We start from the raw sequence: 59,212 nt of genomic DNA on the forward strand, positions 1-59,212 counted from the left end.
ATATTGGAATATAAGTAAGTCTGCTTCAATTATGTGACTGAATTTGTTCCATGTAGTTTATTATCTTTAATGGTTACTGTTCTATCAGGGTTTTTAGCATCCATAATTTGCTTCAGCAAAAAATTTATATTCTTTCCCACATTTCTCATAAAAATACTGAATAGCATTGAAAGAATAGCAAACCCACTTGGAGTTACACTGAAAATACCTAAGTTGGATACTGATTGTCTATCTCCCAAGTTTTCAGATCTCCCAGTTCTTAAGTATTTTATATGTTTAATACCTTTGTTCTGATCTTTTATGACTGTCATAGGGCAGTCCTCAGCTGGTTAGTTGATCATGAATATCACTTGTTGGTATAAATATCAGGTCCTTGTGTTCAGCTTGTTCAGCTGCATCCTGAAGCAGACATTCCTATTTTATTCCTTTCCTTTTTCAAAATCAATGTTTTCTCTGTTTGTAATGTATTTCCTGTCTTGAAATGACCAAAGATGATATCACCATCAATTGTTCAATTTTACTTTAATGTCATATACAAAATATCCATTCTACATTGCAACTTAATATATTTTATATAAAATCAAATGTACAGTATCTTAAATTTGTTTAAATAGTATTACAAACATAACTTTCAGGAGGAGTCAATCCTGGAGTGAAGCAGTCCTTTGTTAATTACAGTTCCTTTTGATATCCCTGCTGTCTGGTAAAAAATCCAGCTTAAATTCTAGAAAGATCCTTATGATCTCAGACTTGGTTTCTATCAAAGCAAAAATAAGTCCCAGATTATTATTTTTTTTAATGTCTCTCAGACAGCTAGATAAAACCCTGTGCTGGGGTGTCCAGTTTGAATGTCATTTGACATCATCTGCTTCAGAGCTCATCTTCATCTGATAAAGCGTCAAGGTAATCTGTATCAACATACAAGAGAAATCCAGAAAACAAACTGTCTGCCCACGTTGGATCAGAAAAGAGACCGTTTTGGTCAGTATAGAAGATCTCAAGCCATACTTCATCTTCTGGCTGAAGGTAGATCACCGTGGATCCAGAAGCTACGTCGTGGTTGCCGGTGTTCGCGTCAAATGTCTTTATCCGGTACTTCCCATTGTGAACCAGCCCAATCGCAAGATGCTTGTTTGCTAAGGTGATATCATAAGAAAAGTAATAAATCCCTGGGATGGCACAGATAAACTTCCCTGTGGAAGGGTTGTAATGCTCTCCCTCATTGAAGAGGACTTTATTGAATACAATTGGTAATCTTTCCTCTGGGTAGCTGGTAGTGATGCCAACAGAAAAGGCAGATTTCAGCACTATCTTTCCACACTTACAGACCCCTGGTGCACCTCGCTCTCCTCGGTCTCCTTTATCTCCCTTAGGTCCAGGTGGTCCAGCTGGACCTACTTCACCTTTGGCACCAGTCAATCCTCCAGGTCCTTTTTTACCAGACTGACCTTGGTCTCCTTTCTCTCCAGCTGGTCCTAATGGCCCAGTCTTTCCTCTTAAACCTTCAAAGACATTTTAAGTTAGTTAATTGTTGCACATATCATCTCAGTAAATGATTGTGTGGGCTACTGTGTGTGCCTGAACAAACAAGAAAAACACAATCAGAATTTCAAAATACTCAAAAATTACTTTTGAAATCTTCTAATAAGTTTGTGAAAGGAATGGGAGATTGGAACAGAAGACTGGGCTCCACAGCCCAGGGTTCTTTTCGTTCTATATTCCTACTTTTCTTCATATACTTTGATTACACATTGAAGAATTTTATATGCAATCTTGTGGACTGAACTATGGGCACTGCTCGTGGGAAGGACTTCAGCATGGCTACCTATATAATGATACATGCGCACTAAATATCTCCTACTATTTGAGCATTTTTAGTGTCTACCTCAATATCTGCTAATCTTCTATTTCTGGGTAATGGCATAAATACGACTATTTATTTGATACCACATATGCTTCATGTTTCAAAACCTTTTTCTTAGCATCTATGCACAGGAAGGCTATGCATTTACATTTATTTACACAGATTTCAGTATATGCATATTAGACATGCCTAAAATATCTGCATTTTTCTTTCACTGTATATACATGCATCACACTTAAACCCACACAGACACGTACACACATTCATCGTATAAGTGACAATGAAAGTTCTTTGCTGTACTACTGTGTTAGATTACACAAATATTCAATACCTGCACTCCCTTTTTCACCTTTTTCTCCTTTCCTGCCATCTCTACCATCTCTTCCTGGAAGACCAAGGCGTCCGTGTGGTCCCGGGGTTCCCCTGGCTCCGGGGGGACCCGCAGGGCCTGGCAAACCAGGGATGCTACAGATATATCTAGTGTAGTAATTTTCTCCTTTGAACTGGCTTTGAAGAGGTTGTTCGCTTGTGTAGATGGCAAAACTTGTAATGTAAAGCAACACAAACATCCTTGGATCTGGAAAAAATGCATACAAATAAGACTATGCATATTATGGCACTCTAATCACATGCAGATGGCTATGAATGCATTAGTAAGTGTGACTGTGGTGCATTATGCACAGGTACAGAGATCAACATGAGATTCTGCATTACTGAAATCGATGTAGGAGGCAAGGAGGAAAGTCTGTCAGGTTGGAACTTTTTCTGATCACTATATGTTACCATATATCTTTCAAGTAGCCTATAAGTTGACATAGTTTCACTGGTGAATACCAGCTTTTTTGACCAAATTTTGACACCTTAAAAAAGAATCTGGAATTTTCAATACAAAGTACTTTGCTTGCCTAGTTTATTTTGTCTCTGGGACCTGAGAAAAACCCTCTTGCTGGAGGGAGTTATGTCTGTGCTAGGAGCATCTGCCCATAAGAGCAGTCTCTTCTAGTGAGGACAAAACTTACTCCTTCATTTTATTTTGAAATTTGCCCTTATGGTTGCAAATGAATCTCCAGCCTGAATGACAGCATCAGAAACTTGCTGAGTCTGCAGAAATGATACCGGTAAGACAGCTACAGCTTCAGTGCCTGGTTGGAAACCCTGATAAGCACTTCACCCTAATCAGTCAGGTGGAATCCAGGCAGCTGCCCTGCAGGGAACAGGTAGAGTGTGAATAGGCTGCTCACAGTTGGCTTTTTTAAGCGTGTCTTGGACTGTCATTTGAAATGAACTGTGTGGTAATGTCGTGCAAGAAAATTGTTTAAAGCTTTATATACAGTATTTGGATGTTTTCATAAACAATTGAATGAATGCAAATTGGATTTCTCTATTCCACTATATACTGGGAGTCTAAAGAAAAAGCACTGTACAAACATGCTGAGGAGTTGCAGTACCTGATGCACAAAGTTGTCTTAATTTAGTGTTGCATGAACAGAGTCAGTCATGGGTCAGGTGAGATTTTACAAGTCGTTTTTTCTAGTTCCCGTGATGGCTTATCAGAAGACTTGTGTGGGTTTTTTTGTTGGAGTTGTCCATTCCTTCAGAGCTGATTTACAGCACTTGAAGAAATCAGAGTCCACTGGTTTCTGTGGGGAGAAAAAGGAGAAATGGAGTGGGGGATTAATAAAAATGTCTGTGTGAAATACCTTTTTTTACAGTGAAACTTAGATTCATTCTCAAACTCAGAGTTAAAGAAGTTGCCAAGTGAATTAATCTAGAAATCATTGTTTTCATCCCTTTCTCTGTGAAACCGATCCGCATTGACTGATTGATTTAAAAACTCAAACTGTTATGTTTATTTGTAGTGCATGATATTTCAACCGGTATATGGCAGGTCAAATCTATTCATGAGGGAAAAAGATCAGCATGTACACATACACTTACAGTCTTTATGAAGAACCTTTTCTGTTTTACAGAATAGAAAATTAGAAACTCTATTGATATCAATGGCAATGCAGGGAAAAAAAGCATGAAAATATTGTGGTTAGAAGCAATGCTCCAAAATTCTCTTCAGTGATGTATATTCTGCTTTTCAAATTAAGCATCTTGTATCAAATTGGCAGAAACCAAACTATTAATTTTGCTGTCATTTTATAAAGCCTTACACTGCAGGCACAACAGCCTCCAAGAGTGCATTAACATATGAATGCTGAACATTACAGCAGAGCAGCAAATGGTAACTCCAAGGTAGTAGTTAGCTGCAAGCATGAACCTCACAGCGATGTTTGCTCTGATGTACTCCTGAGTGTACCCAAATAAAGCTCATGGATTTTCACAGGACTTAAATCGAGGACAACAAAGCTCTCTGCAGAAGAACAGTTTTAACCATTGGCCAGGAGGGAGCAGCTTGGAGGGAGTTCATGCCTGTGTATGCGTTTTACGCAAAGCTGATGGATAAGAAGCAGACACGACCTAAGGATCAAGGACTGGAACAAAAACTGCCCTTTGCCAGATGAAAGTCTGAATCAGTAGGCTAGATGTTCCCACACTGTGTTGCACATAAGCCAAGGAAAAACAATCTCAACAACTGCTGGTTTTGCCTATGTCCAGAATCTTGTACAAATCAGAGTAAGAGCCTTCACACAGCTGCTGCTGTCACTGGCTGGCCAGTAACTTAGTGATGCATGAAGCCGTCTTCAGCTCCCAGACCTCCCCTGCTGTTCTTCTCATGTGCCTACAGGAAATTAATTAGTTTGAGATGTGTGTTTCTGCTAAGGCCACGGGAAAAAAGTTTTGGGAAGGTGAGAAAAACAGGGTTGTTGAGATAGCGATGTGCCTTAGATGGCTGGGGCATTGTGGAAACAATTTGACAAGGAGAAGGCATAGGGGGGAATATGTGGAGTCTTCAGCTATGGGTTGGGGGTCTTAAGGAATGATGTGGTTATGAAACAGAATGATGAGACTGCAGGAAGAGGAACAGAGCTGGGACTGGGAGGAAATAGTGATAATATTCAGGTGATGATGTTTACAGTCCTGCATTTAGACCTGGGGGGAATACAGAAGGCTGCTTCCAACAGTGAAACTTGGGAAACCATACTTTAGGCGACAGAATCAGGACTTCTCTTGCCCTTTGACTCCAGACTCTTGCATTTCTTCCAGCAGTGAAATACTTGATCACAGAGAGTTAACTGTTAGGCAGAAAGTGAGTCGTAAATAACACTTTCATCCTAGCTTCTGTTTGCCCTTTTTAAAGATACAAACTTTTGTCCATAAACTGGGCTAGGAAACAATGTCATTTATATTAGCCAAATAATTTTTCTTCAGGGAAAATCAACATTTGAGGAGTTAATTCTTTTTTCCAAATATTGAAAGCCAGAACAAGCACATGATATTCTTGTTCGCAACAATAACAATAATCTTCTTCAAAACCATTGCCAAAATAATAATGAGAATTTGAACACAGGATTAGAATAATGTTATTCCAAGTTTAGAAAATGGAATTTCAATAGGTTCCAAATCCACTAGGTAGAGCAAGAGTGCACGCCAAATCATTCACTGAAAGACAATGGACAGGCTGATCAGTTCTAATATGCAATGATTTCTGAAACAGCTTTTCTAAGTGAGAGTGGCAGATCCATTTTTTCCGTCACTTTTCATATTGCACAAGCAGCATAATCACTGCCCTTGTGCACAAACCCAAAAGACCATCTGATTCATTTGATATTGGATAAATACTAAAAAGTCTATTCTGTACCTAATACCTTGCTGCAGTTAGGGTGACAGATGTAAACAATCAAAAGCAGCATCAAAAGTAGCATGGCCAGCAGGTTGAGGGAGGTGATTCTGCCCCTCTGCTCTGGTGAGACCCTATCCAGCTCTGGAACCCTCAGTACAAGAAAGACCTGGACTGGAGAGGGTCCGGAGGAGGCCACAAAAATGATCAGAGGGATGGAACACCTCTCCTATGAGGACAGACTGAGAAAGTTGGGGTTGTTCAGCCTGGAAAAGAGAAGAAAAAGACAGAAGAGAAAGAGAAGAGGAAGAGAAGAAAAAAGGAGAGGAAAGGAGAGGAGAGGAGAGGAGAGGAGAGGAGAGGAGAGGAGAGGAGAGGAGAGGAGAGGAGAAGGCTCCAGGGAGACCTTATTGCAACCTTTCAGTACTTAAAGGGGCCCTGTGAGAAAGATGGGGACAGACTTTTTAGCAGGGCCTGTTTTGACAGGACAAGGGGTAATGGTTTTAAACTAAAAGAAGGAAGATTCAGATTAGATATAAGGAAGAAATTTTTTGAGATGATGGTGGTGAAACATTGGAATAGGTTACCCAGAGAGGTGGTAGATGCCCAATCCCTGGAGACATTCAAAGCCAGGCTGGATGAGGCTCTGAGCAACCTGCTCTAGTTGAAGATGTCCGTGCTCATGGCAGCAGGGTTGGACTAGATGAGCTTTGAAAGTCCCTTCTAACCCAAACCATTCTATGATTCTGTGATCTACCTTGAGAAGATACTCTGTACATTATATTCTCATTGAAGCTAGGTGCTAGGCAGAGGGTCTTTAAGATGAAGCAGTTAGGAAATATCACTTCATTAACAATATACTCAGATGATGTAATCAGCTTTTTTTTTAAGGTTAGGAATTAAGGGATTGTACCAAATTCCCAGTTTTGAGAATTCCTGGTGTATGATCTAATCTTCCTCTCTTGTGCAGCTATGCAGGTCTTAACTCCAAAATTCACTAATGGGCATTGTTTTGAAGCAATCCTTGATTTCCCATAAATCTGTTGTAAATAAAAACTGTGTCTAAAGCCAATAATTATTAGTCACAAGTTATCCTGGCTGTGTTCCTACTTTTGTCTTTCCTTGCTAGCTTTGAATTCACTTCCAATATGTATGCACAGCTATTTGAGGAGGAGAAGACGTATTTCAGCTTCCATGTGCAAAAAAATATAGATGTGAAGTCATTATGTTCGTGGGCCTTTCCTGTTTGCCATACCGGTAATAGCTTAGTGGTGCAGAACAAGATAGCCTATATATCCTCTGGCTCTCCAACAGCCAAGGCCAATACTGCCTCACATTGCTACCTTGCATCCCTACTGTGGGATGTACAGACCTTCCCCAGCTCTTCCATCCAGGAGAGCTGTGGTAGGAGAAACAAGGTGGAGATGGAGGTTATAAGTCATGATGAGAAGCAGAGAGAAACACCCTCAACAATTAGCTTGAAATCTCACTAGCTATGCCTGTCTTTTCCCTCGAAAACATGATCCACAAAAATCAGTTGTGTCCACATGCCTGAAGGGTCCAAACCTGCCATTCAATTTGCCACCACCACTGACCTTTCTACAAAGCCCCAGAAAGAGTGGCTTGCAGATTAGCACACCATGTTCTGCAGTTTCTTTGCACTATACAATTTTTATGCAGTTAAATGCAAGTCTTAATTACGGATTTTTTCCCAGGTATATTTTATTGATCATTCACCTTCAGTTGGGCACAGATCTATGCATCTCCCAGCTTGTTTTGTGTTATGGGGTCTATGCTGGGCATCCAGAGCTCCACCTGTAAGACTCTGCCTTACTCTAAGGAATTAAGACCACAGCTGGCCACCACCACACTCCTTGGGTTAGCCATACAATCCAGCAATCTTTGCCTGGCTTTGCATTGTCTTTATTTCCCTTGTGTAAGAAGGGCAGAGTGACCTGACACTTTTTGAGCAGTCTGAACTTTTGATTCCCTGTCCCAGAATGGCTGCCGGTGCCCAAAGGGATCAATCAGGCAGCAGGAAGAAACATTAACTAAATATTTCTGAGAAAACAATCCTTAAAGGTCTTGTTAGCAATGCTGACATTTAACGATCTCACTCGATTAAGTTTGTATTCACTCATGTTTGAACAGTCTCCTTCACAACTCTGTTGAATGCAGTCAGATTCTTGAACCACGTCTCAAGCCTTCATGAAAAATAGAGCACTTATAATAAGGACCAGAAGTTCAATGTGTTTGATATTCAAAATATCAAAGGAGTATTTATTTCTCAGTGTTTGACTTGAAACATAGTGTCTCTGGTTCCAGCCATTCCCATTATTTGGAAGGTTGTTTTTACTAAAAATGCCGTAGAAGCTGGTCAAGGCATGACCAGTCAGACTCAGATGGGAGGAATTTTAACATGAGGGCTGGCAGGTGAAGCAGTTTCACTGCCAGCTGTACCAGAACACACAAATAAATGAAACCTGATAGAATTTGTCCTGACAGAGAGCTGAGAAGCCACATCAGTTACTTACAGTTGGCGACTAACAGGGAGACAATAATATGTTTGCTTGCAAAATAGTGACAAATGGGCAGTGGAAGACTCAGGGTACAAGTGTCTCTACATCTCAGGTACAGGCTTCTTTCAAAAAAAGAGAGAGACAGGAGCCATGAATCACAAGCTGTCTTCAGGTATGACCTACAATTTGCAGGGTTAGCTATGAATCTGAACTCCTTGCCAGGAGACTTTCCATCACCTATCATTCTGCTTTACCAGCCTTGTGATGACAGAAAAGAAACAGAGAACAGCCTGGGAAAACTGTTTTGGATGTAAACAGAGGGCACAAAAAGAAAACGTCAGACTGCAAGGCACGTGAGGACAAACGAGAACAAAAGTCATAGATTATTGCCACAAGTCATAGGGGATGGACTTCTGCTGGCTTGTGCCTTGTGCTCTCTTGTGTTCACACATGGGCTTTGTGAGCAAAAGTTCATCCAGAGCCCCTATCATGAAAGCAATCTGTTTGCATAGGGGCGAATGATGGGGACCAACCAGCAAGGTGAGCTCAGGACACAGACAGCAAGAACAACTCTGGGAAATTATCTGGATTTCTGGCTGAATATGTTCTAGTCCTTGGGCATGGCTTCTCATCCCCTCAAGGCAAATGTCATTTATTAGATCACAGACGCCTCCAAAGATGGATTCTCCTTAACTCACTTGCTTCCTTGGTGACCACATATTGTACCAGGGAACAGTGTTCACCATTTAAAAAGACAATCATGCAAAGAAGAAATCTTCCAGACCCTGAAAGGGGCACTCCTCCCCCAGCACATTGTTTTCCTCTGGAATTTTGTCAAATTATGTCACCCAGGCACTGTGCCTTTCTGAGAACCCTGCAGAAAAGTAGGCATCCAGCCAGGGACTACATTCTACATCAAACTAAGCAAAGACAAAAGGAGCAATTTAAATGTTTGGGCAGGACTAAGCTGGTTGATTTACCCTGAAGCAAGCTGGGGAAGGCTCCCACAAACTTCTCTGCCAGAGGAGCAGTGGAGGCTGTGAGCTGGGGCAGGGAGCAGCTGTGCTCAGCTGAGTGGCAACCTCTTGTCCATGTTCTGCTGTTCATGGAAGAGGATATCTGTCCAAGGCTTGACACAAGTAGATTTTTTCACACTGCAAACACTCATAGTTAAGTTAGCAATATTTTTAGGTATACAAAGGGTCTCTCAGCACTGCTGTTGCTACACAACAAGCTATTAGCTTTTCCAAGAAGGGATCTGGAAATTATGGCTACATGGGCAAATCCCCAGCTAGAAATGGTTTGCTAAACATTGTGGTTCCTTCAGTCCAGGTGATATTGCAAACAGTCCTTGACATAGTAGGGAGTGAAAAGGTAGGATAAAGTATAAATTTACTGAATTCAATATTTGGATAAGTATGCATGTCTGACAAGACTGGAGGACTAATTAGTTTTTATTTATATGACAGTTAAAACGTGGAAGGCATTGTTAAAGCCCTATAGTATGAATTTCATTATCTTAAAACACTCTGAAATTTATTACTGAGAGTTTATATGCTACAGCATAAAAGCAGGAATTTCTGAAGGGCTCCGTGTTAGCCGAGCTCTGCTCCCAGGAATGGCAGAACTGCACAACAGAGCTCAGATAATACCAGGCCTGAAAAAAACTCACTACAGCTCCCAGGTTCCTGCTTGAGAACCTTCAAAAGATAACTGCACAACTGTGCATTTGAAAACAGACTTAGAAAATCAGCATTCTGGAATTAAATATTCCTGGGTAAAAAAATAACTGTGGTGCTAAGACCTTTGGGCTGAATTTACAAAAGTTCCTGTAAGTTCCAACTTTTACGTGTTACTTTAACACAGAGAAAAAATCATCTTGAGGGAAACTGGGCACCTGAGTCCAAATGAAAGAACCATAAAACCAGTGACATACCAACTGGAGCATGCCTTAGCTTGGAGTTTCTGAAGAGAGTCTCTTCAGGCACATCTGCAGGAGCAGTGCTGTGCAACACAGATACCCAGGACAGCAATGTGAGACACAGGCTGTGCACACCTGAGGCGGCTCCATGCCCAAGCAGCCTGTGGCATGCAGATACTGCTTGCTTTCTTGCAGGTCTGCGTCCACAGGGCACTGCACTATCCACTGCCCAGAGTCAGCTGCAAGGTCTCCATTTTCTGACCCTTGGTACACTCTTCAGTACCCTTGAAGCCAAAGTGTCCAACTTAAGGGAGAGGTTGTGGCTATGAAGCTGAATCTCACAGAGGTTTGAGTCTCAGGAGGCTGTGTGTCATTGACACAAATGATAAATGCATTTAAAAGCTTAAGCCTTGCTGTAAATAAGTGGGGCTTGAATTTCTGAAAGCCCAAGGTGTTTTGAAAATGACACAAGAGCTTTGAAGCCTCAGATGCTTTTCAAAATGCCACCCACATTAACAGGTGTCCCCAGCCTCTGGGACTTCAAAGCTCTCATGTCAACCCCGGTGGCCTCCTTCGTGCTGGTACTCTAACTAGTCAGTACAGGAGATAAAATTCTGGCCTCAAAATCAGCATACTTTCCTGACTGTGGCTGCTCTGAGAAAAGTCCTGTTCTCATAGAGTGAGTCTACCTCAAAGTTATTACTTCAACAGTATTACTTCTATATTTATACTGGAATAGAAAAAGGAGAATTTGGCCTGGTTTAGTCACATGTGTCATTGTTATGGTTAATGTCAAAGTCAGGAGATTGGAGCCAGGAAGATATAAAAATAGAATGAAATTTATGTAATGTCTGCTTTTGGGTAATGGCACGTTTTTTGAGTATGCTCCTTCCTGATTAAATCAAACCTTTAAATAGCAACTTGATTTTCGGTGAGGTAGACCTCTTTTTGAGACTGAAGGACATGCACATTAGAAAGACAGCTGTAAACAGTTTGGAGCTGTAAAATAAAATTCCATTTAAATTACGTATGGAATCTTCTTATTGAAACAAAGACTTGTGTTTCCATAGAAGAGCAAAAGGAATAAAGCTTCCTGCCTCCCATCAGGCTTCACAGGAACACCAGTTCAACACAAGCCCACCCTCTGGTAACCCCGTTGGCACCCAGCAAGCACTCACACAGGTCCCTCATTTCTAGTCAATGAGCCTGGCGTTCTACAACTGCACATCTTGTGGAGGTGTTTGATGGGCAAGGGTTGGCTAATCCTTGGGGCTGGGAGGGATGGAGCTCCCCACAGGGTGGTAGGACAGGGTCTCACCAGACCATCCCACCATCCCTGGAGGGACCAGGGCAGCCTGGAGGCAGCCGGAGGCACCCCCATCATTGGAGGCCAGACCAGGATGTGAGCCTGTGGGTAGGGGTCAGCTGGGCTGAAATGAGGTCCTTGACCATGGGTAGGGTGGTGGGACACCCAGGAGAGGTTGTCAGAGACAGTCAGGGTTTCCAGTGCCCTTGTGGCTCTGGCAGTTTGTACTTATTCAAAGTGAACCCAGTCTGGCAAAACGAGTCCAATCTACACGTGTGGAAATAACAATTTTCAGCACAAAGCATTCAAAGGTCTGTTTAATTCCATATGGATCCTTCCTCTGAACCACACAGCCAACTCGTGTCCTTCAGGATTTGCTTCTTTTCTTCTTCCTTTTTTTTTTTTTTTTAAATATATTAACTGCTGTGTATTGTGAAGATAAGTGTCCAACTTGCTTATTTGCTTATTTAAATAAATGTTTGTATTGTTCTTACAACACATTGAAAAATCAGAAATCTATTATAAGAGCTGTTTCTTACTGAAGTAGCAATGACACTAATCTTTTTTCCTCTGTATTTCTAACTTGGACATTTCAGCAGGCAGGCAGCTTTAAATTTCCAAGAAATAAAGTACTATCCTATTTTACTTTTTTTTTTTTTTAATAATTTATACACACCGTGAAAGTAAAAAAACCTTATGCTGCTGTATAGAGCTCTAGAGAGTTTATGAAGCTGTTTTGCTAGCTACTGTAGCCTACTATATATCCTAATTGCAATATATCCTAACAAGTCTTTAAAAACAGTGTAACAAGCATAAGGTGTTGAGAAGAGGAGAGAAGCAAAGAGGAGAGGTGAGAGAAGAGCTTAATCCTCCTTTCTTGGCACGAATTTGTCTGACACAAATTCACTTAGAAGAATGACAGTTTTTCCTGTGATATGATAACTTCAATTTGTTACACATAATCGTACGTCAGTCTGTTTCTGTACATACTGAAATGCAAATCTCTCTCTTATTAGTGGTGTTTGATCAGATTCACAGAGAGAAAAGAAAAGAAACAGAGCACAGAGTTTTTTCTTCAGGACATCTGATTTCTATTCCTTGATCAGAAATGTCTGTTCCATGGCAGTTATTTAATTGTACATGCTTCTGTTTCTTCATCAGTAAAAAACCAATATTAATAATATCAAGGATAATACTGCTCTCCTGATGTAAAAGCACATTATTTCAAAACCACTTTTCAGATTCTGCTTTTCTTAAGTAATTGTGAACTGACATTTCATATTTCAAACCAGTTCTCTCATGGGAGATTAAAATGGATGAAGTCCACATAATTCCTGCAGTTTTTTTAGTACAGTGCAGATGAGGTCTAGTGTCTGGTAACTGATCATTTCTGACTGTGTAACAGAGCATCAGCCATGCTCCTGCTTATCATTAACAACAAAATTTGAGCCTCATGTAGTTGGGCACAACTCTATTGAAACCATGTGCCTTGTATTTATATTGTATTTATATTGTATTTATATTGGGCCTTGAAGATGATTTCTCACTTAAGTAATTGCAACAATAATTCGCCTTTTTTTTGAAATCCGTCCTATCTGGGAAGTGCTTGATTCCTTGGGTTCCTCCAGGGCATAGCATGAAAAAACTGCAGCCGTCAATCAACTTGTCACTCTTCACTACAGTTTATGGGGTGCACCTGCAGCACAAACAGAGCCCAAGGTGGTGTGGTAGGTTATGCCAACTTATGCATATTTCTTTTAAAAATAAGGGATTACAGATAACCCTCTTTGCAATTCCATAGCCAGTGAATGTGACTTTGCCTTATTGTAATATCTAGAGTTGCTCAGGCTTCTTATTCAAGTATCTACTGATATAATTTACAATGATGACAATAAACTCAGTGTTATTTTACAGTTGCAATTCTATGGCAGCTGTCTGCCATGAGCCCTTTTGCATTTCAAACAGCAACCTTGATTTAAATTTATTTCTTAAGAAATTCTGGCTAGTCTAAGAAAAATGCTATGTCAGAATCACTTCGAATGATCTGTCCCCCGGAAAATTCCTTACATAATTTTTAATACAAATAAAATATATTAAAAAAAGGAGTCATGCAAGGCTTAGAGCATATTAACTTCAAGTTTCCATCAGGGTAAAGGGTTTTGCAATTTCCACTTTAATGGCAATGTACAGAAATTCAGAATGTATTGAATTGCAAATAAAGTTGAAAATACATAAAACACGGAGAAGCTTTCTCTTGCCTTGATTAAAATGACCTTTCATTTCAGTGATAAAATTATTTAAGTTTTATGGCAGGAAATCAAGATATAACATTGAAAAAAATTCTTACAGTTTAAAGTCTCTCAGATAAGTTCAGGCAGCTGGTTTTCCCACAGCCAGCGCATAATTTTGTAGCAGACAAGTGTGTGTATGTGTGGATGTGCTTGTGTGCATACATACATATGTGTAGCTTCACCAGCTAAAGGAATCCTGTTCACACGTAGCTTTTCTTCAAGGCCCTGGATGTGGTGGATGCATTTTATGTCAAAGATAATATTAAAGACTTTTCTTCTATTTAACTTTGACTGATGGAATTAATTTTCCTTGCTACAGATCTGTTCTCTGATGGCCTGAATTAATGATGTACTGAGATTCATTTCTAGATGATAAACAGTAAGTTGGCATGTAACAAGCTGTTTTGTAGTTTTTATCTTTGTGATAAGTATCTTCATTGGGCACTGCAGAAAGTTCTATTTTGATATTTGTGATTTTGTTTATTGCTTAAAATACACATTATGTCTTGAACAGGATAATTCCAATTGAAAATTCTCCTGTGTTTAAACATCAAGTCTTTCCTGCTTAGAATTCTTCTTTTCTTTCTCTGAGATGCTTGATTCCTTATGAGGCTTCTGTTTTTCCTCTGTCTTTGGAAAAGTTTAAATGTATGTATGTTCATATATATACATAAACACATAGTAAAGTTAAATAAAAAAAAAACCACGTTTTATAAATTTATCAGCTCATGGGAGAGAATATTGAAACACTTCTTTTGGAGACAATTTCATTGGCACAGCTTCTTTCTTATAGTTTGTATCTATTCTACTTGTTTTTTTAATGCATGAAACAAGGTCTCTGCAGAGGTTCATAAGCCACTTGTGTTCCTTTTCCATAAAATTAATTGGTGTCCCTGTTTGTTCTCTTAGGGCAATTATGAAGTCATCCATAACAGTGATTTCATTATGTCTCTGTTTGGGATCAATGAGTGACTCTGGTAAATATGACCAAAAGCCCTTGTAGCCCTGTACCCTGGCTCTCCGGCCACGTCCTGTCTCTGGCCCTTGGTCTGTTCCCGAGGCCGCGGGAGCCCGCAGCGATGCTCGCCGGGAGGTTGTGTTCCTGCTCCCAGCGGCTGAGGGCTTCTGAGCTGGAGATATTTTCTGAGTCTTTTTCTTTCTGTCAGCCTCGCTGGACTCCTTATCCATAAACTTGGAAGGACTTTAAACTCTGGCTTTCCACAACATTCCTCATAGAAAATCTGCTGGATTAATTATGCACAGAACACGTTTGTCTCGGTTAAACCTTTTTATCTCCCTTAAATCACTGAACTGATAATTTCATTCGATTCCAGCTAATACTTGCATTATAAGAGGCAGTGCCTAATCTGGTCCTCAGGACATTACCTTCTCAGAAAAGTGGTAATGTTAGACTTCTTATGATTGCCACAAATATTTCCATGTTGAATATTTTTAATTCATAGTTACAAATTTTAATGGTTACACAGTCTGCTAAATTGTAAGGGCCATCTGCTCTTTCCCTGTATTGTATAAACATTAATAAGCAAGATTCTGAAAGACATACAAGATCAGCAGGTCCAGCAGCTTTGTTGCTTTCATATTATATCTTCAGGTCAGCATAAACCCATCATCTCCTAACAAAAATGCAGCAGTACAGCTGCAAAATGCAGCAGTACAGCTGCCTGAGATTGCGTTGTCTGGCCTCTGCCAAAGACACACAACATGGGACAGAATCTCCTCGCTGTAGTGTTTGTCATTCCGCTAGACTTAAAAGCCAAGAAAAGTAGTAAAAAGTAAATATAATGTTTTCCAGGAGACATTGGTGGCTCTTAAAGAAAAAAAAAAAAAAAACAAACTTTGAATTCATCAAAGCTACATAAACTCTCATGTGTTCGCTACAGACAGCTGAAAGGACAGTCTTCCAGATACTCTATAAAATGCTGCTTTCGTTGGCACACTTTTAAGAAAACAATCATGGTTTCTTAATACAGATGTGTGTCATTATTATTCAAAATAAAGTTTGTTTATTTGTCTGTTTTAACCACAGAATGTCAGATTATACAGACTCTTGCATTGCTCTCCACGAGTAGCCAACTGAACACAGCGGTGTCACTGATGACCTCATGTCCTCAAAGCCACAATGCTGCCTAAGTTATGGTGTGATGACATATGCCATTCCCTGTTGGGTTGGCTCTCCTCCTCCCCTTCCTCCTCCTCCTCCTCTTCCTCCTCCTCTTCCTCCTTCACCTGCCAGCACAGAGCTCCCTTCTCCTTGCTGAGCTCCTGATACTGCTGAGATCTCCCAGCATCAGGAGTCCAAAATCTGTCCTGCTCCCAACATGCATATGGAGAAAAGACCCTTTTCCCCTTTGTTCCCTGTCTATTGGGATGTGGATTTGTCTGCGTTTTCTCTTTCATTTTCAGACACTGAGGCTGGAGGTGATGGGGATGGAGAGATGCAGCAGCATGCAAAGCCCAGCAGCTACCAGAACCATCCTGGTGCACCACTGTATGTCCCTCCAGATTGTCACCATGTCTGCACGGGACAGAGAGCAAGGGGCACCTGTCTGGAGTGCAGCATGGTGGCAGGGAGGTGACAGTGTGAAGGCTTGTCCCTGCTGTGCAATGCTACAGCTGGCTGAGTTGAAAGATGGCTAGGAAAAGTCCTTAAATGGAAATCTCAGATGTAGAACTTGTTTTTCCTGCCAGAAGTCTGGCTGAAGTAGACCATTTGTTGTAGTGAATGTTCAAGCTGTGGGGAGCCCAGATGTCACTGTCATTTCTCCTTGTTTGGGGTCTATCTTCAGACCATGACAGGCATGCAGTATGCCAGCAGTTACAGAAAATAACCTGTTGGAAGATCACAGGATGTAGGTTGTAGCCCCAAGCCCCCATGCACTGCCACTGTCCTCCCCTCATTTGTGGACTTTTGAAGACTAGTCCTCTGGTTTGAACCCTGGAAACAGAGATGCTGTGCAGGTGATACCACTTGTACAAAAGTAATTGCAGATAAAACAGCCTCCTCTCCAGAGGCCCTCGACTGTGGAGAAAGGGCAGTGATGACTCACCGCCTATCAGCAAAAATAGTGGGTTTGGCAAAAACAAGGATCCCATTAAGTGAAGATGTTGTTCTCTATTGGACTTTCATGTGTAAACTGTGGGATTTCTTTTTTTCTATCATTTTGTAAACCTTTCCTGTTTCTGCCCTGTTGGTGGGTGCCACAGTGAGGCCTGGGGAGAGCCAGGACAACTGCAACTCTTTCTGAGCCCTAAATCACAAAGGCCTGGAGGTGGACAGGCAGCTGAGACACTCTGCGTGTAGCAAGCACATGGAAATGGTGCTGCTGCTGTTTCAAAATGACTAATGGTTGGTAGCTTCTGGGTTTTGCATGGCTTTGCTTTGATATCTCTGAAGGAAAAATGAATGTATCCAGAGAATTATGCAAGAGTTTGTGCAAGTCTCTCTGTGCTAAGCAAAACGAGAGTTCGTGCCCTCGCCTGGAGGAGCATCTGCTTTCCAAGAGCAGGCAAGAGACAGACTCATCTGAGGAGCAGCAGGACATGGCTGAGCTCCTCAGCCTTCTCGCCTGCAACAGCAGCTAAAACCCATCGAGGGGAGAGGCCAGATGGAGGCTTTGTTCAGCGTCCCTCTTGCCCATGAACTTGTACAGCTCTGGAACCCTGAACTCTCCCCGCCTGCTTATGTACATCCCTGTTTACCATCCTGGACTATTCCAAATACCAGGAAAAGGCCAGGGGAACAGCAAGTCCAGTATAGCTCTTTGATGAATTATTAATCTATCCTCTCCATAAAGATAACCAAAATGGTATCAAGGGCATCTCTTCCTTCTGCTCATTGCTTGTCCTTTGCTGTGGCCTGTCTGTCTGGAATAAAGCAACTCCAGCATATCAGGGTTTTAATGCTCACAGTCTTCCCTCATTCTTCTGATTTACTTTTACTACAGACTAAAGCTTGTAAACCTTTGACACCTGTTTACAAATAGACAGCCTGGATAACATTAGCAAACATAAACAGTACTCTCCCTGAAAATCCTATTTTAAACAAAAATCCTATTTTTGTAAAGACCAATTTTATCTTCACCATCTGTAACTAGTTAAAATTCCAATTGTTTTTCTTAAAAAGGATTTTAACAACAGATAGTAAGCATGAGGTAGATTAAAAGTAATTTAAATTGTAGGGTTTTATTAAGAGTTTAGAAAAAATCTATTAGAGACCTAGGTTATCTGCAGCCTCCAAATGGTGCTGAAAAAATGATGGTGCTCTCAGTTGTCATAGATGCTTTTTTTCTTTGAATCTGTACAATATGTTTTTCTGACATTTATGCACAAACTTGCATTGGTTCACCTTCAAATAATTTGGTTAAATAAATGCCAGATCCTCAGTGGACGCCTTTATTGATCTGGAATCAGCCCATTTATTTTTATTTGGCCTAAGCTGGGATAAGAAGCTATATAAACTAAGGACATAGTCAGGCTTTTGCTGCAGAAATGTGTGTACCAATTTAAAATCTAACTATCCCTCTGCAGTTCGTTCCTGCTGTTCTGCTGGCGCTCCCTTTCTCTGTAGATCAGCCGCTTCCACGGGCTGTTTAACCCATCCGACATGGCATCAGATCAAATGGGGAGCATTTTCCTGCTTTGCTATCCAGTACCACCATGTAGGGGAATATAAGAGCCAGGCGGGTAAGAGAGGGAAGGGCTCCGAGGGAGTAAATGGCTGACCAGGGCACAGTGCAGTGTGAACCATTCCTACACTCCTCGGACCCACTGAAATCAGCCGTTTCAGCTGAGGCACTGGGCTTTGCACGGCTGCGGGCACACGGTCCTCCCGCTGCCCTGGCTGTGCCTGTGGCCACCTTGGGCAGGAGGTCTCAGCAGGCGGCAACTTTGTAAAGTTCCTCATCAGAATTCACCAGACCTATTTGTCAAAAGTTTGAAACGCTAGCATGGCTGATACATCCTCCTTTCCTTCTGGCCACTTTGCGACAGGGGCAGGTGAAAACAATTTTCATCCAGCGCCATTGTTTACTAGGTGAATGGGAGCCAAAGCACTAAAAGTGTCCAGATGGGTGCTTGCGCTGGTCTAATTAAATCAGCTTTGAAACGTATCTTTAGGCTGTGGACAGATGTTCATTTTGTAGAGATCTGTGCCAGATGAAGATTACAAGCCACACCGCTGGAGGTTATTGTTCTCTCATCTCTGCTGGCAGAGCCCCTCTTGGGCTCAAGAAGGCTGCAGACATACATCTCAGGTGGTGATGGCTGGAGAGGCCACCAGCTGCCTGAACACACTGGCCTCCTTGGCACAGCACCACCTCTGCTGGATGCTCCAGAGTGAATCTCCTGGCCTCTTCGGTCAAAATAGACCAGGTTGGCCTGTATGGTGGGAATACGAGAGCTCTTGTTTGCTCTGGTTCATTGTGTCTGACAAGGAGTGGAGAGCCCTAACTGGCCAGTGGACAATGGGAACACGGGACAAGCTTGGGTTGGCACGGCTGGCTCTGGAGGAGGCCCCCTGTCTGCAGCCTTCTTGTGCCAGGGTAGGAGCAGAAACCTGTCCTCCTGCTGAAGCCACGTGGACAAGGAGTTTTGGACAGTGGCAGGGGACTCAACTGCACTGGGCTGCTCACTTACCAAGGTCTCGGCATCGACTTGAGCTAGGGCCCTGGGGGGTGATGAAGGATTGTCAAACCAGTCCAACCCAAACAAGGAAGCTGGTCTCGTCAAGCTGTTGTATTTTTACAAAATGTGTTAATGTGTGTACAGACAAAGTATGACACAATGCTGACCAAGTCTGGTGAGCTGCTAGCTTCACTTGTCCAAAACTATCTTAGCAGATGGTATTAAACTTTCAAAGTAACACTAAGGTCAACTGTGACAAGTTAACACACTTTTCATCTCTTAAACCCTATCTGCATTAGAACTATCATATCCATTCACATGACAGTTCTTGGTTAAAACAAATTAGCTTTTAATACCTTACAAACACATCTGTGTGGCCATGACCTCAGTGGTTGAGCTGACCAGTTTTCAAGTGTGCTAAATTTATGGTTTGTCCTCATTGTTCAACAGTTACTTATCATTAAAGAAGGCGGGTAATGCTGTTTACACTGAAAAGCAGGAGAAATGTCACTAAAGCTGATGGTTCTGTCTGGCTTTCCTTAACACTCCAAGCAAGTTTTTAATTAAGTGAACGTAATGCAGTCCTTCCTTATTGCCCTTGCTAGGGGAGTACGTCTTTTGATCGCACTTCTAGAGATCGTGGTGCAGGAATAAGTCCCTACCTGCATTTTTTTCAAAAGTGAACCAAAAAGTGGCTGAAAATAACTACAAGTCCAAGCCCCTGTCCCAAGGTCCCACACTGTTTGTCCTGCCAGCAGGGACCAGGGCTCAGCCTGGCAGAACAGCCAGTGCTTGGCCAGTACATCATGTCACGGGGCAGGGCCTGTCACGGCTGTGCACAGCCATAAGAAATCGCTAATTCATGGATGTCTTTGCAGAAAATAGATATTTCGGTGCCTGTTTGCTTCTCATGAGAATAAGAAGGAAATCTGGGGCACCATGGTCACCCGCATTCTCCAAGGCACGCTGTCGTGTCCATCTCCTCAGGAAAAAAATGACTAATCTTCTGCCTATACAACCTGCTATTACTTATTAGTTGTTTGATCTATCCTCACAGTTTCCTTCACACCCTCCAAGCAGTGAAGAAACTATGTTCCCTGTTCCACAGAAACATGACATTTATATAAGTTGGGAGCGCTCCTAAGAGTATTGATTTACTTAACTCTGTTTTCAGGCCACTTCTTACTGCAGCTTTTGAGAGTTTAGCCACACAGGTCACAGATATCCAAGCAAAGACAGGCAACAGGAGCAGCAAAAGAAAAAGAGGCACAAGCAGCCCTACTCGAGGCAGGGATTTTCAGAGCAGGAGATATGTTTGCTGCAGCACCTTTGCTGGGTGGCACAATGGGTTTGGGCTTGGCATTTGATTTTCTATGACCACTAGATGGCATAAAAAATTCTGTTGTAGGCATCAGCTTCTCCCTGAAAAATTACAAAGTGTGGGGGTCATGCTGCAGTTAAAGGGGATTCTTACAGTGCTTTTAAAAAAAGGCACATTTTGATGTGTCTCTTAGATGCAAAAATGTATTGGTAGGAGTCATCCTATAGAGCGGAAATTAACCTTATAAGCAAAATTTAGCTTCAGATAGCAAGGACTGCTGAAGTCAGTGCCATTCTCAAGTAGAGGATAACATAGCATAAGCTGAGGGCAAGGGAGGTTTTTCTATTAATTGCATTACAGGACCAGGCACTGAGGAAAATCATCAGTTCTTATCTTGGTCCCAATAATGATTTTCTTTGTAGGTTTGGGCAAATCATATAATCTACTTCATTCATCTATTTCTGTGTGAAGGGCAATGATTTCCTGCCTTGCCGTGGTGCCAGAGGAGTAAGTTAGTCCTCATAAAGAGCTCTCCTGGTGTCTCCATCCTGCACCATCCAACTTTTGCTGTGCCACTGTGATGGTTATAATAAGGTGATAGAGTATGGATAAATTTAAAATATACTAAAAGAAATGTTGCTGAATGTTACTGAAAGAAAGTAAAACTGCTAAATGAAATGGACTAATATTTTTTGTTTCCTTTGCAGTATAATTCATTATGGAAATTTCACAGTGAGTGAAAACAGCCTGCCTGCTGCTCTTCAAAACCCCTCTGAGTTAAAGAAGCAACCTGATGGATGGTGGCTGGCATGGCCTGACTCCCACCCCCAGCCCTGCTCTCCTCCAACTTCCAGTTCAAATGTGGAGCTTTGGTGCAGCACCTGTTTTGGTTGCTTGTTCGTAATTGAAACTGCTAGTTACTCGGAACGCTTTGCAGCTGGTAATGTCTCTGTACATTCTTAGGATAAAGATCTTTGGTGATTTTAGCACTAAAATATATTATGTGATTGTAATGGCTTCTGATATTGGCAGACCATAAACTGAGATATTTCTGAATGCTGTTAGGAGCTAAGTGAAAGGGATAGGGAACCTGCTGTAAATTACTAGAGTGGAAAAGTCTCACCACAGCAATTGGTGTGACTGCTTTGGTCATGAGATGACATATTTCTTTTTACTCTTAACTTCGTTGAGTTTAGTGGACATTAATACCCTAAGGAGAGTCAGAGCATTTTACAGGGTATACCAGGCGCTACTTTTCATCATTTAGAAAGTAAAGGTTTAAAGGTTCAGATAAGGACAGTACTGAAAAAAAGAGAATTTGGCACGATGTCCCTGAGAAAACAATATTGCAACAATGAACAATGATATTCAAGCATGCTTTATGCACTGATATCACTGCCAATGAAAAGAGACTGACTGTATGTCTTCCCATAATCACAGAGGGTATTTATGGCATAAACGTAATTTTTGGTTTATCTGAAACTGAGTTTTATCAGCTGTCCTTTAGCAAACTTAGGAATCAAACTGTGAATGAGAGAGTCATGAAAACTGTCAGACCAAAACACACTCAATGAAACAAATGATTACTGATTGGCCTTGAAGAAAACTGAGGAAAACAATTTTAATAACAAAAATAAGACGCTGAAGTGCTGTAACTGCAGTGCCAAACTGATTTCCAACCACTCACAAGAGTATCTGCTTTGTTTTTCCAGTGATAAATTTAGTTTTTCCGCTTGTCTCCACTGCGCATGTTAGTGATGACATTGGAGACTTTTCAATTTCCATTTAAGATTTTAAACAGAAAAAAAAGCTTATCTTGGCAGCCTGTGGGAGAGCTAATGCAGTTGATAGAAGATGTGCAGAAAATGGTTTATACAAAGGATGAGTTCAGGCTCAGCACCGAGCCCCTGTTGCTCTCTCCAAAGCTGTGCCACAGCCAGGTGACAGCAAGCCCTGCACAGCCTTGGCAGCATCCAGCTGCCCTTCACATGGACTAGAAATTCAGTGAGATATTTTACCTGCTTGTTTCCTTGTTATGCCCCTGTGCCTGGGCCCCACTGGCTGCGGTGCATTATCCTATGCAGAGGAGAGGCCATATGGCAGTGCCTGTTCCCCATAGCGACGTGCCTGCTGTGTATGCGCTGGATGAGCAGACCCAGCACATGCTGTAAAAGCTCCACACCTGAGCAAGGCCAGCCCTGCTGCCTTTGTACACCAGGTGCATGGTGAGAAGGCCCTTGGATCTTCAGCAGGAGCCTGCTGCTATAGAGGAGATGAGGCAGGAAGAAGGCAGCAAGTGAGAAGAGGCCACTCTGAGGGGTATTGCAGGGTGCTGGCAGGAGTGGGATGTGAACCAGGCTGATGTGGGTGTGCTGCCATTTAGTTATCCCTCATGCTGACTATGCTGCTATGGAAAAAAGTCCCTTGGGTTTCAGCTTTGGATGCTAGCAACGTGATCATGATCCTTTGGGACCAATGACTTGTCCTCCCACACAGCCAGGGCTTGCCCATCTTCATTGAGTGAGTACAGTGCTCTCCTGCTGGCCAGAGACTGTTTGAGGCAGAAATGTTTCATGATCCTGAAAAAAAATCCTTCATGTAGGAAATATAGTAACATGCCCAGCAACAGTACTGACTTTGAGCCCTTAGCACCATTTTGTTCCAAATAATTAGCCTTCTGATAGTGTTTTTTTCTAGATACTCAAATCATGGTATCTTGTTGCTCCTCTTAAGGGATCAACATGAATCTCAAACCGTAATAAAGCAATACCAAATTAGAGATGATCTTAGTTTCCAAAAAAATGATCAAGCTGAGATTGAAAGTTGAAGAATTAAATGAAAGGGGAGAAAACCACCATAAAGGAGTACAAGCATTTGATAAATAGCTGATAGACTTAAGAGATTCCTTTATTTTAATGCTCAGGGAATTTACTTATTTTCATCATGTAGAACATACACGATACCTAATTTAGTAATATTTCAAGAAGATTTTTTAGTATCTGGCATTGAACATAATTGTTGCAATGCTCTGGCAGCATGCTACACTGTAAAGCTAACACATTAACATGCCACAGAGATGAAAATAAATGGACAAGACTCAAGAAATTTTCACTGCAAGGTGCAGCTCCTGTTACCTCCAGCTCCATGGAGGATTCATGCTCTAATGTCATTCTTCTGCTTTTTACTCCTCTGGCTGGAGCCAAAGGCATTTTTCCTCTCTTTCTATTTTTTTTTTTTTTTTGTTCAAAGGGTTGTCAGCTTCAAGTACATTACACATATTGCAGCTCATCAAGACGTGGGAGTAGAGATGTGGATCAAGTCAGGCATGTGCACTGGGTTTATAGGATTATGCAAGCTGTAAGCAGAAAACCTGACCTGGATCAGGCATGCAGTATTTTCTGAAGCAACTTTAATGGCATGAGTAGAATTGGATAGAGCCTAATAACAGACCTAGAACAGTTTTCTATTTGAGTTAGCTACAAAAGCTGCTATACAACTGATCTTTAAGTAAAACGGTTTTCATTAACAGTTGTTAAATACCACCCTGAATGGTATTAACAAGGTCAATGCTGAGATCAGATAATTGTTATCAACTTTTCTTACAACAGCCTGTCCTGGTTTTGTTAAAAACAAGACCAGTTCTCTTTTAGTGAATTTTCCTTTCAGCTAAGTTTTTCTGAGTAACTGCCCTTTTCTGAATTTAGCTTCATGTTTTTCGGACACTTGCGCTCCAGGACTGATAAGAGTGACCAATGGAATGTTGAAGAAGCTCATGTTTAGATTTATTGCTATGACAGCCAAGAATTCTGATAAAATTTTGCACGTTCCGTTGTGAGAGGGGCATGTTTGCAAAGAGGGACAGACAGAACAGGTGACTAAAACTGACCAACTGAGTATTCCATCCCATATGCGTCATACACCCTACAAAAGAGGGAGATCATGAGGGTCTCGCTGTCTTTGACCATGGCTGGTACCTGAAGAGGACCTGCCAGCCATGCCTGCAACCCTAGGCCTGGATCCAGTCCCTGCATCCCTGAATCCAGTTCCGGTTTGCTGTGAAGTCCCACCCAGGACTTCCGGGTGCCCGCCCTGCAGCTGCTGGAGCCGCCGCCAACTCCATATCGAGCAAAGCTGCTACCCCGGGATATTAAAGATTGGTTTTGTATATTTTGTATTATTTTCTCTATTTATTGGTAGCATTAGTAGAGCCTTTAAAACTTTTTCCAACCCTGCAAGTCTAAGCCTTTCTTCCTTCCTCCTTATCATCTTTCCTATGCGGGGAGGGTGATTGAGGGGTTAACAGAGAGCATCTGCCATGGTTTATTGTCGCCTTGCAAATAACACAGCCTAAAATTTTGCAGCTAGCCTTTTCATAAAGGAGACAAAATAAATTTTCATATTTATGTATCCTTTTTCTTTCATAACTCTACGTGAAATATTTCCAAATGTAGTAGTGCATTCTGGAATTGAAAAGACAAGACTAAGAAAAACTAAGATGACAACAAAATACTATGACAAATAAAATGAGAAGTGCGAAATACTTCCCAAAGTTCACCAAGACTTTGCAATTGCTATCCATTTTGCTGGCCAAGGTACTCTGCCACTATGGCAACAATAGCAGTAGACCGAAAAAGAGAGGACAGAAGTAGTGAAGAAAACGCGTTTTTAAATAATCCTCAGTAGATACCATTATTATTGGACTCTTAATACGCATTCAGAGAGGTTTTAACACACTGTGCATATTGTCCAAGCCCACTTGTATATGATGTAAAATCAATGGACTAAATTATTTTCTCCTTGGCACTGGTGTAAATCCAGAGTAAGTCATCGTACTACATCATGGTTATTTCCAGTTTTCCAATGACTAACTAAATAGAAATTGGTCCAATGTTCCTGACTCTCTCTTCCACTCTCTTGCATAGGAATAACCCATGAATATATCAATGAGAATATCATGCTGATTGCATGTTCTCCACTTGTTAATAGGAGAAAAAATAATGCCACAATGGTTTTTCCCATGTGCCTTCTTGGTAGACCACCTCTCAGTACAAGAATTGCAAAGTACTGCCAGCTTTGAGGATCCTGTATTCCAAGAAAAATGAAGCTGGTGGGTCTGGGGAGCAGAAGAAGTGTGAGTGTGAAATCAGGAGCCAGCTGCTACCCAAAGGAACACCTGGGGATGAGGGAAGTAACATGAGAGTATCTGGTCATAGCAGGGAAATAAGGAGAGTGATAGACATAGACATGAAATGGGTGGAAACTCCCACTGGTGGACTCCGAGCGCCAGGAACTGGGGTAAAGAAATATTTCAGTGGCAGAAATAGGAACTAGTGTTGTTCAAAAATAACAAAGGCCAAGTCATATCCTGGCCAATACAAGATAAAAACCCAGAGCAGCTGCCTGCCTGAGGGTGAGGTTGCCCAACTTGCACCTTGCTGTACTTTAATCTGACATTGCACACAGAGTGAACCGGCTGGGGGAAGATAAACTCCTTCTACCCTGCCAACTAAACACACAGGAGTTTGACGTTCAGGCTGCTAATTTGTCTTATTTCCCAGCAAAATCTCAGCCTCTGTAGGACAGACTCACCATTGCCCTGCCAAGTGAGTGGACGTGCAGTGGTGCCTAAGAAGAGTGTGGTGGGTAAGACACACAGGAGGGAAGGCATTTCATCCTCAGCCTTCAAAAAATGATGTGGCAGCACAGTCTAGGGATGAATCAAGCCTTACAGAAATGGCATGACCAAGCAGCTGCAAGCAAACATGGACCTTTTTAACTTTGTTACCGTAGATCTTCTACACCTTCAGCAATGGTCTGGCAAAGCGAAGGTGCTGTTATAGCCCAGACCTGGTAGAAGGGCTCTGCATTCCTAAACGATTGAATCAAAAAGCAGAGCATAAACCCCATAGGCAACATGCCTTGCACGAGGTTTATTTTTACTATGTGAATTCAAGTGCTGGAATGTCATTTACTGATTCCAGATGGGTTAACACTTTCATGCCTCGCAGCCTGGCCAAGACGGGACACCCAGTGCTGCGGGTACCAACTATATCCTCATTTTCCTTATACCTCACTGACCAGAACAGTCGTGCCTTCCCTGCATTTCTCAGCCTTTGGGGGCTTCTTGTATTATTGCTCACACACATCTTACTTCTCCTCCTCCTTCCTTGTCCAATCCTGTTCCAAGAAACCTCCACAAATGCCTGCCACATGAGAAGTGCATGACATAGCTGGTAATATATGTTATGGTTGCTAATGCCAGCTGTTGTGCTGTCTTTGTGAACCTGGTTCCCTGGTCTAAAAGTAAAGCCAGGCTGAACAGGAAGATCCTTCACTACTAGATCCCAGACATGGCTGGAAACAACACAAAGATGAAGATACTCTGACATTTTATAAGGGGAAATGCTGTTCCCTTTTCTCCTCCAAGCCAGTGACACCACTGCAACAGGCGAGGGCAGGAGGGGATTGCAGCCAGGCTGGCAGAGGGCAAGGTGCCCAAATCCACTGCGGCTGAGACCCGCTGCTGCCCAGCTCACAGCACCCACCGGGCTTCCCAGCCTGTGGCTACTGGGCCCATGTGAGCCCAGACTGACATTTGTTCTTTTGAACCTTGGCAAGTCAACACTTGGTCACAGTTTAGTTTTTCACTTGGGGACGCGTTGCCTTGCATTACGTTAATGAGACAGAGACTGTTTTAGTTGCTCAGAGCAGATCTAAGCAGTTAACAGGAATGCGAGAGGCCGCTCATGCTGACAAACGGCAGCACTGCAGGCAGCTGCACACTTAGGTGCTTCCTGGAAGAATTTAGAGAAAGTGGGAAACATCAGTAGAAACAAAGTTTGTTTGCTATAATCTACTTTTAGCTGATCTTCTAAAAAATGTGCCAAGACTCTAAGGTCTGAGCAACCACAGTCACCTGTTCTAATGCAACTTTTAAAACTTTTGAAAGATGGTAGGATAGACTATGTTACATTTCATCCTGGGTTTTATTATATTCCTTGCTGATGGAAAAAAATAAGAGGCCAGTACTGGAAAACTCCTTAAGTGATATGACATTTCCAAGGTCTGCTGTCACAGCTTTCGTTTTTTTCCAGTCACCTCCTCTAGGGCGAATGTGCAGATTAAGACAAGTCCTGGTGCCATGTAGACTTCTACATTGTGTCTCCATCCCATGTGGGCTTATTTTCTCCAAAATTTTCCAGTTCTCTTTCTAAAATAGTTTTTGGATGTCCAGCCTAGGCAGGGGTTTTGAGCAATTCCAATTTGAAGAGACAAGACAGTTAAAATGCTGAAGTGTTTGTTCAGGAACTGAGACAAAGACCGAAGCAACTTGCTTTCCAGCAATTGAACCCAATTTTCCAAGTCTTGAACACAGGTACTCACACTGTAGCTTTACCGTGGAACACTTCCCTTGTCCAGAGAAGCAATAAAGCACCTCAACTGTGAACTCATCATAACCTCAGTTTAATTTTTAAACAGATGTCTTTTAAAGGAAGAAAACCAAAACACATAAGTTTCTGCTTCAGCCCCTCACTACCCATGGGCTCTGTTTCCCTCTCGTATGTTAGTGAGAATTAAGATTTCTGTAGTTCTAATGAGAGCCCTTTACTTAGCGGCATAAGCCCATCTCAGCCACCACCACAGATCTATAGCGAGCACAGCAAATTTATTCATTAGATTTATCCTATGTTTATTAACAACCCAGCTCAGAAAAAGAGTCAGTGACAAAAACCATCTGGAATAAACATAATAGAAAACAAACAATGTAATATATTCCGTCACTGCAGCCTAATTACACTGTTTGCTGCAAATACTATAAATCCAAGTGACAATTTACAAGCCGAACTCTTATTAAAGGGAAAAATGAGCTGTGCAGGGAAGCACAAATCAAAGTACCTAATCAACACAGACAACACATTCAGGGATTTAAGAGGCAAGGTGTGGCAGTCCTTTATTCCTCCTTGTTTTCAATTTGGGAGACCTGCTGTGATGTTGCAGTACATTATACACTATATCTACTTATGCAACATTAGGCAGAAGCATGTCTCTGGCTGTTGTCTTATTTTTCACGAGCTACAATCTGTGAATTTTAGGTTTAAAGACTTTTCTTGTCCTACCTTTTAAGCTGGGAGCAAGGTGTCCCAGGCACGAGTTTTCTTTTAAGGCAACTCTCCTCTTTTAGGCTATAGTAAAAGCTTGGAATTAAAGAGAAAGTTAGAAAAGGTTGGAGTTAGCTAAAAGCAATGCCAATTTGATCTAAACCACGTTCTTTTGAGTAATTGGTTCAGCAAGAAATAAAGGAAAAAGATCTTTCCCTCCCATGCAGGCATCTGAACAACACATGGCTGCTGTCCATGATGTGTTTCAGCTTGGAAGCTGGAACTGACTCATTAGATGCATCTGGTGTCCCCAGGGATGCAAGAGAAAACACTGGCAGCAATGAAGATGGTAGAAGCCATCTGAAGCAGAAATTAGCCAACCATCCACTCTGCATTACAGCATGAACTTCAAGAACAGCGTTAGGCACCTGCAGGAAACTGAGCCCTCAAAGACACAGCAAAGTGATACCGTGCTGCAATGTGTAACATGCTGTCCGTTTAGGGAAAATAAACCTGTAATCTGGAAAATACCCACTCAGGCCAACAGGGGAAAATCTTAAAACCTCATTATAACAAGGGGTAACAAGCTAGCATTACAGTGAAATCAAGACAAACAAATATACACACATCTCTGATCACAGAAGTGTGGTCATAACTTGCACAAGTGTTAGCAAAATACTATTTATATAATCCTACACTGAAAAATTCCCTGTTAGTGAGGAGATGCTGGAAGAGTTTTTTCAACTCTTTCTGTGGGGGAAAAAAAACAAAAGTGAGAAAGGGCTACATTGAAGGGGACAAAGATGTCAAAAGACCCACATGTCACTTTATCTGCCATAAGGAGCGAGATCACCAGTCACCACCAGCCCATGTGCAGAAATGCCTCTCTGAATCTTCACTTTCCTTCTTTGCCTGCCAGGAACCAGGGTCCTTTCACACTTTGGAAACAGCCATGTTGCTCAAAGACCTTCCATCATGAGATCATCTTGGAAACAACATTTGTCTCATGAGAAGGCATTTCATGTTTCTCCCTGAACTGTTTTTTATCTGGAACAGGACCTAGTGCTCTGTTCAGGGTCCAGTAGGCCCTGAAACATAGCTCGTTCTCAACCATAATGTAGGCTTATTCTCAACAAGAAGGTTGATAATGAGCAAGCTTTTGTCATGGCTCATGTAGATGAAAAATACGTGCTGTTTTCAGAAAGAAATAATATGTTTGATATTCTTTTCTCCTTGAAGAGACGATGTCATAGATGTGGCCACAGTGGGATGTTTCTTAATTTAAGAGGCAAGGTGTGAAGTTAGAGAAAAACACCCTTGAGAATTTTGAAATTTCAGTGATTCATAAAAGCTGAAAATTTGATTGCCAGCTACCTGTGGATCCATTTCTCCAGAGCCTTATTGCATCATCTGTATTAGCATGCAAATCACAATGACAGGGCTGTTTCTGACTAATTTCAAGTGATATTCACAGCACAGGGGCACTACTGAGATGGTCTTTAGTAACACCTTCCTCCAAGCATCTCTGCATGCTCTCTGCCTGAAGCTATCTCTCTTTTCAACCTGGAAGATGAACATGAGGATGACTCTTTCCCTCACGTGCTGAGTCCATGCCTATTCTTAAAAAACAGTGAATTTAAGTCAGCTGTCAACCCCCACAGGTATTGTGTTCATTTATGCCTCTTTTCTTGACCTTAACTATGATTCAAGCAGGAAACTGCAAAAGTTGTTTTTTTCTCACTTGATTCCCACTTGAGCTATAGGAATTTAAATAATGTTCAGAAATAGGTATAGATAAAAGAAGGACGACTCCCCATTCATAGGTCACAAAAATCTGCGAGTATGTGGTGGCTGTCAATAATTATAATCATAAAATACCTTAATTTTCAGTTTGCGTGTATTCTTACCCTCTTGTTCTGTGAGTGTTGGTGCTCAGTCTGACTAAGGAATCTGAACATTTTCCTTCCTAAACAAGGAATGTCCATGAATACAGACCATTTTCTTTAAGAAGCAGAACATAGCAGCCATAGTATGGTCAACCCAATATGCTCACATAGTGTCTAATCTTTAGCTTTGTAACTGGGAATTATTCTGCCTATTTGGGATGCTCAGACACTTGTGTTGTTGCTCTCTTGAACCTTGAGGATTTTTCTGTAATCCTCTAGTATTCTCAAGTCTGGATTTTTTCCTCTGATGGAGGAGATTCAGGGGACATGCTAACGACACTGTTCAGGCAGGTTGGAGGTTGTTCATGCACTGAGGCAGTGGTCAGGGTGTGCTGGTGGTGCCCGTGCTCAATCTGCTTCACCACTGTGACAAAACACCCAAAACAGTCCCGATGCTTTCTTTTGACTCCCTGCACTGTCACCTTTTCCCATGTGCTCCACCAAAGGCTTTCAGTGCTCTCAAAGATCTGATCTACTGATAACTGCCAACGTTAATTTGTGGTGAACACTGAATTTTTTCTCAGTGTTATCAAGGACCTTGCAGGGACAAGGTAGCTGAGATACTGAACTATCTCAGTGACCTGTCTATCAACAGCCCCTGAAGTCAGAAACTACTTGCTAGAGCATCAGCTGATAAAACAAAAGGGTGATGAAGTTCAGATAAAGAACTGCTTTAATTGCTACATAGTCTGCTTCACTGTTATTTTAGAAAAAGCTGGATGCAGATGTTACACGAATGTAAATGCAGATTTCAGGAAACACGTTAAAAGCCACAGAGGAAACCTTAAAAATATAACAGAAATAATTCCCTCTGGAATATGAACACAAGCAGATTTCCACTCCCACAACTACATTTAAGATAGCAAGCATGTTGTTTACTTCACTGAACTTCAGAAACGGGCAGTCACTCAAAGACGGGTTGCATTAGCTGACAGCTACTAATAACAAAGACTAACAATACCTGTTCTAGCAGGTTCATTTTCCTACAGGCAGAAAGGCCGTGTTCCCATTGCCACCCTCCATTGCAGACGCTTGCTTAGAGCAGCTTGCAGACCAGCTTTCCATCTGCAAACTGGTGTGCGACCCCACTGCTGCCCTGCCTGCCGAGAGCTTTTCCATTACAGGAACCACTGTCATGGTAACTTGTCTTTCCATTCCCGTCACCTCTGGCTGTTTTGCTACTTATGGCCCTTGGCGGTCAATTTTGCTGATTGTATTGTAAAGGATTTAGGTTGAGAGCTTTCTGTCAGGTTTGGAAGGTTTGTTTCTGCTTCTGACCTTGTAGGAACACTGTGGGCACACAGAGGCACAGAAAGGATTAAAAGCTGTTTCTTTCCCTCTTTACAAAGAACCTGTTGATTTATGGATGACCGTGAATGGATGTGTATTTCCAGAATTCAGAAAAACTACCTGCAGTTTTCTGTATCTTCACAGACTTCTAGTATGATCTCAGGTCAACAGCCATTGAGTCTTGCATCAGTCCTCACGTATGTTATCCCAATAAGTGTTATTCAAAGAAATAAATGCATATGTGCTGAGGTGTTGCACCAGACCCCTAATGGACAGCGGGGTTCCACAGAGAGAGAGAGGGATCTTGAGATAAATTCAAGAGAAGTCTGGCACACATCAGAATGTAATCTCTTCATATCATTGCAAGGATTTATTTAGGAGAGCCTCTCTCTAAGTTACATTACTGTCAGGTAGTAGAGCACCACCTGCAGTTTTTGAATTATTTGAACATTTGCAGTCTTTAAACAATTAGAATTGTCAGAAAGAAAGACAGCCCATCAATCAGAAGTTTTCACAACTCTTTCTCATTTGTATGTAGATTTATAAACCTCATATTGTCAAATAATAGACTATAGAATAGAACCCTTCAACAATTTCATCTTTTTTTTCTTTTTTTTTTCAATCTTTGTTTTCTTTTAAACCCTACAGCATTGGATACAGACCAGAACTTAAAACTGTCAAAGTGGAACTGAAGGAACTGCTCTCTTTGGTCAAACTAATGGTTCTGTTAGTCCACCGTTGTCTTGGGTAATGACCAGTCCCAGAAGACATCTGAGTGAGGAAACCACCAGGAAATTCACAGCTAGTCAAGGTAGTACTTAAAGTAGCCATTAGCCTTGGGCAACAAACTACAAGAGTCAGCAGCCTGCATGTTTTGTTTATACATGAACAGCTTTGCTTGTACCTGCAGAGATGGGCATTAGCCACTGAAGTCCATGGACTACAGGCCCTTACTCCATCCCAAGCCTTCTCTTCTCCAACAAGGCTGAACACCAGCCTTGGTGCTGTAAAGAGAGGTCGACTTGAGGTGCAAAAAGTTGAAAATCTGTATTCTGGGACAGCCTGGGATTAGGGGTTACTGTATCCTGGAGAAGGGAGAAGGAAAAAGCTTCCCAGCAGGAGTGGAGAAAGAGAAAAAAGGGAGAGAAAAGAGCATCTCCTGCATCACCACTGAGCCCTTCCGGCACCCCTCCAGCACTACAAATGCTTAAACAGCCCTGTTCCTTCTCAAAGGTGGAAGCAAAACTCCAAAGCTTGGTTGAAATGAGGTATTTCTATTCTTTAAAGACAGACTGGTGCCTTGTGTAAGCGCTGAGTCCATGCAATAACATATCTTACATCATTATAATAAACAAAGCCTTTGACAATCTGTGCAATAATACATTCTTCAGATCAATTAATTCAAGTTTAAACATTTCTCACATGTCACAGGCTGTCTGAAGAGATTTCTTCAAAAAAGAAGAACTCTTCAAGTCTGAAAGTCAGGTGGAGAGGGAGAAAAGAATTAAATTTTTAGTTCAGTAAATGAATATCTAACAGCAAAACATTTGGATAAAATCTGTTTATCTGGCTGCTTTTCCTTGAAAGCAAATGAGAGTTATCTTCTTATTTGAGATTTATTCTTTCAATTTCTGTTCCCAAATTTATTCCTAGTCTAAGATCTTATGTTCTCAGATTCCCTGCTCATCAAATTTCATAGCTGTATGTCCTGAAAAATGAGATTTTAGAAAAATAAAGATCAAAAGATTTTTTTTTTCTCAGTTATTTTTATAGGCACTGCATTATTTCCTGTGGGAAATTTTGCAAGAGGGAGATTTCAGACTGCTTACGGTATACATTAGAGTGAGAATGTAATTCACAACCGGGGCAGCTCCTTTGACCTGTTTTGTTGCTTGTTTGCTTTGACTGAGCTCAGACTAGCAGATTTCGCAGTTGGTTTGCAACTTGAAAACATAAGTTGAGTAATGAGATGAAAATATCTCACAACAAATAATCCTGAAAAACATGTGGTTTATTGGTTTGCGAGCTAGGAAGTGACATAAAACATCCAGACAGGGAGACTTTTCGTTTAGTGCATCAGCTCTGCATACTAAGAGTACATTTCTTCCCATAAAGTATACACAACAAAGTATTTAAAGTTGTTCAGATTCAAAGCCATAACCATCTGCTTATCACAGACATCTGTTGCTTCAAAGCAAAGGACTACATGAATGGTTCAGAAAGCTTTAGAGCTCAAAAGATGCCTTTGCCAAGAGACTAATGGAACACATGAATATACATAAATTCCCAAAATACAAAACCTGCTGTCTTCTTCCTTGGGTGCAGTTACACCAGCTCGGTATGTGAGAGCTGAGTTGCAGAGGAAAGAAATAATAAGAGTTACCCCAGCTGTTACCTGTGTCAGTACTGAAAATTAAAGATTTTGTCACTCTCCAAACACTCTAGAAAAGCAACATCTTCCTCCATCAGCAGAGGAGTCTGACTTTCACACCAATCCCTTACGTCTCTGAGTTGCTCCTGCCAATGCACCTTCAAAACATGATTGTTTCCATCATACAACCTTCTTTCTATAGAACCTTTCCCTGTTCTTGCTGAGGGAGGTGACACCCCAGCTTCACTGGAAACAACATATTGCAGCTCCACAGCCCTGTGTGTCTCTTGATTTCCTTGCTATTTTGAACCCCAGGTCTGACTGCCTGGCTGAAGTCAAGGAGGACATTCCCATTGACCACAGCAAACTGTGGTCATCTCCCTAATGGACAGTGCCCTTGTCCCCATGTGGTTTTGCATTGCCATGGAAATGAAGGTCAACAGCAGGGCTGGGAGGTGTAACAAGGTCTTTGGAGCAGCATCGGTGTTCCTCAGAGCACCTGATTCAGGAGGTGATTGTGGTGGCGTATCTGCAATAAGTGAAGTTGGTATTGTCCTGTGGGTGTGGGCCAGATTTCCACTGTGAGGGTTGGAAGGTAGAGTTTGCACCCTGCAGACCTGTGGGTCTAGAGAGAAGGACTTGCTAAAGGTTACTGGGAGCTGGGAAAAAGTGTGAGCCAAATAGAAAGTGCAAAGTCAGAGGGATTAGCTGCTTTTGGAAAGGCCGCAAGGAATGTGAGGGGGCTAGAGGCTGTCTGGACAGAAAGATACTGGGAGCTGTGAGTACATTATATTTCTGACTCAGGTTAATACCGCTTGTACCTGGTCAGTGGAGCTAATCAAGCTTCCTGTCACAACAGCTGGTTTCCGTTCATTTATCACCTTATTTGCATTTGTGCAGCCATCAAAAGTGAAGGGATGACCTCACAGGGAAGAAGAGAAATTTGGGATTTCAATGCTTGTCTACCAGGCCAGTTGATGACAACACATACATGAACTGCAGAGAGAGCAAGGAAATATTTAATGACCTTAAGCTGTAGTGCGAAGCTCATAGAAAGTTGATCCATCCCTGCAATAAACTCCAAATAACAATAGAGAAAGTGGGTAATTTAAATATGAGAAGGAAGAGCAAGATAAATTTTTATAAAGCAATCAAAATATTTCTTCTGTCATTTTTCCTCTTAATCACATTATCTGTGACCTCTTAAACATTACTATAAAGCATATAAAATCCCACAAGACCTCAAGTTCATCATGGTGGTTACACACCGTTTTTGGGATCACTGACCCTGCTTTATAAGCTGCCCTTCTGCTTTTTATTTTCTTTTGCACAGATTTTGTGTTTTGCTGTCAGTTTCCCATTGTCCTTGAAACTGGAGTAACAAGAAATTGAAGAAATCAGACAGTTCTCCATGTTGATCACAAACAGAGAACAGAAGTTATCAGTGATCGGAAAACAAGCAGAGCCTGCCTGAGCCACGCACAGATCCTGCTCCTTACACTACTCACAGGCAAAACATTTCTAGGAAGATAAGTTAGTTATTTATTGTGCCAACATATGCACATTATTCAAAGCAACAGCAAAACAACAACATTACAAGTATTAGGAAATCAATCTCCAGTTTAGATTATCTCAGAGTTTTTATGAGACAAGACAATATATTAAGTTTGCTTCAGCAAAATAAAGCCCTTTACTTACATGGTTTGCAAGAGCTTCCAGCAGCCAGAGTCTCTGAATTGCAGTGCATGCTGATATTGTGCTTTGCTGAAAGCGCCCTAACTTTGGCACTGGAGACGGCACATAGTTCACTGGTGCTTCAGATTGATAAACAATTTCCTTTAAAAATGCTCTCGCATGTTATTTTATTGATGGTACACACTGACAGTAGACTGCAAAGCAGAAAGCCTCTCTGGTATTATGAGGAAAGCGTTTCCTCAGCTGAATCCGAAAAAAAAAAGGAGCCCTTGACCTCAACAAGTAGAATAAATCTACTATATCTGCTGGCTCTTTTCTGAGTGCATACTTGAGCAGTAACATAAGAGGGAGCGATCGGAGTGCAGAAACTGTGGCATGTCGTGCTCTGTACCCGTGGAGTATGTGAGCAATGCTTTCAGTGCAGGCACAGCAAAATGAAAACACAATGCATGTTTCCAGCTTGTATTTTGTTCACATATTTTAAAAATAAACCAAAGATGACAGACTTCTCTACTTTAGTTCATGACTCTCAAGTGGCAGCGCTCTCAGCTCTGTCCCCTCTGCTGAGGTTCCTTACATTCCAGATGAGTTTACTGCTGACTTTCTAGTTCAAATCTCGATTTCTGAGAATCTCTGTATCTCAGCCAGGAAATTCAACCCAGGCTGAATTTTAGCATTTTGGACATCATAAATGCAATAAATCACCGGCAAGCAAAATGAGTGTTTTTCAGGTATTTTGTTTTCTCCTTCAACATGTCACTTTATATATTCTTTTCTTTTCTTTTCTTTTCTTTTCTTTTCTTTTCTTTTCTTTTCTTTTCTTTTCTTTTCTTTTCTTTTCTTTTCTTTTCTTTTCTTTTCTTTTCTTTTCTTTTCTTTTCTTTTCTTTTCTTTTCTTTTCTTTTCTTTTCTTTTCTTTTCTTTTCTTTTCTTTTCTTCTTTTCTTTTTTTCTTTTCTTTTCTCTTTTCCTTTCTTTTCTTTTCTTTTTCTCTTCTCTTCTCTTCTCTTCTCTTCTCTTCTCTTCTCTTCTCTTCTCTTCTCTTCTCTTCTCTTCTCTTCTCTTCTCTCTCTTTTCTCTTTTTTTTTTTTTTTTTTCCTTTCCCCTCTCTCCTTTGGTCTACTTAAACTTATTAAACTTCATAAAAAAAAGAAATTGCTTTTGGAACAAGTCCTCAGTAGAACAAATAATGAGACGAATATGAAAAGCAAGATAATTATGTAGCTTAAAATAAGTATATGTAAGGATTCAGGAAAAAAAAATATGCTTCCTGCTCCATTGTAAAATTATATTTACACAAATAAAGACATTATTTTAAACCGAGCCATTCAATTCCCAGACAATGAGGACAGAGGTTTTATGGAGATGATGAAAAGGCCCCCATATTTTAGGCATAATAAAAGGAGTAAGACAGTGATAAGAAAGAAAGAAAATCAAAGTCTTCATTCATTCCATTGTCTTCAGTTGCAAAAGAGGGAAATAGGGAAACAAACTTACAGTCTAAAATCAAATTTTCAAATATCATAAATGCAATATTCCTGGCTCTCTGAATCACAAAGACTGAAAAAAAGCCCTCAAAACTTTTAATAAGCATTTCTAGCTTGAGAAAATAATAGTTTTTAATGAAGAATGATCAAATGATCTCTTTTATCTAGTGTGTTCTTATTCTTTTGTTACAATGGACTTGAAAAATCCCCTGTATGTTTTATATGTGTGTTATCAAGGTTTTTCTTGAACCTCAGACTCGGGTTCAGCTTTTCTTGTTAATTCCTTTTTTTTTTTTTTTGCAACTTTAGTGAGACACTAAAACACATGAAACACATGTACAACTTCAAAGTTGTTTATCGGTAATGAGATTGTTTCTTCCAGTTGAAGTTGGCTAGTAGCATCGATATATTGTGTTGAATGAGAGGAGTCTTAGTTTCAGTTTAGTTTCCATTTATATCCACTTCCTTTGTCAAATACTGAGACTTCTAAGTCTACAATAAATTAATTTCTACTCTTTTCAGCTCTCCCTACTGTTTCCCCTTCCCTGTCTCCACTAACATCTTCAAAATATAACGCACCATCAAACCATATGTGTATATGTTGAATTTCAAAGTATTGGCACTGATTTGTTTTTTTTTTTAAATTAAAATTCACATTTGAAAGTTGTTGCTTTTATACTAATGTGGGTGCAAGTATTGTTCTTCAGACAATAAAACACCTTTTCTCCGCAGTGGGCTCAAGTCTCCTACCTGGGGCTTCTTTTCGTAGGTGGGTGCTGAGCTCCCCCCGGCTGGCTCCTGCTCCTGCCATGCCAGACCTCTTCCCCTTGCTAAGCCATCAGCAAGCATGTTTTCTCTCTTGCTCCCAGTCCAACTCTTCTATTTTTAGAAAATAGCTGGGATTTTTTTACTTTTAACCTTTTTGTGATGTGGAGGCCTTGTGGCCTGGTTTGTAGGAGCAAGGCTTGGCCCACAGGACTACTCATGGCTGCCCAGTTTTGAGAGGTCAGCCCCATGAGTGGGACATGTCGGGATCCCATCCAGCTTTCTGTGCATAACTACAAGAGGCTAAACTTCAAAACCTGCTTGGGAGCTACTGCCTGCTTCCTTGTGAAGTGTTTTGAGACAAGCAGAATATACACCTCACTTTCGAGAACCTAATCTTGTTTTCAGTACAGACATCTGAAACACCACTAATTTGTGTGCCAGCTAATTACTCCCAGGCAGGACTCTGTTTCTGTCCCAAGGATCTGGCTTTCCCCTAGGGAAGCAACAAGACATTGGGCAGTGCACTTGCAGCCGCCGTGCATGGATGATGCCATTTCTGCCCCAGCCTGTTCCAGCCAGAGCACAGCTGTGTGAGTCCTGCAGGTCCCAGGGGATTTCATTTTCCTGTGGCTGCGGGCACTTGTGTCTCACGACTGGAGGCAGGGGAGGTCTCTGAAAATATCAACTGCTTTGCAGAGTATTGTGTATGCATTCACAGGCTTTTATATAGGAGTTAAGAAAACAGTTCACAAACTAAGGGTCACAGTTATAATTGCAGCTGTGAATGTGAAAGTGGAAGCTTGGCCAGGACCCCAGAAGCTGTAAAGCATACAGAAGTGCATGAGACTTGTCGGGTGAAGCCTGTGTCATGATCTACCACATCAAAAACGTTTAAATCCTTTTTTATTTTTTTTCCTGGTAGAAGTGTAGACGCTTATATGTAAATTAAACACTTATGTTTCTCATTGATCTTTCAAACAACCCCCAGAAGGCTGGTTGGGTTGTGCTGGCCATGGGCTGGGAGCGCTGCTCTGCTGGCATGACGCTGCACGGCTACCTCTGAGATCCTGAGAAAGTGTAATAGGTCCTATGTCTGATGTGACACAGTCCATTAAACTGCCTTGATCAGACTTGGGTTTGAAATTATCGGATTTTATGCACAGCTTTAAAAAATTTGGCCATCACAGGGTTATACATCCCAGTAGCTGTTATTTCCAGTGTCAGCTCATGAGGCTTTTACAAAGCCCACATTTAGTTACTTAGTGAGAGATGCAACATATGGAGTTAACAGGAACCACAAGGCTCATTTTCACTATTGCATACAAAGACTGTGCCAGAAGGACTGAAACACTGATTTAGTGGCAATGTAAGATGACGTGGCAGGTAAATGTGAACTAGAGAGCACATTTCCCAATATGGTAAGGTTTTGTTGTCTTTAGATGGTTCATCTGGAGATAAACTGTGCCATTTTTTTGCTCTGTGGAGGTACAGTGCTATCTAAAGGCACTTATGCTGTTTCTAGGATAAGCCTTGGGCCACAGGTCGTTTTGGTGGAGGCACCGGGCTGCTCTGGATCAGTTCAGTCTATCATGACTTAATCGGTCTGTCCCTGACAGAGGCAGCCTGTCTGCTGCAGTGCTACCTCAGGGGTGTGCACCACGGTTCCCAGTACTCCATGAGGACATGTTTGCAGAGATGCAGTGTTAGAATAGAACAACAGGAGTGATTTGGGTTGAAAGGGACCTTTGGAGTTCATCTCATCCAACATCTGCTCAAAGCAGGTCTAATCAGCTGGCAGCTGTCTCTGCAGTATGTTCCATGATGACTTTATTATTCAGGGTTTTCCACTCCATACAGCACATCTGACCTCCTTTACCCCCAAGAGCAAGGAGCTGACTCAAATATTATGATCCAGAGAGACTTTCCATTTCTTACCCCAGGTAATTACAAACTCTTGATTATTGCAATATCTGATCGCCTAGTCATTTAATTATACTTATCTGGCGTGGAAGCCAAAAAAAATCTCATTTCACAGATGTGAACCAAGGGCACAAGGATAAAATTATTTGCCAGAGATCACATAGTCTGTGCAGAGTAAGAAATTGAGTGCTCATCTCTTAGAGCTGGCATCCTACCTACTGTCACCCTCTCTGTGCATTCCTGCTATTAGGTAGCTATTAGTTATTAATAGCCACCCTGCTATTACAGAGAATTTTTTAAGGCTAGGGGCAAAGTAACACAGGACTTGTGAGACACCAGCTATGTAATGGGCTCCAGTGGTGAAGCTGAAATTGGGGGAAAATTTCAAAGTCCTAACACTGCTGCTGTACATGTGGTGGGCAGCTGTGCTAGGGATCATCGAACGAATTATTCTCCTTAAAATCCAGCCCTTTTGACAATCTGGAATGGGATCCAAATTAGTAAAAGTTGGGTCCACTGCTGTCATTAAGAATTCCTTTTATATTGATAAAAAATTATATGAAGGTGAGTATTGTTGTAACTTTTTTAAATTGCAGGCCTGGAAAAATATACTTAAGATATCTGGAATAATTTTTTTTTTTGTTTAAAATTCAGTTCATACATAAGAAGGGCTTAGGACGAATTGAAAGACAAGATAGTCTTGTCTTGAAAGACAAAAATGAAAATGAAAATGTTTAAACAAGTGGCTCATATGCATGGCCCTCACATTTTGATCTCACATTTAGCTTTTGGTGAGTAATACTGTTTTATGCACGGTCCCACCAGTATATATAAAAATGGCATGTAGCTAGGCAACAATATATTACTTCTGGGAGAAACAAAAATAATATAGCATGGGTCTCAGATCTGTGCTAGACTTGTTCTGCTTTCTGCAGCAATCTAGTTAAGCTTCTTTGCAGCCCCTATGTGGATGTCCCATACTGTCAACCCGTCTTGAACCATGCTGCATACCTTCTCAGACTTGCCGAGCCTGCCAAATCAGGACTGCAGCAATATCTCACTTAAGGTGAGATGCTAATGGCACTTTTTTGCCTGGTCTCAGCTAGTATATTAACTAGTGAACAACAGGCAAGGACTCAGGAACTACAAATTCCTGTTGATGCTTCAAATTGCACACTAAAAATGAAGAATTCTGACTTTTTAATGTGTAATTTCTTTTAATTTTCATGTCATTAATGTATAAAAAGATAATATCCTTTTTAAAGCTGTAGTGGGTAACATCTTGTCTGTGTAACTTCTCAGTCTTGAAATGTGAATAGCCAGATCTTGAGCTGACATAGATCAGCACTGCTGCACAGACTGCAAAGGCAGCATAATTCATTTACACCAACTGAAGGTCTGGCTCAGAAATGTGCAGAAACCCTTTCAAGTCACATGAGTGCCACTGGAAGATGACTCAGGACCTGACAGCTACCATGACTTTATATGCACATCAAAGCTTATCCTTAGGCCCTTTACCGTACCTCATGAGAGCTGAACATTTATTTTTGAATGCTTCACTGAGCTATATAATTTAGAAACATCAACGACACATACCATTAAAACCCATCAAACGCAAATCTCAAGCTCAGATACAAATGTCCTGAGCCTGCAATTGAGGAGCTGTGTCATCTTCCATTTGAGGGTCAGAAAGAATTTTTAAATAAAGTGCCTTGTCTCTTAGAGGTCAGACAACATGGATGAAGCCTGGAGATGCTTTAATGCAAGCACATTCTCTCTCTTCCATTGTGGATGCATGATCAGCCAAAAGCAAAACTCATTTCAACTACTGCTCCTTCATCAGAGATAGGAAAGCAAAATAAACTTTCTGGCAATTAGAAAGTATGCTTTCTATCAGCAGCTTGTCACTTTCCCATCAAAGAATCTGCTGCTTATGTACCTTCAACGTGATGGTAAAACATTACATTTAATCTTTTGACAGTTTAAGAAAATGGTCCTTTTTGCAACAGATCAAATCCCCCGAAATTATATCTGTAGCCCTTCCTTCTCTACAACCTTGGAAAAAACAGGCAGAAACAAAAATCTGTGCCCCAAAATATCACGTTCAAGATATATCTGGAAACTTGAGACAGCTTTCCTCCTTCAAATTAATCAGTCTTTTCACCAGATCTGGAGTGAGGTTGAGGCTATTTCAGACCAAGCTATTGAAAACATCAAAGAGAAATGTTCTTTCCTTGCAGTGAGCTGGAACCAATCTCATTCCTGCAAGTATGAAGTTTTCTGACACAAAGGCAACCCTGACCATCCCTCATGGGTGTGCCGTGAGGGGAGGCATCTCTTTAACTAGGTAGAGAAGCAGCAACTTACAGTGTATATCACTATTTGAAGAACAGCCCAATTTGAAAAAAAGTGAACAGCTGCATCACTGATACAAACTAACATAATGACATATGGTTTCTTCATTTGTGAAAAGGCTTTGGGAACTGAAAAGCAGATTGCAGCTTTGCAGAATGAACTGGTGCTGGTGCTCTTGTTGCACGTAGCTTAAAACTTCTTAAGCAACACAAGCTTGTCTGGATTGAGTTTTGTTTTCATTTTTGTTTGTTTGTTTTGGTCGGTTTTGTTTGTTTGTTTGTTTGTGTTTGTGGGTGTTTGTTTGGGGTTTTTGTTTGTTTGTTGTGTTGTGGTTTTTTGTTTGGTTGGTTTGTTTTTTCTTGTTTAGTCCAAAAATAGAATTGCTTCAGCTCTGTTCAAGCTTAGTGTTGTTCCATTTATCTTCAGTTTTCTTCTTGAACACACCATTTTCCCAGATTGCTTTCCAGATACTTCTATGTGAGGGACGGGAGTGTAGTAGCTGTAGCAGGGCACTGAGGGCTCTTTGCACTGCTATTGACCCTGATCCTACTTTCCTTCTGTTTTTCTTCTGTTAGTCTGTTCTGCTTCTCAGGCTTTCCTTTAGCCTAGCTGATATCTGGTTTGATTAGAAGTCCTGGTACATTTTCCAGTTCTAACATTTAATAGAAATAATGAAGGAGAAGAGTTTCTCGACTGCTCCAGCCACAGGAGATGCTGCTCACAGCACAAGAGACTGCTGAGGAGAGGAGCATTGGTCATAGAACAGCATCCCCCAGCCTTATCACCATTCCAGTGTAAGGTTTGCTTTCCCATGTCCCCAGCAGAAAGCTGCATACAAAGCTATTTTGCATTTTCTTACAATCTGCTGCAATCAAACTTGAGACCCCAAACTTCCACAAGCAGTGTGCTCTGCGGTGGCTGCAGTATGTGCACCCACACATCTGCGGTTGCAGGGCCTCATTTTTGTGTGTGAGAGCCCTGTGGGGTGTAGCCTGTGTCGTCAGGCCCCTTGCTGCAACAGGGGATGTCCCACACGAGGAATGAGGAGCGCTGCAGCATCCACCAGGAGAGGGCACCTAACTGAACTCTATTTTTCAAGATATAGTTGAAGAAATCAGTACATCCATCAATTTTCTATGTAGTAGGGCTAGGTTTAGCACAGAAATTTGCAGATTGAGCTCAGTATTCTTCCTGATTTACCTTTTGGGTAGTAAACCCATAAACCCCTGGGGTTCAGGTAACACCATGCTAAGGAGCCCTGCCTCCCTTTCCTCGCCTCCCTGAGCACCCTATTCCTGGTTACACAGTGACCCACAGCTGCAAGACCAGCCTAGCCTAGCCCCATTGTCCCCATCTCGTCACCCCCTCAGGCAGAGGTCTGCAGGCTGCCAAGGCCTGACAACTGGACCCACTCCCATTCCCACACCAGACACTTTCTGTTTTGTGGACACTCAGGCATTTCGACTATCCTACTGCCAGTATAACTTGCCTTTTCTCATCACCTTTCAGACACCCAAGGCACAGAGACCTCCAGCAGCAGCCCCTGGATTCTGCCCTTCTGCAGAACAGGGCTGGTGTTGCTGCCGTCTCCAGGAGCTCTTAAGATATTTTTAAAGCTACCACATTGCTGTGACTTCACTGCTGCCCATGCATGACAGACATGCTGTGATGAGGTGACAAGGTGCCTGGAGAAGAGCCTTTTTTAATGAACAATGACATAAGCTGGAAGCAGTAGGAACCGGTGATCTGAAGTATATGTCAGCAGAAGTAGGGTACATATATGGTGTGTAGGCTCAGTATATGTGCATGTGCTGAAATACAGATGCCCCAAGGCTAGCTGTGGCCTCCAGCACTGATATGTAGGTAAAAGCAACAGTTTTCTCAGTCTTATCTGAAAGAGGTTTGGACTCAGGCCCCGTTACATTAATGCCTTCAGGCATTTAGTTGGGTGAAGCAACGCTGTTTCTGTGGAAGCTCTCAGTGCAGCCCTGCCTGGGCACTGTGCTGAGATCCAGCCTTTGCTCTTGGGCAGCCAGGGTGAAATTACGTCTTCAAAAGCTAGAAGGGGTGTGCTGGAGCTGGCGCCAAGGCCTGCCTTTGGCACCCACACAACAGAGGCCTGAGACGTCTGCTACACATAAGTAATGTTCTGAAGGCCTAAATAGATAAATATTATAGCTGTTGGCGAAAGGAAGCAGTGCCAGACGCTTTTGGCCAGTGGAACAGGAACCATTGCCTCATGTTGAAAAGGCTTTGGATGTTTAGGGCTTGTAAAAGTCAGAGGGAGGAAGCACTGGTAATGATACCTGACACATATTTGCTTCATTGATGGACAAATTAACCTTGATTATCCAATTTATAAATCAGCTTTAAGTGGAAGAGGCCTTCCTCACCCCCCACTGCTGCATATTTGGGGGATTAAGTTGTTTGTTTTTAGTGATAAATTAGAAACATCTGCTTCCGCTGACACGCTGGAAAGGAGGCACGTACAGCAAAGCGGCTGGATGGGCTGCTTCGATGCTGGGTGGGATTCGGTACCAGGGCACGGTCCTGCCAAGCTCTGGCCACAGGGTCCAAAGGAATGAGGCTGTCTCCTCTCTGCATGAGGGCTTGGTGGGGCAGGGGAGGTGCGTGGCTGCTCCTGGGCTTGCTCAAGATGTTTTCTGGGGACGTCAGAGTGGCAGCGAGCATCTCCAGCGGCATGTGCTCAGCAGGGCTTTCCTTTTAAGGGTGTCTTGGCAGTTCTTCCATTCAAGCAAAACTGTTTCTGCTATGGGATCATCAAGTGCTAATGTCAAGGAATCCAAACCTCATGCCAGAGTCATCCCAGAGGTTGCTCAAGCGTGAGCAATGATGGCAGATAGCAGTCCGGCCACCCTTTCTGATGAAGAAAATGTGCTAATTGAGGGAATCGAGATGTTTTACAACCCTGGCATATCCCCACAGAGGTGATACAACTTCCTGATTGCAGAGACAGGTTGGAAACAGCCAAGAGACACATGTCAAAGCAATTCACATGGGCTTTTGCTACATACAGGATGTATGAAAACAGCCCTCCTGGCTACAAAATGTTATCTGCAGGAGTGGAAAGCTGGGGCTAAATCTTACCAGGTACAGGAATCCCAATATAACCTGGGCATTTGGGGAGCCAGACCCATGATGGACCTTGTCTGTGCATCGCCTTTTGGCACCCTGCCAAAGAGAACTGAAAGGATAGTTTAGGCTTCAGTGTGGCTTGGATCTCACTGCAGGGTTTTATTACATGCCCGGTTGGGCTGCAGAAACAGATGCTTTACACGCACCAGTTGGATTTTTCTTTTTCAGCCTTTGGCAACTAAAACTCTCAGATGGCAGCCCTGTTTCCCAGGGACAAAGCATGCCTGCAGGAAGGGAGAAACCAAGATGGCTAGGTTATTTCTAACAGCTTCTGTTCCCAAGATGCCCACTTTTTTTGCCTCAATATTTTCTCCAGGTGAGCTTGAGGACTGTGTGCAAGATTTTTGGATAATCCATTGGGTCTGTCAGAGCAAGAAACCCCAGGCAGGTTCAGTGCATGCTTTCAGACTGGCTGTCTGCTACAGGTCTGATGAGCTGGACACCTGTACCGTTCGGATGTGACGCAGTGCAGTGTAAATGTATTTCTGTCTGACAAACTCCAGGCACAGACATTTTGAATTGCGGTTCTGCTTGAAGCAGGCTACAAAATCAGGACTGAGGTGCGTGGCCCATCATCATGCAGGGAGACATCCTAGACATCCTGCCGGGGACACTCGGTTCTCCTTAAAAAGCTGAAGGTAACCTCCAGAATCCCCTTCTGATGTAGAGCATGGTGTTCCAGATGTAAAGCTTAAAATACAGTGAAATGCAGCCCCTCCTCTAGAGAAACTGAAAAATACCCACTGCACATCTACAGAGCCAGGTGAGCAGCAGAGCCCTCCGAGAGCTGGGGACAGCTCTGGGCAGAGAGGACCTGCTCTCTCTGGGGTGCAGGAGGGAGGGGAAAGGTAGCAGGACAATCTGTTTCACAGCCAGCCGGGACCACTGACTCTTCTTGTCCTGTGTAAACTATTTTTTTCTGCCTGATTGCTCATGTTACTTGATATTTGCATTCCCATTGGGGGCACTCAGATACCTGATGAAGTTGATGATGATGAAGTTGAATCAAGAAATGAAACTTTTCTTTCTTTTCCCTTTACCTGAGCTGGGAAAAGAAGTGAAAATTTCCTTCTTCCAGGAAAGAAGCGGGAGCTGTGATGTGGACACGAGGCCTTTATGCAAACTGCTTTGCTGGAGTGTAGACCATCCTATTCCCAACCCCAGAATCACTGCCTCTCCCTGGAATGATTTCTCACTGCCCCACCTCAAAGCTAGAGCTCAGAGATCATCTGCAGATGTGTATTGCCACTTTCTAGCAGGAATGCCTGCACTGAATAACAGAAACAGTAACTCAAAGAGAGGCCAAAGCAGCCTTGGTCTTCCTCCAGCCATCAGAAAATCAGCTGTCAGGACTTCCAAGTATTGCTGCCTTCCCACATCATTTGAGCAGAGGTTACAGGACAGGCCATTGGCCACTGTTGATTCAGGGACGGATGGCTGCTATCGGGTTCTCCTGAGAAACTCCCTGTGAGGGAGGTGGAAAAGGGGGAGTCCCTGGGTAAATACATAAACATGCCAGGAAAATGGAAGGGTTATGAGAAGGACAGTACGAGATTGGTAATTTTCAGGAGGAAAAGGAACTGAAAAGAAGTTGGAGACAAGTAAAGATGTGTGGGATGGGGATTGCTGCTAAAGCAGGGCTGTGATCAAAGACTGTTCTCGGGTTTAGGACCAAAAAAGGACAGGCTCTGGAAGACAACCTTCAGAACACATCCATACAGAGCTGGAGCTCGTAAAGACTCAAAGGAGCCAACTGCTCTGTTAAAAAAATACAAACGACATGGTGTCTGGAACAAGAAATAGATGCAAAAAGTAGCCTAAAGTGTTTCTCTGGTAAGTCCCAAAAGAGCCACTTCCATTCTTTTGTTATGGTGAAATGGGACTCAAAAGACCAGTCTGGGATGTGTCAGGGAGGTTGATCAATCCCCAGGTGAACTGAAGCTCAGAAGAGCGGCACCGTGCAGGAACATCAGTGCAGGGCTAGCAAGGCTGGCGTAACATCAAGTTTTTATAGACTGCTGAAAAGGGAAAAGACTTTTGGTCCTGCGTCGTAAGTGCTAGTGAGAATAGCAGACATGTGTTCCAGCACAGGGAATGTCTCCCTCCAAGAAAAGGGAGAGTTTTCCTGGACAAATCCAGAAAGAGTTCAGACTTTTTTTTTTTCTTTTTTTCCCCCAAGGGTGAAAAATAGAATAGAGGTCCCTCTCTCAGCAGCTCACAGATCTGGTCCCCCCGTGCTGCTGTGACAGGGTGCCCATGTTGGCCTGGACCCAGCCATGAGACCTGCTGGACCGACAGAAAGAGGTGGGATGAGCAGGGTGGACACACACCTCTTCAGCTCTGCCCTTTGAATCCTCCGTGTTTTCATAGCATTGTCACACCCTGTTTTTATTGCACATTTTTTAAACCAGATTTCAGGTCCCGCCTCTGTTATTAATACCCTTTCTGCTCTCATTTTTCCTGAAAGAAAAATATCTTAATTGAAAGAATGTAGCAAAAACTGAGAGAAATAAAACAGAGGGCATGAATTACAAAACATCCGAAAAAAACATCCCACTACTGAACAGTTCCCTTCCTTCCACAGTTTTAACTTTGGACTCTAGCCAGATGTTCCTGTTTGTTGCAGGGTGTTTGATTTGGGGTTTGGGGTCTCTCCAAAGGGGGAAGGCAGAGTGTAAGCTGAAAATAGGATGGGTGGCCTGATGGTGTCCAAACACAGTCAAGTATCTCCATTAAATCTTGTTTGAGATTTGGCCTCCACTTCTGTAGGCCCCACTCGGGTCTGAGAGATGCAATACTCATGCAGATGAGGAAGACAAATTCAGTAGATAGACTGAAGATGAGCCAATACATTTAAGCCAGCACGACATATGGACTCTCACATCTCTGCCTAGGAATGATTGCTCCCCACAGATTTCTTCTAGGTTTGCCCAGAAGAAGTAAAACATCCCAGACAGTGAGACTTTTCCCCTCTTTCCCTCTGGAGTGTTTTATAGCTGTATACCTCTCACTGCCAGGATCTTTTTTTCCCATTATGCACGGTCTATTCTTCCACTTTAAAAATTATCTCCATTATCCTCTGTGATAAGAATTGATTTTGTACTAAACACTTCTGCCCTTCCCAACACGTACACCTCACACAGAAATGTGTAAACTATTTGATCATATTGTCCTATCATCCACACCCCAAGCTTTAGTGAAACCATAAGGTATCTTTGAAGACTTGAGTCAGGTCCTCTGCAGTTCTGACTTCATTGCTTTGAGCCTTCTCATCTGCATCTGAGGTGAGGCTTGATGCTAGACACCCAGGAACAGATTCACACTGCTTTTCTAAAATAAAAAATGAATCCTAATTTATGAAGAACCCAAACAACTTATTTCAGCACTGGGAAATCAGAGTAATATGGATTTCTTCTTCAACCCAACAAAGAAACTATTCTACTGATCTGCACCTCTTACTTTAGAGAAACTATAAGCAGAAATGAATACCTTTTGTTTACAGTTGCAGCCCCATGCCTGTAACTAAAATGTAAATCTGGCTAGAAATTATCTCACTTGCAGCCTTTATCTTCTGGGTACAGCCTGCAAAACCTCTAGATTTCTCTGCCAAGGCAATCACATAATTGCATTGCTGTCCTTTTGATTAACAAAAAGAGAATCATTTCACTGGAAAAAATGGAGTTTGACCTGTTTTGTATCTGTGACAAGAAACCTCTAGGACAGTGCATTTTTAAATGCTTCTTATTTGTTTAAATGCTTCCCGTCTTAGGATTTTCAGTCCCCCGTGAGGTTAAATTTTTCTGGCCAACCTAAATTGTCATTTTGCCATCTGCAATGTGTCTCTGTGGCAACATGAATGTTATTTTGCCATGCCATGACAGTATGCATAATGTTGCTGTAGCATCTGTTTAAGGACTCTGGAAAATAGGCTTACCAGTGCATGGGACAGACCTGTGAATGGACATGTCTTGGAGAATTAAGGATACAAGTCAGCTCTGTCACAGTGAATGGGACAGAGGATCTTCTGTAGGCACTCAAACCCAGCCCTCACTATGCTGGTTTTCTGTGGATTTCTATTTACCTTCTCACATTGTCACTGGGACTGAACCGTAGAAAAGTGCATCAGTGAAGTGTGGAGATGGCAGAGGCTGTGAAATAATGCAAACACTAAGTTTTTTGTTTGCATAATCTTCTGTTATTGCTGTTGCGCCAGAAGCAGTCCCTGTGCCTGAGATGCTCAGTTTCTGAAATGGTCCGGTCTCCTGTGTCATTAGGCAGTGTGGAGCTGGACCAGCCTTCATCACCTGCACTCTCACCTCCCCTTCAGATCAGTGGGGCATTGTGGAGAAAGGACAAGCAATCGCTAAGAGAGGGGAACACGCTACCCAGTCCCCACATCACATAGTCCTCACCCAAGTGATGCCTGATGAAGGTGTCCCCGGCCCTGCCTTTCCAGAGCCCAGTGAGGATGGTGACGGTTGGCTTCCCATTCAGCACAAAACTTAACACAAAACTTAACCCAGGGGCAGTGTTAAAGGAATCAGGCTTTCCTCCGTGCCAGTGGACATGCATATCAGCTCCTCCACTTCCAGTTTTGTTTTTCCACACCCTTTCCCCTGCCCTCCCTGCTCCGTGTTTCTCTACTCTTAAGCGCATGGCCCATGGGGACACACAGCCCTGGATTCCCACCTACTCCGAAAGGGAAAATCCACTCCAGCAGCATAGCTGAAATTGTCCCAGGCCGGGGAAAAGAGGGAGCAGACACTGTAGGAAGAAGAGATTTTCTGTCTCTTCAATAGACCGTGCTATATAACACGATAGGTGTGTGGTTTCTGAAGCAAACTGCTGTTTCTCCAGCCGTCAGAGTCAGTGAATTTCCACAGCTTGCACAGCTACAAGGGCTGTGGGTAATGCTGTGCTCACACCCATGTTTTCTTAAATCTTCAGCCTGAAAAGCTTCATCATTTCCTTGAAAATGAGTGGGTTAGAGAAATTAGCACCACTGTGAGTATCAGGTTTTGGGGAGCTGGCACGCAGGCAAACCTCGCCTCAGCCTTGCCTGGATAACGGTAACCAGAGACGCAGGGGAAAAAAGGGACCAAGAAACCACTAATCCGTCTACACTCTCACCTGCCCAGACCAAAGTTGTGTTTAATCACTCACATCAGTGTTTCATTCATATTTAACAATACATGTTCTCTCCTCAGTCTGCACATAGGCACAAAGCATACTGCTGGTAGCAGTGGAAGCACAAAAAGTTCAACGACCTTGAAAAAAAAAAACAAACCAAAAAAGAAGATAACAATAATAACAATAACAAACAGATGAATTTGTGAGAGTTTCATAAGTTAAATGCAGGAGCTTAACTTCACAAGAGCACAACCCTGAGGCAGAATGATTTATTTGATATTTACAGGGTTTTTTTTGCGAAACATGTTTCTATGAAACCATAGCAGCAAAGGTTAAAGTGAAGATTTGGAATGATGTTGGAGTCATGCACGAGGGAAAAAACAATAATCTCTGTTCGGGTTAATGGAAAGTAAGATTAAAGCTAAATAGAGAGAAATATTTCAAAAGATTTTATGCCTTTAAATCAGCCTAAATCCTGTGACAGGTAGACACTTATTTTTTTTTTCTTTTGCCAGAATATTGTGTTCTTGATTTAAAAAAAAAATCTATCTGGAAAATTTCTGACAGGAATGTTATGTGCATAAATGTCCAAGTTTATTAAACTGCTCTTACAAGACAAGATACATAAACAGATTTCACTGAAGCTCTGCTATGGTTGATTTATAATGGAAACATATGTATCCCAGTAAAATCTGTATTTTTCTGAAAGATCTCTCTATTTCATTCACTTCTTCAAATGCATTTCAGAAAAGTCAGTGTAGGAAAGTAGAATCAGTTACAACTTACCTTTATGCTCGAGTAGATGACATCAGATTTTTCAGGCAAAGCAACACGCTTCTTTTGGGTACCGTCTTAAGAGTTGTAAATTCAAGCCAACAGGTAATTGTGGGTGATTCAAAATCCTTTAAAACAAATTTAAACACCGTAATGACAAATAGTGCACTTCGTGAAAACTTATTTGAAGCCTGATGCTCTTGTATCGAGTTCTGTAACTGTCTGTCTCAGCTAAATAAGCTCCCACTCCTTTCCTCGGCCACTCGCCAGCTTTTCTAATTTAAAGCAACTGTGAGCTCGCTGTGAAACTCCTGCTGGAAGGAGCTCAATGTATAGCGTGGAGCAAGGAGCAAGCCTGTGCTCCAGACCGACGCGGCAGGACAGAGTCCTAACTGGACCTGGGGCATAGCCTCCCCGAGGTAACGTTATATCATCTTTGGAAAGCATGATAGGCTAAGTTGTCTTCTTCTCTGTAAAGACACAGAGAAGAGGAAAAAATCATGCTGCTTCTGGCACGTAGTCCCCTCAGTGTGGGATTTGGGAGGAGCAGCAGCTGCCTCAAAGCAGAGGAAGAAGCAACAGCCTCAGAGACATAAAGTGCTTAGAGCTCCCTGAGGAGCCTGGTCCCCAAATTAGCCAAAAGATTCCCAGTATTTTTAGAAGCATCAGCCCTTGGTCCGAGGCTTTGGGGACGGGTCCGGGGGCTTTATCCTGGGCTTTCCCCACTAGTGCAGTGTGGGGTGTCCCTCTCATGGGGTGGTTGGGATACCCAAGATGAGGTCCATGGCTGAGGACAATCCCAAACTTCTTGACTTTGGAGAGTTTCAAAAGACACTCAGGGCAATGATTCTATCTTCTGAGACACTGACAAGCTTTAAATAGCAGAGGCATGGTTTTCAAAGGCATCCGCTTACTGGGAATGGTTCCCTTCCGCTTTGCTCAAATTAAGATAGCAGAGCATACCAAATGTTGTTAATACAGAAGAGTTGCCTGTGCCCATGTCAAATTCCTCCTTTTTGCAAGGAATTTATTTCAACCAGTTATGGTTGATGTGTGTGGTGTGCATTTATGAATTGACAGAAAAGGTCTCCGTTTCCAAATATGAGTTCCCCCTGCAGAGTTGCTAAAAGCAAGCAAATTAAAAGCCAAATTATATAACACTATTGTGATTTGGGAAATTTTCATCTCTGAGCTTCCACATTAGTACTATAAAAAACTTTTGTTTAAAAATTATGTTGCTGAAAAGTGTGCCTCAGACTATGCCCCAAATTGCTCAGCACTTTTGGAAATGCATCCAACTGACCTGCTGATGCTAAGGTGACATAAGGTTTATTCAAAGAATCATGGAATCACAGAATCACAGAATGTCAGGGATTGGAAGGGACCTCAAAAGATCATCTAGTCCAATCCCCCTGCCAGAGCAGGAACACCCAGATGAGGTTACACAGGAAGGTGTCCAGGTGGGTCTTGAATGTCTCCAGAGTAGGAGACTCCACAACCCCCCTGGGCAGCCTGTTCCAGTGTCTGTCACCCTCACTGAGAAGAAGTTTCCTCTCAAATTTAAGTGGAACCTCCTGTGTTCCAGTTTGTACCCATGACCCATTGTCCTATCATTGGTTGTTACCAAGAAGAGCCTGGCTCCATCCTCGTGACACTCACCCTTTACATATTTATAATTATTAATGAGGTCATGCCTCAGTCTCCTCTTCTCCAAACTAACTAGTTGTTATTCAGTGACTTTGGTTGTGTCAGCCATATTTTCCTGCAAAACTAATGTAAGTGAAGATGGAATCATTAGGCTGAAATTTTCAAAGGTGTGTGGTGCCCTTAAAAGAGAAAATGAATCTTCTATGACAAAACAAATCAATGTCAAAATGCCATTTGTGAATTGGTTGTAAAAGATGTTGTTCATTTGAATGTTCTAATTTACATGACACTGAAATATTAAGTATTTCATATCTTAAATTGAGAATTAAAAAATCAGAATCCTGTGCATTCAATCAATATAGATGATAAAATACTGCTGCTAGTGATAGGAGAAAGGGTTTAAGGAAAACCAAATTTTTTTTTCCTAATGGAGATTCATTCCTGTACTAAAGGTAATAACTGGGATATAGAACACTGTTACAAAATTGTATGGTACTGTGAAAACTTCAGTACACCATTTTAGGAGTCTCAGTTTTTCGCCAGGGTATATCAGAATATTTTAATTTTGCTCGGTGGATCTGCTGGTGAACTTGGTTACAAGTGGGCAACAGTGAAAGAGCAAATACTGTCCTATCATATCACTTATAGGTACCTAAATGATGTCTGTATCTTAAATTTCACTTAGCGATCAGGCATTAAGCATGTCCTTTTAGGTACTGGCACCTCTGGAAACTTGTATCTGCATGTTTGTAGGAATTTGGTAGAACTTTTAAGGATCATCTGGAGAGCATTGCCCTCATTCTCTCAGTTGATCTCTTCCTGCTCCTGCTTAGGGAAACACAAGGTGGTGTTTCCTCTTCCTGATTAGTCTTGGGGAAGCGAGAGATGTTGCCCCATCACGTGGGAAAAAACTTGTTTTCTAATGGTTTGTGGAGAAAACAGGCAGGACTTCCAAACCTGCCTCTGCCACTGATTCATACCTGGCTCTGGACTGAGTCTTCTTCCCTTCCATTTACTTACCTGCCTCACAGGAATGTGAGTAAAGACTGAATAGCCAAGGCAAGAGTAAAAGTGGAGGAGGAACTGCAAAGCATTCTGTAAGCCTTGGAGGTTTAAGTGTTCAGCAGAAAACACAGGTTCAATTTTTTTGGAAGAAAGATTATATTTTTATAGGGTTGCTCACTGGTGCCTGTAATAGGCTCATTTTTTATCCCTTTAAAGTTACAATTCTAGGCAACTATTTCACATTTTAGCACTTCACCAGAACACTGATTTTCTTGCTCTTGGCCTTGTCTAGACTCAGCTGTGGGAGGATGGGGCCGCTAGCCGCAGCAGCTGAACTGGGAACTGCTTTTTGGCATTCATATCCTCACAGGTACAACACAGTAACTGACAGAGGGGTTAGGAAAAAGCAATCATTCATTTTGGAGAAATTTCACAGCGGAAGAAAATGCCTCTTGCCTCACCTGAGACTGCAAGTCTTCATTTGGTCCTGTACATGTGAACATTTGTTGCTTACAGACTGTTGCATCTTGAAGACAAAAACCCACAAATCCATGTAATAGGTGCATAGGAGTAAATGCACTCCAAGGAATATAGTTATCTCACCCTTGACAAATTGTGATCTTTGATCGTCTCATGTGGCAAGCAGCTGAGAGTTTTTTCTGGTGACATCTCTAAGTCCTTTCTCTGACCAAAGTATTTCAAGATTCAGCAGGTTCTAATAAGTTCTGAGGCTGTTTCCAACACAAGTATCTGAACTAGGAATCAAACAAAATCCTTAATCTGTAGTGAACCACTAAGATTTGCTGGAAGGAAGAAATTATTACTTCGTGGCATTAAAAAAAAGAAGTATCCTTTGATGCTGGGATTTCGGATTTTCCTGTGTTAGGGCTGAATGCATTTACATCCAGATAATACTCAGTTCAATTGCCAAGATGTGAGTGTAACTGCTCAGGGTTTATCTTGCTTCAACACTGAGAGAATGAGCAGGTTCATATGGTGCAGTGCACTCTAGGAGGTCACAAAGCTGCTAAAAGCCAGAAGCCTAATTCTCCCCTCATACAGAGTGCTGTGAATGAAGACTGGCTTTATCCAGGTAAAAAGAAATATGTCATTATCCAGTGGCCCTAAATGAGAATAAAATTCTGTTGTTACATGGAAATACGATGTAAAAACCTATGGAAGTTTTTGCTTAGTGTGGATTTTGTTTGTTCATTTGGTTCATTGTTTGGTTTTTTTTTAATAGCTGGCTCTTGGCATTTACAGCTTGGTCAGTAGAAGAGCTCATAAGGTATTCCCAGGGTGATGACACAGAAATAGCTAAGAAAGAGATCAGTGTGAAAACTTCAGTAAATTCAGGTATCACTGCTAAGGAAACAGCAGAGGGAAGGATGGGCAGGCTGCTTTTAAGGGGTGCTGCTTTCATGACTCCCAGTTGGACCACCCATCTGGAGATGCCAAGCAAGTGAATGGCTGCAGGATGGGGACACCTCAATGATGAACAGCTCATGTCCAGATGACTGTACAGGTGCTGGGGCCACACATCTCAGGGAGGCATCTGGGTACCATTGGATTAATTCCACATGCATTTTTTATCTCTAGAAGATGAAAAGTGCAGTTCCAACAGGGCCTGTGACTTTTCAAATGAGTATAATTTATTCTAAGCCTAAATTTGCTAGAAAACACAGTCCAAATCTCATTTACCCAATGAGGTTACCTAACTAAAGACATTTCTGCTCAACACCTCCATTCAATCATTAGTCACCAACGTAAAACTAGCATGCAGGGTTTAAATCTTATCTGCTTGGAACAGCTTGGAACAACTCTGCTACAGTTACTGTTCTGTAATCGAATGCTATTTGTGGCAAGCAGTACAGCACATTACATTTATCACCCTCCAGTGAGTCAGATCACCCCAGTCTTAGGGCTTGAAGTCTTAATGGGGCAGAGCATTGCAGCTCCATCGCCTCCACTATACATCTGCAACTAAAATTTTAGTTGGACTTTCAGTTCACCTGTCTATGCCTCCACATGATGACAGGGGCTCTTTTCCTGCTGTTTTTTTCCCCTCCCTTTTTCTTCAGCATCCTGCTTTTCCAGCAGGAGTCTTAAACACCAGAGCTCAGATTTGCAAAGGTGTTTTGATGCCTCAGGCCATCACTGGGAACCTAATGAGATTTACAGGGCTCCTGAAATGAGTGAGGGCTGTGATAAGCTGACAATATCTGTAAAAAGCAATACTTTGTCTAAATCTTCTGTCTCATTTTCTCTCGGTTAACCTGTTTTCATGAAGCAGAGAGAGTGACTGTTGTACCAAATGCAGACCAAAGTATCTCTTCTCCAAAAGCTGGAGATGTGTGTTTCACAGAAAGTGTCATGTTAATAGCACTGGGCACAGGTCCTTCCTCAAAGTTAACAAAACAAGGTCTACCTCCACATTACCTTGAGTGGGAGATAGGACCTCACGTGGGCTGAGGCAAAGCTCCTTCACAGCTTATAGAGATGTTCCACTAAATACCGAAGTTTTGATTTCTTCCAAATCCACACAAAGAGTCTGTGATGGAAATGGAAAGAAAATGCACATCCATCAGTTCACATCCCTTTCAGAGCAGGATTATTGTCTTAATCTGACAGATGGCTGTACAATGTGCCCTCCAGAGGCATCACAGCTTCCCCTCCATGAGGTCTTAGTTTATCACTTTCCTTTATTTTGGAAAAAGAAAAAGGAAATAAACCACCAGTTTATCTTCTACTTGTATTAGCTAGATGAAATGAAAACATGCTTGGTATTCAAGATAGTGTAATAATAATGGCTTATATTTATTTCTCTTCTGCCAAGTGCAGTCAAGCAGAAACTAAAGATAAGTCTGAAAGTTACAGAGACCCATTTAAAATTAGCACACATACTGATTTGAGGGGATTGAGAAACTAAATACTTCCTCCAAGCATTCTGCACAGTTTTCCCTTCCTAGGTGCACTGAGGTAGCAGAGGTGAGAAGGCAAGCTGTGCCAGCCCCGGGCTGTGACAGCCGGGCACCTCTGCTGGCAGCGCACTGTGTCCTCAGTGCTCTGCAGATGCTGAAGGCCCCACAGCCCTGCTGCTTCTGCCCCGCTGTGGGCAGGAATTGCCCAGCACTACCCACTAAAACGTTACATCCTAGGTTTTAATTCAGTCATCACAGTGTAGACCTGTTGGCGTTGGAGACCATGAAGAGAGACCATGGCAGGAGCAGTACACAAGCACCCCTGCACTCTTTCAGCTTTGCTATGTCCATTGCCCAGGACTAAAGGCTATGCTAGGGAGGTTGTGTTTCTACAAACCCCTCACTCAAAACCTTTATGAAGAAGGAGAAATATGTAGCCCTACACATAGGTTAACAACATATCTCTGCTTGCACATATTGCCCTTAATTTATTTTAGATATTCACACAAACCTAATCAGCATCACAGATGCAAACTACTTATTTTTGTTCTCTTCTATTTCAACAGGATAGGGCAGGAAAGGACTTTTATCCCACTTCATACTCCACAGGGCTATGCATGTAACACTTCAAAGTAATAAAGAAAACATTATCAGCTTGGACTACTTTCTAGTTTCCTTGTTTTGTTTGTTCAAACAGAAAGTTATCTGATTCATTATGCTCAGTTTATCTGGAAACAGTCTGCAATGTGCTAGTTGAGTGTTTGACCTTTTGCATGTTCTGCGGTTGATTGGTTTGGCCATCCATCTTCTCCACTTGTTGAAACCCTCACTTAGCAAAGAAAGGCCAATGGCCAAGCCTGTGTGAAAAATGTGGTGCAAAAGGAATCAATTAAGAACAGGGTATATTTCATTGTGTTTCCCATAGACACTGAAGATTAGGCAGAATTTGAAAAATTGCCTGAGGTGCCTGGACTTCACAACCGCTGACAAATTATGACTATATTACAGAATTTTGATAAATCTTTTTGGGCAAAACAATAATCTTATGTGATCCCATCAACCCAGTACAAGGCTGTTAATGCTCCTATTTCTCACAGTGATCTAACTTCTGTTGGTCGCTCCAGTTTCTTTCTGACTATCTTTCCAACTCCTTTAATTTAATGTAGCTAAAACAAGATTCCATATTTTCATTGTCCAATTCCCTGTTACTTTGGCTATTCATCCTCACTTTTTCCTAGGAATATGAAGAGGGGAAAAAAAAGATAGAAATGAACAAGCTTATACGGAGTCGAATCACAGGTTCCAGGCAAGGTTCTCCAGAGTACGTCCACTCTGCTCTGCCCACATAGGTGTTCAGATTTGCCTTCCTGCCAGTTATGTCAAGCAATCATCCCTCTGCCTGCCCCTTGTGAAAGGTTCATCTGCACAAGTGTTCATGGCCCCAAACTCCTGAACAAATGCAGGGGTGAGAGCTATGTTCATTTTAACGCTAACACTGCTGGTGCTAGGAACAGGTACCAAAGCAGTCCTAGAAGCACAGGTGGGAAAGATCTTCCCTTTCCAAAGGAGGGCCATAATTACAGTGCTGAAGAGCACATAAAGCTCCCATTTTCTCAGTGACCCTTGGATTCACAGCTTCTCCTCTGCAGTATGGCACAGCTTCAGCAGAGGGGTGGAGGTTGTCCTTTGGGCAGAGGAGCCCACAGCCTGCTGGGCAGGGCACCCTCCTGAGCAGCAAGAGGTCTAGACTTGAGCTCCCTCAGGCTCGGGGTAGCTCTCAACTTGCATATAAAACTCCCCCAGACAAATGCTGGTTATAAAAGGCTATCGAGCCCCTGGGTGTGGAGGGTTGCATCTACTCTAATAATATTTTACAAGGAGAGAGTTCTTCAAAATGAAGGAGATGCAGAGAACATCACAAACCTCTCAAAAGTGGGGTTTATGAAAGCGTTTCAAGCACTGTTGGCCTTGAGTAAAAACTCCCTGTAAATGAAATTCAAACAGCGAAAAAGAGAATTTTTAAGTGTACACGCATGTCAATTTTGTGCTGAAATGTT

At 42.1% G+C, this 59,212-nt stretch overlaps 1 protein-coding gene across 2 annotated transcripts; it reads right to left on the reverse strand.

The window, feature by feature from the left end:
• Positions 1–511: 511 nt before the first annotated feature.
• C1QTNF7 (C1q and TNF related 7) lies at positions 512–52,020 on the reverse strand. 2 transcript variants are annotated; one of them, XM_082051385.1, is made up of 4 exons: positions 51,595–52,020; positions 3,313–3,504; positions 2,196–2,441; positions 512–1,502 (listed from the first exon to the last, which is right to left on the reverse strand). In XM_082051385.1, the coding sequence occupies exons 3-4, from the start codon at positions 2,431–2,433 to the stop codon at positions 871–873; spliced, it is 870 nt and encodes a 289-aa protein (XP_081907511.1). In that variant the 5' UTR covers positions 2,434–2,441; positions 3,313–3,504; positions 51,595–52,020; the 3' UTR covers positions 512–870. The 2 variants fall into 2 exon arrangements, with proteins under 2 accessions (XP_081907511.1, XP_081907510.1); XM_082051384.1 differs by lacking the exon at positions 51,595–52,020 and adding an exon at positions 35,997–36,910.
• Positions 52,021–59,212: the final 7,192 nt, after the last annotated feature.

Source organism: Streptopelia decaocto (genome assembly GCF_964273445.1).
Source record: "Streptopelia decaocto genome assembly, chromosome: 4".
In the NCBI taxonomy this organism is placed as follows: Eukaryota; Metazoa; Chordata; class Aves; order Columbiformes; family Columbidae; genus Streptopelia; species Streptopelia decaocto.

What these genes read in the sequence shown, in the direction of transcription:
- C1QTNF7 (XM_082051385.1), bottom strand. Translation starts at nt 2,433, where the DNA reads ATGTTTGTGTTGCTTTACATTACAAGTTTTGCCATCTACACAAGCGAA. An exon ending in AGGTGAAAAAGGGAGTGCAG is followed by an intron (nt 1,503 to 2,195) that starts GTATTGAATATT and finishes ATGTCTTTGAAG; the next exon opens with GTTTAAGAGGAAAGACTGGG.